At 46.0% G+C, this 70,605-nt stretch overlaps 3 protein-coding genes across 3 annotated transcripts; 2 read left to right on the forward strand and 1 right to left on the reverse strand.

Annotated features, from left to right (window-relative positions):
- Window positions 1-25,473: 25,473 nt before the first annotated feature.
- Window positions 25,474-47,365, forward strand: PLS3 (plastin 3; the record flags this gene model as incomplete). The annotated part of the gene is made up of 16 exons (XM_084268982.1): window positions 25,474-25,540; window positions 32,928-33,091; window positions 35,440-35,569; window positions 36,262-36,394; window positions 37,646-37,727; window positions 38,386-38,551; window positions 39,718-39,860; window positions 41,096-41,122; window positions 41,235-41,330; window positions 41,812-42,007; window positions 42,498-42,576; window positions 43,209-43,323; window positions 43,444-43,577; window positions 44,459-44,582; window positions 45,153-45,277; window positions 46,088-47,365. The coding sequence occupies 16 exons, from the start codon at window positions 25,474-25,476 to the stop codon at window positions 46,218-46,220; spliced, it is 1,914 nt and encodes a 637-aa protein (XP_084125108.1). The 3' UTR covers window positions 46,221-47,365.
- A 6,068-nt stretch (window positions 47,366-53,433) lies between these two features.
- LOC311195567 (uncharacterized protein) lies at window positions 53,434-54,720 on the reverse strand (the record flags this gene model as incomplete). The annotated part of the gene is made up of 1 exon (XM_084268971.1): window positions 53,434-54,720. One exon carries the CDS (start codon window positions 54,718-54,720, stop codon window positions 53,434-53,436), a length of 1,287 nt encoding a protein of 428 aa, XP_084125097.1.
- Window positions 54,721-65,446: 10,726 nt separating this feature from the next.
- AGTR2 (angiotensin II receptor type 2) lies at window positions 65,447-66,845 on the forward strand (the record flags this gene model as incomplete). The annotated part of the gene is made up of 1 exon (XM_084269186.1): window positions 65,447-66,845. One exon carries the CDS (start codon window positions 65,447-65,449, stop codon window positions 66,551-66,553), a length of 1,107 nt encoding a protein of 368 aa, XP_084125312.1. The 3' UTR covers window positions 66,554-66,845.
- Window positions 66,846-70,605: the final 3,760 nt, after the last annotated feature.

The following is a 70,605-nucleotide window of genomic DNA, read 5'->3' on the forward strand; positions in this document are numbered from 1 at the left end:
TTTGTGGCTGCAGAGCCCAACCCTGGGCAGTAGGGGCTGTGTTTGAGATTTCAGGTATTGGTGTGACCCTGTGTGGTAAGGGGTTGGTGTACCCTGTGTGATCTGCCAGCCACATGAAGAGCAACCTTTCTCCTCGTACCAGCTAAGCAAGGAAATGTGGTGAATCAGTGGAACCGGAAGGTGGGTCCCCACTTAAAAGGGCTGGAAAGTTGAGTGGGAGATGAGGACGTGCCCCTCTGCTAATACCATGCTGTTTCACTGGAGATAATCAAGCTCTTCTCTGTGGTGGCACATCTGACGTCAGGGCTGCTAACAGGCAGCTGCCCTGACAGCAGGACTGCCTGCTCAGCCCAGTCTACTCACTCCTGAAGGGTCTGTTCCCATCAGAGGGGTGTGGACCTCACTGGGCAGGGCGCTGAGCTATGGCAGCCAGTGCTGTGCCTGGCCAGTGCACTCAGCTGCTGTGACATCCGCCAGCCTCCTGGGAATCTGTAATCTGTTGGCTTATTTGGTACTAGATTAAAAATGCCAAGAATGACAAGCAAGTCCTGTCTGGCCCACGTGGAAGAATTATATCACATGTGCTCTTATGTGTTTCCATCTGGGTTTTGTGGGTTGACACTTGGGCTACTCGAAGCTAGTTTTGTTACTGGGTTTGTGAGTGGCATGGTGATGAAGAGGTAGCCTCTGTGTCCTCAGGAGAGTTGCTATCAGCAGTCATAGCAATTGGAACCATTCTTTCCCTTTTGTTTATTTTGCCAGTTGGTTCCTGTTAGCTTCTCTCCACCTTTCAGCAGCTGCAAACCACAAGAGCAACTGCTGCCCGTGGAAATGTAGCATCCCTGGCAGGTGGGCTGCTTGTGTTGAGTCCCCTTCCTTGTACCCCTGTGATCCTTGTACCCCTTCAGAAAAAACTGAACCGGAGGTATGGTGATGTGCACATTCCTGGGGGTGAAGTGGCTCCCCCAGCTGCTTCTGGACTGTCCTTATGGGCCATGGCAGCCTGGGCATAACTGATATTTGGGAATCACTATGAAAGAAACAAAATAATTCTGTTTTGACATGTATCTGAGGACGTGGGGAGCAGGATAAGTCTCTTAAATGGGAAGCTCTGGTTAGGACTGCTGCTGATTGCTCATGTCAATCCATATGGGCCATATGCTTCTAACCAGTCTCCTTGTCTCATTTCCTTCTCTGAAATGCTTACAGCTGTCTTTCCTGCCTCTTCAGTAGGCTTTTTGTTCTTGTAGAAAGAGTGACAGCCCACAGATGCTTCTGGGAGTCCCCACTGCATAGCTGAGGACACTATTACTGTGATCTTCAAGAGAAGTTAAGGTACAGTGTCTTCCCGCAGGAGGCCTGGATTCTGTTTTGAAGTATGCTTTTTCTGGCCTTTTCAGAGTTGAAAGTAGTTTGCTGTCTAATTCCCTGTTTCCCCAACAATACAGCCCTTAGTGATGGAAGTCAGAGAGCAGGCAGTTGGTGCTGTCACTGGTGGAACAAGGAAGGAAGAAGTGATGTTGGCCACGAATGCATTATCCAGTGTTAACAGGCATTCTGCATCCAGCAGAATTGCTGCTATGTTAAGGAAATCTGGGTTGAACTCTGTGTTGCTTAAGTGTTGTCTTTGGAGAAAAGAAGTCCATGACCAAAAGGACAGCAGTGCTTGAGGTTCATCACTGCTTAGCCCAATTACTGTCTCTTCTGTTCTGCCCGTTTGGCATTTTGCCGAGAGATGTAATTGCAGACTTGTGTAGTGGGCTTAATAATCCAGTCCTGGGCAGGTGAGGCAGGGGCTCTAGAGGGGCTGATGCCTTAGTGAGTATTTCACAGTTTATGGTTATATGTTAAAATGTGTGTTGGGACATGTGAAGACAATGAGAGATGTTATATGTGCCCCCTCTGCGATGAATGGCCAGTGTACTGCAAGGAAGGTGGGGTTAACATGACAAAATTAATAGCTGTGTTGAGTTGGTTTGAATGCCAAATTGAGACAATGCCTTTAACAAATACCACCTAGAGGTATGTTTATGTAAGAAGTCTGTGTGATCTTGGGTTCATACAGGAGCTGAGAGCATCTAAAATATCTCTGACCATAATGGGTTGGTTGCCCTGTTAGCTATAAGGTCTTAAGAATCCAATTCTCAGGCCACTCTGGGTTTTTTTTCCACTCTGGGCCTTTTCTGCAGTACCAACATCAGGAAAGAATGAGGTGTCCCAACAGCTTTTGTATTGGTTTCTGAGATAGGAAACCTTGTATAGGATTCCAGTGGTATGTCCAGGGCTGGTGACCATTTTCCTGCCTCGTTCTCCAAGGGGTCTTGATGTTGTGCAATGAGCCACAGGTTGGCTCTTCCTCCTGTACAAAATATGTGGGGGCTGTACTCTTCTCAGCCCATGTTATAAATGATACTTTATGAATGGGTGTAGAAAATGGAAAATAAAGTAATTCTGATTCGTGGGGGTTTTTTTAGAGCTCTGTTGTTTGGACCAAAATATACAGGATACGTCTGGCCCTACCCACCCTCTATTCACTTTTCATTGCCTCCTTTGTTTTTAATTTATGTATCTTCTTATTCTAAATTCCTCCCATCCCCAAAATAGAACAGACATCAGGCTGCAAGCAAAAGTTGCCAGACATTGGTCTTGTGGATTATAGTGGCTTTTTGGCCTGGTTGGAGACTGGGCCCCACCCTACGTAGGCTTGGATTAAAAATAGCCTTTCTTCTTGGTAGGCTGAAAACTGTAGACAACACGTTCAGATCTTGGTTTCTGGGGCACTGGCAGCCATAGGAAGACTTTCAGCTGCAAAATACCTCAGCAGATCTGTTTGCTGCTGATTCATCCAAAAGGTGATGGCTGTCAGGAAGGTTTCAGCCAAGTATCTGACTGCCAGCCATGTAGTTTTTGTAGATGTTGAGTGAAATTTTAGCTACGCTTCTTGCAAGACCAGTAAGAGTTGAAAACTGTAGACCATAGGCTCTGCAGTCCAGAAGCCTGGAAAGCCCCTGGTCTGTACTTGTTAGTGGAGAGAGTTGGCTGGAAGGGATGACTGGATGTTGTATCACTAAGCCTCAGGGGTAGGAAGCACTCAACCCCTTTTCTGATTCCTTAAATGCCTATCTTGGCTTAGGCACTTGTTAAGAAAACACTGGCAGAAGTTCTTATGCTTCGTTACCCATTATGGTAATGTCTTAGTGCAATAGCAATGTCTCATGGGTGGCAGAAGGACCCTGAAGTTCTGCTTTCTGAGAGTAGAGTTTGGGAGTAGAAGAGGTCCCTGGACAGGAAGGTGCTTTAATGGAGGAAGGTCCAACAGACTTGCAGGTCACTAGCTCTAGGAAGGAAGGAAGGACAGAGCTTTGGCCACCTGAACATTAAGTGTTGCCTACAACTTCCCTGCTACCTGATGTATGAGCTTGGCTGGGAGTTCGGTGAGAAAACTCCTGTGTGCTGCTCCTGTTGCAGGAGGTTGTGCATTCAAGGGGAGATGGCAATGACCAAAGTTTTAATGCCCACCAAGAACAGCAGCAACATTTAGGGGCTGTCCTAGGCATTAGGCTGCTGGTTCAAATGTGGAAGAAGTGCAAGGGCCACAAGACTGGTTCTGCCCCGCAGGCTCTGTCTCAGTCATGTTTGTCCAGACCTGAGCTGCACAGGCCTCCCTCTTCTTATAAAACAGAAAAAAACATTAAGGGCAAGTGGCTGAACAGTATCTGGTGTGGTGATCTCATTCTGCCACTGCCTATTGGAAAAGACAAGTCTCAAACCCAAGACTTCTCAGGAGTCTGGGTGGAATAGCAGAAAGGGTCAAGAGTCTCCTTGCTCTGGGCATCTGTTATCTGGCTTGTGAACCTCAACTCTTGACTTCTCGTGTTGTGTAGTTTTCCACTGTCCTCAGATGAGACGACAAGTTGTCTTCTAGTGTGGTAGCAGATGCCAGCTACTCACAGGCTCCTGCCTGCTCTGTGGGGGAAGGCAGCGCATCCGGGATGTGGAAGCAGGCAGTGCTGCCTAGCAATTGAAGCCTCCAGCTTAGCCCTAAGCCTTTATGGTTGTTTAGGGGTGGGATTAAGTGAGCAAAGGAGTGTGATGGGAGGAGGGCAGGGAGGCTCTGCCCGTGTCCTGTTCCACGGCTGGTTATGACTAGCATGCCGGGCCTGGAATGGTTTACACAACCTCCTTGATCAAACGTGCCTCTGAAGTGCTGCCTTCTCTCCACTTTTTGTAGACTCTGCTCTGGCCTTTTCTGTTTCTGGTTCTTCTATTCTAGACTAGGCTGTAGAAAAAAATTGAAATGAAATATTGTCTGTCTTATAAAACCATTATAAACAGTCATGAAACTGGCTGCAGAAGGACCCTAGAAGGGTTTTGGGAGAAACAAAATCCAAGGAGAGAGGCCTTTGTCTAACTCGGTTGCATGTTTTTACTTTAGCTGTGAGTCAAGGGGCAATTTGTTCATATTTCAGATTCTTGAAGTGGAAAAACTGACTCCTGCAGTTATGTCTTTACTGCAGCCCCCCTATTAAATTTTTTAATAGGGGAAACCGATTTTTCTCTTTTAAAGAAGTGCTAGCTAGGCTGCTTTTAAAAACTCTATAAATACAGGAGCTTAATGCAATGTGAGCTGTTGCCCACTGCAAGGTCAGGTCAAGACAAGGGAAAAACCTTCAAAACACGAATCTGGAAGAAAGCATAAAGAAGAAAACCTGATGCTCTGGGAGGTGAGACAGGCTGAATGCTGAGTAACATTGGAAATGCTGCTGTCCTGGATCACTGTTTCCAATATCAGGCCCTGAATGAGGTTGTGGGTCAGGGAGATGCTGTGTTCTGCAGGAGGTGTCAGTGACCGCTGGTGCGGTAGCTGGAGAGAGCTCTCCTCTGGTGAGCAGTAGGTAATCCTGTCCCTGACCTAGGTCCTGTTAGTGCAGCTCCTGCCAGAGTTTTGTTTGCTAGAACTGCTCCTGTTGCCTTGGCTCCAGATGGGGAGATTGTCTTGCTGGACGGGTTGGGGAAGGATTAATTGCAGAGCTCTAGGGACATCCTCTTGAGTTCCTACTGAAATTGTTCTGTCTTGCTGAGGTGGTGGGAAGTGAGGTTTAAGAAAAATCTCCTTTGTTTGACCTTGTTTTGTTTTCTGAAGATCAACACATGAAAAGTATTTGATACTAGAAGGAAAATAGGAAAGCATATGATTCTCACTCAGTTTATATATACATATAGGACTGATTTTTTGCCAGGTATTAAATTGAGGCTTTCCAAAGATGAATGCAGAAGATGTTTAAAATGCAGGTTGAAGACCTTGGATAACAGAAGCTTGTACCCTCTGGATTAGATGGAAAGTGATGTGCAATGGATTGTTACTGAATTGAGGCTGTATAGTCACCTATGTGCCATTTCCATCTTCCCTGCCTTTTATGTCAGAATCTGAAAACTAGCTGAAGTCCTGCTTTTTTTGATACATTCTTTCCCTTGAAGTATCTTTGCAGCTTGGCACAGCAGAAACTGACTGGGGTAGTGAGGTGTTAGCCTGCTTCTGCATGCTGGATGTCCCATGGTAACACTTTGCATTGGTAGTACCTGCAATAGTGGCTACAACTCATGCAGTTCATGTCAGCATGGACTGGTGAGGTGAGTGCTTTTGCACTCCCACCTCTGGACCCATTTGTTTCTAATGGAAAGTGAAGACTGGAGTACTTTGGGTTACCATATTTGTAGCAGTGTGTGTGTGTGTGTGTATCCCTAAACTTGATCACATCTTGTTTTTTTAATGTCTGTATTGGTCTCTGCCCCAGCGATGTTACTCGTGGCACTGTTCCAGTGGCACTGCTGTAGAAGCCCACAGTGCCAGGACTTTGGAGCTGTCCTCAAAATAATAGGGGAAAAGGATTGATTGTCTGTTTCTCCCACTGCCTTTCTTTCCAGTGCTACAAGGTAGAGGAGTATCTTGTTCTACTTTCACAAACAGTAGGGCTGAGCTTGCTGCCTTTGGATGGGGATGGCAGATGAGGTCCTATCCATTTTCACAGCTGTTGTCCTCATTCTTCTGGGAGAGCTCAGCACAGCCCCTCCCAGCAAGCAAAACTGCTGGGTGAGCACCAAAGCTCTCAGTGTGTCTGGAACAGTGCTAACCAAGTGGAAACTTGAATTCAAGTTATGCGTCCCCGTAATTGGCATTCATTTGTGTGAAGCAGTGCTTCAGCTGGGTCGCTTGCTAAACTTGTGTCCCAAAGATCATAAATCCTGGGCCCTTGTTTACGCTGCCATTGCAGTCTTGTGTTCCTTCCTGCTAATCAGCTGGGAAGGGTCTGTGAAACGTTGTTTGGGTTTGGAGCAGGGCTGTGGTTTTGAGATTCCAGGATGCTGAGTCTTGTTCCAGGGACAAGCTTGGATGCTCTCCTGCCTTGGAGCCTGTGCAGCAGGACACTAATGAGCAGGCTGATACTCCAGCCTGTTGCTGTTTTCCTTGTGTTAAACCAGTGTTTGCCTTTTGCTATAAAAGCTGAGCAGCTGCGGTGGTATATACGGATATATATTGCACTATAAATCCCATAGTTAAACATTTCCTTGCCCCAGAAGAGATCAAGGTGCTTGTCTCCAGCTGGTTACGGGAATAAAGGAAGTCCTCTCCAAAGCCACGTTGGAAGTAAGTCTTTTCTTTCTGAATTCTGCACAAAATGTTTTGCCTCCAAGAATGGATCAGGGGGAGTTTAGTTTGGGGAATGTATGGGGTGTTGTAGGTGTGTGTGAAGTTACCCTCTTACAAATGCTATTGTACAGACAAGCAGGGAGAAGGTAGGCTCCTGCTTTTAAGAACCATTTCTGGGGTAGCAACGCTTTGAAGGAGGTCAATAGGGAACAAATGGAAATACATTTACAGATGTGTTCATATTTTTCAGTGCTCCTGGAAGTAATAAGGGAATTTCTGAGTCTTTCCTTAGGTAGAATTCACCTTTCCATAAGGAGTGAGGGGAAACAGGGCCTTCACAAAACTGAAAATGTTTTGAGTAAGTGGCCTTCATGTTTGACCTAAACTTTTGCCTGTTCCTTTCTGCACTGTTTGGCTGAGACTGGGACTAAGCTTTCCCTGGGGACACGGATGGGAGGTTCAAGTGCAATCTTGCCCCTGCCCTTCTGTTGCCCACCCCTTTGTAATGTTCTTGATGTAATTTCCAGCTGGGCTCTTGCCACTGTTTTATATAAACCAAATGCTCAACCAAAGGAAGCATAGTCAGATTTCTTGTTGAAAACTTGAAAAAAAAGACATTGCTTCTGCACAGCTAAGAAGCTCCTGGAAGTTACTGTAGCTCTCCTGGATGAATGGTTTTGGCAGCACCTAGCCTACTTCGTTTAGATCCATTGCTAATGGCAAGACCTGTTATACACTTCCTGTCTCCCCCTTCTCTAAAGAGTGTGTGTACATATTTAATATTTTCCCCCAGGTTATATAAAGCTGTTCTAGTAGTATCTTTGCACCCTGTCTTCTGAAGGTCTGCATAAAGAAGTTGTGGAAAGCCATGAAGTGGAGTTAGGTTCTGCCCTGTACTCATGGCCTTTAAACCCCCTGTTATAAAGAGCCTTTACAACCATTGCTGGTCAATAATTCACTTTAGCAATTAAGGTTTCGTGCATTGGCACGCAACAAGGTAGTGCACTTTCTTTAAGTGCACTTCCTTTTCACATGTAACACTCATAGTGAATATACTTCATATACCTGAGCTGCAAACAGGCTTTGTGCCTTCTATCAAATAGCATGCCTTGGTTAGTCCTGGCTTTACTTAGGATCTATACGTGTTTGTGTGCAATTTGGATAGATGAGGTTTGGTTTTGGGTGTTTTCTGATACTAATTCATGAGGCATTAAACTCAATGGCAACAGACTTGAGCCTAAGAAATTTGCAGTCAAAGCAAAGACTGGCTTTGCAGCAATAGAGGGTAAGTCTGCTACTAGTAGCTGTTTTTGGTGGGCAGGAAAATGTGAGACAGCTTACTAATTAACAGTTTAATGAGCTGTACAGTGAAGATTGCACTCCAGGGACCTGAAGCGCTATGGGTGACAGCTTGCAGTGTGAGTGGTAATCCAGCTCCACCTCACCTTTCTATGCATCTGCAAGGAGTGAAGTAGTCGTGGGAGCCCCTGAAGTTGGCTTCTTCAGGAAGCCCATCTTCCAGAAGATTTTCTGTTGGGGTCTGAGACAAAAGCAGCAGTTAGGGGGAAAGCCAACAAATGCAGGAATGAGCTAAGTAATAGGAAAGCCTTCATGTTCCCTTGAGATGAGATTCTGGCCTAATTGGACACAGCTGAATTTGTAGGACCACTTGCAAAACATGATGAACTGTCTGCCAAAATCTTCTACCTCCTGCATCTGTCAGGACGTCCAGATGAGATACCAGATCTTCTTAGGCTGGGCTGGGTGTGTGGGCTGCTGCCCTGCTTGGTCTGCGCCTGTACCAGCTTCCCCTTGGTTCCCCAGCACTGACCCCTTTCTGATGGGGATGGTCACCTGCAGAGGAGTTGCACGGGGCTGAAGAGCCACCCAGTGGCAGTCTCTCTCATCCTCCCCACCAGCCAGGAGCACTTTGCTGCAGTCTGATCTGGGGGTGGGTCAACAGTTGGCCAAGTGTCTGTACTGGTGGGAGCAGGCAGTGACTGAAGTAGTATAACCTCTTCTTCTGCATAGGTGGAAGATATTAAGCAGTCTCTGACCTCTGGTTCTGCGTAACTGCCAGTCTTGCTACAGTCCACAGGTTTATTTTTCAAGCTACATCCTTTTTTGCTGTTATAATCTTATTTTGGAGATTACACTAATTCTATTAGTAATCTAATAGGCTGCTTCTGTAATGCAAGTCTGGTGGTGCTTGGCATTAGTGGCATTAGGCGAGCTGGGATGGGGCGATTGAAATGTTGATGATGAGGAGGAAGGATGGGGTAGCCTTTGGAAGGCAGCCTGCAGTGATGTCTGTCTCGCTTGGGTGTGGTTCTACTGTGTGTCTAGGTCAGCTTCTCTGTGCATCCCTCAGTCTTCATCAGCCTTCACCTCATGCTATTGTAAATGCCTGAAGAAAAGTGCTTTCTTTGGGGCATGGTAGGTGCCAGGTGTTCCTTATGATGGGTTAGGTGGAGCTGCAAAACTGGCTTAAAAATAGTCCCTGCTCCAAGTTCCTTTCACCGGGCTCTGTCATGGCTTGAAGAAGATGTAGCAGAAGGGATGGGAAAGTGCCTCTGGACTGGTGGTACCCTGCTGAGGCTGGAAACCTGCCTGCAGGGCTGACTGAACCCCAACAGTACCGCAAACCCCTGCAGTGTTTTCAGTGCTGGCTTCTGCCCAGGGGAGTGCTGCAGTTCTGACAACTGCTTTTCCAGTGAAAGTGCAGAAAGAGTTCTTGGTCATCTTCAGTTTGTCTTTCCCTCTGCAAAAACCCCACCCTACCTGAGACTCCCCATTGCTCGTGATCTCAGGGGAATAACTTGTTCTTTTTTTTTCCCCTCTACGTACCCCCTCCTCACACCCACCTTTTGTCTCTTTCAAATTTAATGAAGTGGGTGACTCAGTACTAAATATAAAGCCGCTTCCGGCATCATCTGCCTGTGGCTCATTTCCTGGAGCTGACATCAGTGGAGCCTCCAATTTCCTTATGAAATAGGGAGACATGAGATCTCCTTCGCATGGTGTTCTGGGCATACTTGCTGGCTGCTTTGCTGACTGCATGGCTCTGCGCTCTAAGCTGTGAATAACCAGTGGGTTAATTATGAAGCGGGGCGCAGTGTAAATTTAATGAGTCCTCAGATCTGTTTCGTGCTGCAGAATTGTACTCCAGTTTGCAAGCGTTTCTAAAACACAGACTTAACTTTCAGTCCCTATTGCATATGCAAGTTTTTTATTAAATAAGCATGAGCCTGACTAGTGTCTTGCTTTATTCCTCATGACAGGCTCGCTGAAAGAGCAGCTCAGGAGGCTTTTGTGTGGGGGGGGAAATTTAGCAAAGCCAGATTTTTAAACTTTTTTTTTAAAAAAAAGACTGATAAATTGTGGCTTTAAGGTCAAATGCTTTCTTTTCAGTTGTCAAATCCTTCTGTAGCTGTTTACATTGATGGAATATACTTTGCAGTTGGTTGCAACTGAAGGTGAAGGCAAAAACCATGTAAAAGCTCAATCTGTATAAAAAAGCACAGGAGAGAGTGCTGCTAGCTGTCTGTGCACATCAGTTCTTTAAAATCCTTATCTCTCAAAAAGAATGTGGACAGAACTGGAAGAGGGGAGCACCTGGCATGTCTTTTCTGTCTAAAGCCTTGGCTTAAAATGTGGTGTTTTCTTTATGATTGAGTAGACTATTTGAATTACCTGGTTTCTCTTCCAGCTAGTTAGTTTTTGGCCATGACCCATCTAGTTTTTAAATTTTTTAAATTTTTTTTAGGAGGGGATTGCTCCTGAAAATGCTTTAGAAGTAACACCAGAGCAGGCAGGACCAGGCAGTCAGGAGACTGAGCCATCTTTGCTTCTGGAAGCCCACCGAGGTCTGCTGATGCTCTGCTGGCTATGGGATCTCGTGGGGCTGGTGTGGACTAGGAACTTCTCTAGCTTGGGGATGCTGGAGGGGGGCCAGCATGCCCTACACCCACTTGGCTAGATGACAGTGGAGCTTGCTATATCCCATCAAACAGCTTTATTTTAAGGTCAGGAGCTAGAGGTGCCTTCAGGCAAAACCCTTGCCAAAACTCACTAGGTCTGGTGTGGCATGCCCTGGGACTTGTGCATTGCTGTGGGGATCATTAATTAACTTTTACAGATTTTGATATTAATGTGGCATCTCTTGGCATTACTAACTAGGGGTGGAAAAGAACACTTCTGGAGTGGGGAGGAAAGCCTGGTGTCCAGGAGCAGCTGGTAGGGTCACTGGGGAGAGCAGTGGAGCTGCACAGCCCACTGCAGCCCAACACCAACGCATTGGATGTGCTTTCTTCCTTCCCCAGAGCTTTACCAGAGGGTCTGTTCTTGAGGGCTAGGGTTAAGAGGAGAGGGACAAGGTGACTCTTGGGGTTTTACCCTCTCTGCTCCCTCATCACCTGACAGGCAGCAGCTGCCACTCCCACAGCCCTCATTGAGTAACCTCTGGAGGGCAAATACGTATTAGTGGCCTCTCAGTGAAACTTGGCATCAGAAACTGGGGAGGAGATGTATCCTTGTGCAACAATGTGCTGGAGGGATCCTGTCTATATATGCACATAGAGGACTCGTGACAAACCTCTATCCTGATGCTCCATGCAGGAGAGCAGATGTGTCATCTGAGTGGAGTAATTTCTGAGCACGTTGGGCATCTTGTGCTTCCCTAAAAGGCTCCCTTAAAGAGGGAGGAAGAGCAAAATACACTGGTCTTCTGGCTTGACCATAATGCTTACTATTTTGGAAGAGCATGGGGAACAGTGTGTGACCAGTTGTGCTTGAGGAAGTGGGCTGGGAGTGCCCGGGGAGCTGCACGTCCACTGATTGCCATCACCACACCCCGGTGTGGCGAGTCTCGGAGTTGAGTAGAGTTGGCACTGCTCAAGTGCTATTTTAGGTTTGAGTGTAATTGCAGGTTGGGCTGACAGGAGTGGATTTGGAGTTTTTGGAGAGCAGAGCGCTCTTAAAGCTGTGGAAAAACTGGCTCTCACTGATCCTTTACAAATGTGGAAGATAGGTGCTTGTGCTCTGTGTGTGCACCGGTTAACTTCTACTTGTGGTGGAGCCACTGAGGATCTGTGCTGACTGACAACAGTGGGTAGCAATGCCCTTTTCCTTCCCAGCAGAGGAAATGGCAATAATAATCGTTAGCCCTGTAGGATGCATTGTACTTGCCCGGAAAAGAGTGAGTAGAGGTTTGAAGTCCCCCTGGGCTGGTGGCTTTTAGCTGTCTGCCTCTGCAGCCTGAGTCTGCCACCTGCATGTGCCACTTTTCTGTCCCATCAACATAGCTGCCAGGGACAAGGAAAGGAGATTTACATACACACACCCTCCCCCCCACCCCAAAAGCTGGCATTGCTCCTGCATCTGCTCTGCCATTGACAGAAGTCACAACCCAGTTTGTGAGCTGGGCTTTGGCATGTTCCCCTCAGGACCTCTCAAGCTCCAAAGCCTCAGCACTTCCCAAACCCTGCAGGATGAGTTTATACTGTACAACATGCTTATTATACCCAGAGTGAGAAGTGGAGGGACTACACTTCCTGAAATAATTTTCTGCAGTTTTGTTGCATGTTTGCCCCCAAACTTCACTTGCTGGAGGCTGTCAGTAGTTTGGATGGGAGATGTCAGAGGGACTCCTTGCTCCCAGGTGATGATGCGATGCTGAAGCTGGTTGCTGATGCAAATCAGACTTGCTCTCCCTTAAACCCCATCTGATGTGCCGGCAACCTCATCTTGGTGAACTGAAAAAGTGTCCTTCAAGCCCAATTATTTCCCTTTAAGTTACAGTTGCAGTTCTGGGCATAAAAACCTCTATTTCCTCCTCCCTCTCCCCTTATATTTACCATTCTGAAGGAGCTGGCTGTGGGTTTGGGGGTGTGTTTTTTGTGGGATGGGTTGTTTTTTGCATTTGGTTTTCTTTTTAATTTTGGGCTTGTTCTCTTTTTTTTAAATACCTTTTTTGAAACTCTATAGCTGGAAGCTAATTTTTCAGGTGATACCCAAGAAATGGGACCAGACAATGACTCACTTTCCTGGCTGATGTCATTTGTCAAGTGCAACAAAAGAAACCCAGTGACCTTATTGGTCAAGTATTTTTAATTTTTAGAACAGTCATGGGTTCTTCAAATCCTTCCCTAATTCAAATATTGTGTTTATTAGTAAGCAACATCATTTCCTTTTAGCTATGATGAGGGCTCAAACGCTGTGGACTTAAAAGGAATAGAAATTTCTGAAATATGTGCTTACAGTTTGGAGATCCTATTTAATCTTTTTGGTGATTGATTCTGCTCCTGTGTGTTGCATCAGTCAGAACATAGTACGTGATGTTTCTGGTGCTGGTGCCTTCCTGGTTGGTAGCAGATGTCTGTCCTTCAGTGCAGACTTAAGGCCAAATATGCCTGGAAACTCATTGTTCTGTTTGCGAGCTTCTGGAGGTTTTAAAGACATTCATAAAATAAAAGTCCATGAAACAAAATCCTGTTCTGTGGTGCTGTTTGGCTGGAGAAACCAAGAGCTAGCAAACTACAATGCATCTAAATAAAGAAATTGAAGGTAAAATTCTTTTTTATAAAGAAAAATAGTTTGCTTACCTAAAACCTTTATATCTCACTGCCTCCTGTTCCCAAGTGCCAAGCAATAAAAGAACAAAAAACTCCTTGCTGGGGGAGGATCCCCCCCCACCCCATCCCTTCTGGGTGATGTTTAGAGCTGCCTGTCCCTTAGCCTGGCTTGATGCATCTCTTTACGACATGACCGCATCCCTTCTGTGGCTCTCAGGAAGCGACCTCCCATTTGCTGGGCGGGGATGGTGGGAGGAATGCTGGCTGTCCAGATCCGTGCCGTGGGTGTGGGAGAGGCTTCTGTGCTTGGGCCGGTCGAGGGAGCGATTTGCCTTTCCCCGGGAGAAGAGGAGAGGTAAGGTGTCTCCTGCTGCGGGCTGACGTGCGGATGCCGCTCGCGCAGCTGGATGCTGCACAGGGTTCTGGCTCACTGTGTGGATGCAAGCATATGCTGGAGACTGCCCTGCAAAGACTTGTTTTGCTTTAATTTTCTCTGCAAAATTCCTGCTGCTGTACTAGATAGAGGAAAATAGCTGTAGGCAGACGGAAAAGATTAATTTCAGGTTTTAATGTGTTGTAAATTTGGAGTGTATCTGTGCACCTGACTGAGCAGAGCCTGCAAACAGCACTGGCAAGTGCTGTCACTGACTTTGCATCGCTTGAGCATTTAATTTTTCAGTTGAGGACTGAGGGTGTGCCTTCCCTGAAATCTCAGTCTGGGGCACATCTCAGTCTGCAGCAGGATTTTCAGAAAGCAGAGCTGCTTAAACTTGCATGAGTGAAGTGTTAAATATTTAAATCCTTGCCTTGCATAAAGTGTGAGGAGCTCCTGAGTACTTTTGGGAAATGGCTGTGGGCTGCTGGCTGGGGTGGCTGTCTTCACTTTTTTTGGGGGGCTTTTGCCTGGAGAGGCTGGGCTCTGAGCACTGCTTTGCTGTTCTGAGAATGCTGTGTGGCATCACAGTCTGGCAGGAGTTTGTTTTCAAACTGAGGAGCTTATCTCGCTATGTTTTCTGATGAAGGCCAGCTATACTTCATGCTAGAAGCTGGCATAGACCCCCTCCAAATGATTTAGCAGTTGCTCTTGGCTAAAAAGCTTATATACTGTGTACTTTTAAGTATTGGAATGAAATGTTCTGTTTTTTGTGCTGAAAAACTTAGACATGACATGTCTGAAAGCCTGCAAGGCACATCCACTATAGCTTCTTCATGTCTTGCTTTTGTTTATATTGAACATATTGCTCTGAGGCTTTGCTTAGTTATGTTTTACTCTTACCCTGTATTATTCTGCAGAACATCTGGTTGTAAGGAATGATTTCCACAGCTGGAGGACTCACACCTCCTGAAATTTGGACTAGTGATGAGGAGATTACATGCTGTTTGCAGCGCACACATCTCTCTACTCCTAGGCCAGGTGCTGTGGTTATTGGGCACTGGCTGAGCTGCTAAACTCAGGGAGGAGGAAGAGGCAAAACACATTGTAGGGATCCCATGAGAAGTTAGTACTAGGCTCCAGGAGTGCTGGATGCATCCTGAAGATCCTGCCTAGCCTTGAAGCCTGTTAATTAGGGTGCATTTTGCAGAGATTATTACTGCTTGTTCAAAATCCCGGAGTCAGTAGAGTAGAGCTTGCTTGATCCGTGACTGGTGACTGCTACTTTTTGCTACCTGTTGCTTACTCCTCCCTGTATTCAGTTAAATTATGGAGAAGTGTGGGGAACACCCTGCTGTCAGAGGAACCCTGATTTCACTGTCATGGCAGCCTCCTGGGAGGCAAAGACAGCAGCTCTCTGGCTCTTCCAGCTGTTTCACATTAACCTTTGAGATTAATGCTTCTGCTTTTGTTAAGGGGAGATATGATCTATGCCATCTTCTTTAGAGAAAGGGTTATATACAGGATTTTTTCTACGTCCAGAGTCTATAAGGACAGCTATAAGATGCCAATTTACAGTAGTCTTGGGTTGTTTTCTTGCTCTGAATCACATTATTTTGATTTCTTTCCCCACGTGCTACATTTCAGGCAGCAGGGGAAGGACAAATAAAAGGTTTTTCTTTTTATCAGTATCTCTTTCTAGCAAGAGGTCAGTTACTGCAACTCCTGATTTTTAAGAGACTTTTGAAACATAATTCCAATGTTTAGAGTATGGTTTGTAGTTTCTAGTGTTTTGTTTCTTATTTAAGAAAACATTAATTGACACAGTTCTCCGAATGTTTATCCTCTGGGCAAGGGCTATGGGGATTTCAGCCCTGTCCGTGCCATTTCAGGACAGCTCTGTTAGCCTTCACACTGATAAAACTGTCTGCAAAATTGCTGGACTGCAGCTGTACCTTCTAAAAGGTTGCACAAAACCCACCCTCCCAAAATTAATTGCTGAAATTCCCTATTGTCCAGCTCGCCAGGGATCGGCACCGTCATGCTGGGTGTTTGGCTTGCCAGAGCTTGTTTCCTGGCATTGAATAAGCAGTGACTGTGCTGTGATTTAATTTAGGGATCGGGCTGATTCCTCTGCCTGGGTGGGAGGGAAGTTTAACAGACTGAGTAAGGCTGCTTGCTTTATCGTGGCATATTGAGTATCGGTTGCTTTACCTGCCAAGCAAAGGCGCTACCTGAGAGCAGAGGCTGGAGGTGCTGGGGGAGATGGATCTGGGCTGCGTGGCCACGACTCTCCTTGGCCTTTGAAGGGTTTTATGCAGCTGCTGGGTGCCAGGGCAGAGGCTGAGGTCTGCAGCTCACCCCTGTAAGGACCTGGTCTCCTTTCGGGCTGAATATTGGGAAATCAAGAGACATGTGCTTAGAAGTACGTTGAGGGTAACCTGCAGGTCTCAGCAAGCAGGTCCCAGTTGCTTCTGGGGAAGGAAATTCACACTGATTCACCCTTGTGATCCTCATCTCTCCTCACCTGGGCAGGCAGGGAACCCCTTGCTGGTTTCTCACCTTTGCTTTGGGAGTCCTGCCATAAAATGAGGGATACCCAGTGCTGAGTTTTGCGATGGACAGTAAGGTGTGCCCTTTCTTGAAGTCACCTATTGTTAAGATACAGAATAAGCAGGAGGAATTGTTTAATGCTGCTTTTTGTTTGGGGGACTATGCAAGAATAAGAATTACTGTCAGCAGAAGAATTTCCTGAGAAGCTAGCATGATTTTTCTGTGCCTGAGCCAGGAATTTAAATGAAGCTGCCTGACTCTCAGTCCATTAGCTGGCATCTGCCCCCCAACCCCTCCTCTCCTGTATCTTCTTGCACTTAGGTTTAAACCTATCTCTGAATGTTATTTGCTTTTGCAAGTTCCAGGCAGGGTGAGTGTTTAGCTTTCCTGAGAGGTCTTGAAAAGATCACCTGTATCATGTTGTCATGTAAAGGATATGAGTCGTCTGTGCAGCTGAGGGGGGCCCTCCTGTTGAGTCACAAGGTTTGGAAAGGACCCCCTTGCTTTCTAAACTTCCTTTCTGACATGAGCCTAGGTGTGGCTAGCTCTAGTCTTAGTCCCAGACTTGGTCAATGGTTTATGTCTAAAGGATTTTTAGTATTTATATATATATTATAATATGATTGTGTGTGTTTTTATGTATGTATATAAACCATATATCAGAGTCAATGTCTGCCTGTCAGGGCCCCTGAAGGACTTCCAGTGACACATTTTGCAAAGTTGAAACAAATAGAAGATTTATTTAAGTGACAGATATAAAGAGTTTTGATTGTTGTTGATAAATGCACTTACTGCAGTAGCACTGATATATGATTATATATAATTATTATGCCAGAAATGTACTATCCCATGTATTCTCACCAAAAAGATGAAATTGCAGTTGCTTAACAAGAAGGTGTCCCTGTCTTGGGTGGAGGAGAAAGAACACAGCCTGTTGACTGTCTCTTCATGGTCTTCAAGTTCTTATCTCTCCCCACCCCTGAGGGTAACTTCCTCAGTACCCTTTATACTCCATTCTCTCTAGCTGTTTCCTCCCAGGGGTGACATTTGGGTGAAGGGTTGAATACTATAGTTATATACACTTAGCATGCACTCCTTGTAGCTCATGAACATATTTAGGGATGTCAACTTCAATATTCATTTTGCAGTTAAGGAAGCAAAAGGTATCACTCCAGGTGCAACGACCTTCAAAATCCTGTGTAGAAACAGTCTTATCTGTTTATTCCACAATCTTTAGCCAAAACAGGGCTGTCCTGCTGCCCTCAGACTCCCTCCTTCAGCTGCTTCTCATGCCAGCCTTGTGAGTTTGCAATGTTTGTGTAAGACATGAGCGGACACCGGTGTTCTTAACCTCTTAGGTGCAATCCCCATGTGCGTTGGGCTAATTCATTAATGGGGAATATTACTGTCATGTTTCTACTGATATGATCAAACTATTGAAATTCAAAAGTTATTTAAACAAGTGTAGTGGGTTATGGTCTCCAATGCACTATAATCCTGGAGTAGTTGCTCTGCTAAAACCAGACATGTGTCAAAATGCAATGTTTAGGCAAAGTATTAGGCTAAGAGGCTTTTAAAGGCTGATTGATTGGTGCCTTGAGCAGTATTTCATCTGGTCTCAACTGTGCCCTGCAGATTATTACAGGTATCTACAGAATACTTCCTGAGTTGGGGCAGTGTGTCAGTCGGTATGCTGTAGCTGCACGTCTGCAGAGACCTTTCTGTGCTTCTCCCTTTCCTTTGAGTCCCAAAACAGTTTTATGGTTCTGTTAGCCCAGCCTCCTTGTAGTAAATGCAGGATCATGAGAGCGAGCAAGCATCCATCTACCATACTCCAGGATTGCAAGTCACTGCTTAATGTGCATCAAAGGCAGCTCTTGCTCATAGTCCTGCAAAGCTGAATGTGGATGTGTTGGGGGGACTGCGCTGATGTCTGGGAAAGCTTCCCCCACTGCCTCCCCTCCCCCCCATGCCTTTTAGGCACAGCTGGAGCAGAGACTTGGACTTCTGCTCCCCTCCAGCCTTTGGGCAATTTGGTATCATGTGGGTGAGCATCCCCAGCTGCTTGTTATCTTTATCTGTGAGACAGAGGCATTTGTATACTGGCACCTCTACAAGTTTGTGTTACATCCCCAGCTTCTGGTACTCTGGATGCTGCTCTGAAGGACGTGGCTTGACTGGGCTTTTAGCAAGAGGCTGATTCCTATTTGATGCTGTGAGCGGGTTTGATGCTGGTTTGGGCTTTTCTGTGGGTACTGGCTGCAGCTTGATTCTGGGTCATGGTGCTGAACATGCTGACCAAGCCTAGCTGCAGCCCAGAAAGCCTCCTTGGCTGGGCAGGGGAATCAGAGGCATATGGATTGGCTGGTGGGTCAGCACTTAGCTTTAGTAAGAATTTAAGATGATTGAAGCTAATGAATCTGGTTCTGTTTTGAAGGGAGAAAAAAAACTTCGACCAACATGCAAAAAGTGAAGATTCAGGTTGTCCAGGTGTGTCCATGGGATGGTGGTTAAAGGCTAAGCAGAAGGCATAGGAAAACTGGTTTGCCATTGTTGTTCCCAAACCGTTGGAGTGACCCTGCCTCTGTGCAGCCCAGATCCCTGTTGGGCATCTACCCCAGTGCTGCTCTGAAAAGTCTCTGGCGTCCTTCTACCCAGGTCTAACGAGGAGAAATTGGGATTTTAACCTGGACCTACTGGAGGAAAGTGTGTGTCCAGAGGTGGAGACCTCACAGAGACATGTCTCTGAATCCAGAGAGAGTTGCTGGCAAGTGAGGTGCAGTGACTAAATTCAGCATGTGTGTCTGCTCCTGATGGACTTGACAGATTTTTCCCCTGCAGCAGCAGCAGCAGCGAGTTGTGTAACAGCAGCAGCGAAGTCTCAGGCTGCTCTCAGGTGAAAATGTGCATAGCCTGTCACTCCCAGTGGGACAGGTTCAGGGATTTGAAAGAATGTAAGGTAAAAGCAGCTAATGAGCATTTTGCTAATTTACTGATACTTCAAAACCAGCAATTTCTATATGGAATTGGGAAGAAGTGAGCACTAAGGTGCTTGTACAGTAGGAATGGGTATCTGCGGTCCTGTGTTCTTTCCCTGCGATGCAGCAAGTGGCTGTGTAACAGCTGGTGGGCTAGACAAGCAGCATGGACAAGTCAAAATGTGTATTCTCTGTAGTAGCTTGAGGAAGCTGAAGAGCTGGGAGGTGGGAGGTAATCCAAACAGCAAGATAAGCTTCAAGAAATTCTGTATTAAAATTGAATTTGTGTATAGTCCTTGGCTGTTGAGGTGAGTTGTTTGATGCTCTGCACAGATGAGAAAAGCTGGATTAATAATGAAAAAAAGCTGGTTTTGGGTGATTGTTCTGCAGGTGTTGCAGCCCAGTCCTGTTTAATAGTTACAGCATTGCCAACTTAGAGGGCAGAGCTCTAGTTTCATCAGTGTTGAGTCCAGTGTGTGTGGAGCTGGGAAGGTTTGGTTGAAGGGAAGAGCCATATGTGAGAGATGCAGCTACTGAGCCAAGTCTGGCACTGCAAAGAAATACCTGCCAATGCTCCACATACCCCTTTTCCCCTGAGACAGGGGAAACAGCTAACTGTAGGAACAACTCCACGGTTTGCATGCAAGAGAACCACTTTCATGCAAAGAGCAGCAGCAGAGGAATTTCTGGGGCACTGTGGTCTGTATCAGTGGCACACTGTTGGTAAGATGTTAGACACCACAGTGGTGCAGTCTCTGAGGATGAGTAGCATCTTCTAATCACTGCTCTTATCAGGATGACACCTATCATCATGTAGAAAGACAAAAGCTTAAAGAAGGTCTGGTTTCAGCCTGTGCCTTTGACAGGTGACTGTCTGGAAGGTAATTGTCAAACAAAAAATCTGTGTGCTTCCAGAAGCCTGGTGCTTGCTAATAAAAGCATCTAACAAGTGGGTGTTGTCTTGGAGGAATTTGATGAACAAAACATTGTTTGAAACACACAAACTGATTATGAGCAGGAGAGGATGGATTGCATGATAGGCTTTCATTTACAGGCCATGAATCCCTAAACATCTCTGTCTCCCCAAAAATCCCTAAACATCTCTGTCTCCCCAAAGCAGAGTAAGCATTTATCTTGGAGTTATCAGACCAAGTGTGTGCCCAGTAAGCTTCCACTTCCTCCTGTTGCTGTCAGCTTCAAAGATGTTATCTGTAAACCACCTCTGCTTGGACTGGACCAGAAAAAGGAGGCAGCAGAGCTGCTGGGTTTGCCTGATGATGGGGTGTGTGGGGCATATGTGTGTCCTCACCTGCTTGCAAGCATTTCTGAATGAATCATGAGCCTAGGGCTGGCCAGTGATTCTGGTGAGGGTTCCTGTAACTTCAGGACATCCCTGCAGCATCCTAGTTGCCTGGGGAGGGTTAAAAAGAAAACTCTTCTACAAAACAAAACTCTGAGGGCTTTCAGCCCTCACCGGTGACTTGCTTCTCCTACTGCTTTGTCCTGAACTGCTGCCCTGGGCTGGCCCTGCAGCTCCAGAGCTTGCACAGCCATGCCAGCATGGGCATGGTGCTGCAGGCCCGGTGGAGAAGTCTGTACAGTGGGGGAGAGCCCATTGTAACAGGGGGCTAGAAAGGACTTTGTGGCGACCGAGATTCACGCACCTTGCAAAAGGAGCTGGAGGGTGCATGGGGCAAGGGAAGCAGGGGGCAAGTGGACAGCTACCCCATTTTCTGGTTGTGGCTCTTGGCAGGACCCAGTCCTACCTGCAAAACAGGGAGGAGAACAGAGGATGGGGTGAGCCACAGGAAGCCTGAGGGCTGGATCCTACATCAGCTGAATCACTGGGATTCCCTCCAAATTAGCTCTGCATTAGCAGCTACGTCAGTGCCCGGTGCCTTGTGTTCTAAGCCCAGGGGCTCTGGCTGCCAGGGTACCAAGTGCTTGGCTGTCCAGCTCGTTATTCCTACAGCAAGACTGATATGTGCTGGGTTAGTGGTCAGAGACATGTGGGCTTTGAAATATTTTTAATTAGCTAGTGACTTGCCTTCTCATGTCTGGAGCCTTTGTCATGAAAAGGCAGCTAAACCACAGGTTCCTCTGGAGAGGGGAATATGTACGCTGTGAGTCACTGCTCCAGACTAGGCCTAGCTTGCTCTTTCCATAGATGGATGGAGAAAGGACATATTAATACCTCTTTGTTGACACTTTATTGTGTCTCTGAATTTGCCCGAGTAAACAAATCGATGCTGTTAATCAGTCAGTTTTAGAGATATTAAAACAGGGTGGATCTGGGAGGGACAGAGCGACTCAGTTTTCAAACTAACGTGGAGCTGCAAAGCAGCAAATTCTTCCATTTGGATCAGCAGCAAATTCCAGCTCTTGTTTCTGTTGGAAGTGTTCGAGTGGCTGTCGGGAAATACTTGGTTGCTGTGTGCTTTCAAAATTGAATTAATTCTCCAGCTTTCAGGGAGCTGTGTAAATGCCTGAATGTTCCTTTCTTTCCCCTCACCCCCCCATTTTCCACCAAATCCCTATGCAGGATGTGGCTCCCAGGGAACTCTTCTTGGGGAAGAGTCTCGTGGACTTTTTCCTTGGGCTTGACTGTTTTTAAGTTGCTGTCTGAGCAATTAATCCACCCAAATGTCCTGGTTAGCTTCTGGCACTTGTGCTGGAAGTGCTGAGCACTGCAGTGGAGGCATCCCTCTGGTGACAGTTCCCGCTGTAAGTGTGTGTCTCCAGGTGGATTACAGCTGTTAAAACACAGGCTGGGGCAGTTCTGTTTGACCTGCCTGTATTGCAGCTCTGTCTGGAGAGCAAATAAATTAACCCCTATTCAGCGACTGCAGCGTGTTTAGAAGCTATAAAACTTGTTTGCACAGAAACTTGATACAGCTTTTCTCTGGAAAGGGAGTTGATGTTCAAAAACCTGAGATGTGCTTAAAGCAGCTCTGATCTGCACCACAAAGCAAAGTCTTCAGAGGATGGAAACGGGATGTGCTGTCTTGTCCGCCAGCTGCTCAAGCTACGTTTGTGCATCTGTGTGTTACAGAGCTTCCTTTGCTTTTCTTTGAGGTGAGGGATGGAGGAAGGAGCAAAAGGGATCTGGAGCAGGAATTGCTTCCTTATACACTGCTTATGCGTGCATTGACCAATGGACCATATGTCACCAGGGTGTAAAATGGGTGTGGGATCACTAGCTCACTTCTGTCTCCTCTTTTCCCCTTGTTTTCTCTTCCTCCCTCAGAAATGGGTCTTCAAATGAGAGTTTGTCTCTGGGTGTCGTTGCATGCCCTGGCAGGGACTTTGCTCATGGTCGAAGTGAATGTGATGTGGTGAGGCGTGAGCAGCGTGGTGCTTCGTCCCCACAGGGCTTCGGGTGAGGCCAGCTGAGTGTGATCCCTGTGCCAGTGTGATAAAAGGGCTTTTCATGTCTGTGAAGACAAAGCCTCTTGTTTAAAAATGCATCTGAATGAAAAACACAATTCTGAATGCTCTAGGCTCTTCTATTAAAAGCAAACAAAAAAAACCCCCTTCACACAACAAAAATATGAAAAGCTGCTCTGCCCCCAGCTCACAGTACTGATGTTGGTGTGATACCTCTCCACTGCAAAAATAAAATCTGTAAAATTGCTTTGGGAGTTCAGCAGTCCCTGTCAGCTTGTAACTTTGTGGCCCACTAACCTTTTCATATACTGCCTTGTTATAACACACTTTCCCCTTCCCAGACAGCTGTAACAAGGTCAGGTGTTTGCTTTTTCTCTGGTTCAAATTCACACTCTTCTCTTAAAGCAGAGAAATGGAGAAGGAAGAAGTGATATGAAAATGGAGAGGTAAACCTGTTTTATAGACTTACTGTCTGGCCTTGACAGCATAGAGGCTGGAAGAGAATATTTTTTTTTTTTTTTAGTAAAAATCCCCACAAACAACTGCAGGGGATATCCAGAGTGTGACATTTCCCTGATAAAGTCAAACAGCAACTTTTTTTAACAGTTCTCAGCTTATTGGTGGTGGTGTTTTGGTGTTAAAGATGCTAAAGATAGCAGCAAATTAAATACCAATGAAGTGGTTAAGTAATGATGCTTTTGGAAATTATTTGGTGCAAATGAGAATTAGGAAGAAGGTAAAACTTGTGGTGAAGGGTTGACTGACTTTTTAGTCCCGTAGCTTGGCCTCTCTTGCATGACATCTAATGCTACCTGCCTGCACAGCCAAAACAGTCTCAGTTCCTGATAGTGTTCCAAGTGTTATGGCTGGTTGTGAAATCCACCTCCCATAGTGTGCCTCAACCTTGCTCAGAGCTGACTTTCTTGCTAAGCAACTCGTTTATCCCCTGGAAATAACATCCAGTGGCACTGAGGCTTGGGCTGCTGGGTACCAGTGGGAACATGATAGGGTCCCTGTCAGACAATGTGGGCGTCCAGCAAGATGGGCAGCATGGCACACACCATTCCTGGATCTTGCAAGGACCTGCATGGTAGCATTTCCTTGGCTGACTAGCCCAATTCGTAATCTCTGAAGCAATAAAACTTATCAAGGTGCCTTTTTTTTTTTTTTTACCACTTCTCACTGATTCATCTTTGTGGCAGTTCCTCCCCCTGCCCCCTTCTTGCACCATGAGCCCAATGATGAAGGTGGCTGTTCTGCTGTTGGTTGCTTTTACTGACTGTTAAACACTTTGTTGGGCCGCTGGCAGCTCTGCAGGCAGTGGTAGGTGGGGTCTGATGTGCTTTCCTTGGAGTCTATGCAGTGATGCAACCTCTTGTTGACTTTCTCTGCTGCTAGCACCTGTCTGAGCTGCTTTCCCAGGCTGCCACACCTGCCCATCACATCTCTAACCACTTCATTCTTTCCAGACTGAGTGAAGTGTTAATCGAAAATGAATATTTACAGCTACAGGCAAACTTGTGTTCTGAAGCTACCAAATGTGTTTGAAGGCAGCTGGGAGCCTCATACAAAAGTGGTTTGCTAATCAGAGCACCAGTGTTGCTGCAACTGAACCTCTTGCTGCTTGAGCAGTGAGCCAGGCTGTTCAGGATCCTGCCTTCTGACAGCCTATAAGCCTGAATTCACCCCTCCATTCTTTCTGTTACAGAAGAGGAAGCAGCTGTACCTGTTCCCATAGGAGGAGGAGGAGAACCCTTTTCTTTCTCAGCTTATAGTGATTGTAGCTAACAAAGCGGGAGTTGGCCCATCTTGGGCTGCAAATCTCATTTGAAGTTGTGCTGAGCCTGCCTGGATCCCTGTTTTTTTTAATACCCTGAGCTGGAGCTAGCGTGTGCTAGAATGTGCTTATCAGTGCCTACCTTTTTGTTCATGCACAAGGACTGCCCTTTTTGCATTGTTCCATCCATTGCTGATCTCACTTAGTTGTATTGGACAAAGGGCCAACAGGGTATCAGATGCTGCTGTCACAAATGTTGTGGGAAGGGGATATGGGCCTTGTCCCCATCCTGTGGTGCTTCCCTTGGCCAGGTGGGGCCTAATCAGTCCACGGAAGAGGAGGGTTATAGCAGATGGGTGTAGGATCTGTATGATTCATCCCCTCTGTTTCTTAAACACCAAGCAGATCTGATCAAAGTGGAGTTTCTGCATACTTGGGATTTTAGCCAGGGCTGTTTTAGCTGGGGCTGATGCCTACTGTTCCGTGCTTGCTTGCTTGCTGTGTTCCTGCCGTGCCTTGCTTAGGAGGGCGGAGGGGGTCAGTGCCAGTGCAAACAGCCTACCGCTTACATGGTCTACTGAGAGACTAACTGGGGAAATAGGTATTTTTTTCTTCTAAAAAAACCCCCAATTCTTGTTTGAATACAAGCAGACTACTTCTATTTCCCCATACAATGTCATGTATACTACTTTTTGTTCAAAGAGCTTTTTCAGGTACCATTCAGAATCTTCAATATTTGGGTTTGGTAACGGTGTGCTCTCAGGGACAGACAGGCAGAGTTTTCAGTATCTCTTGCACTAATATTTTAACTGTGGATTCTGCTTTTGTTCCAAGTTGTGGAAAATCCCTGGAGATGTGAGCTTTCCTGACCTGCAGAACACACTGGTAGCAGGTACCTTAATGTGTGCGGAATAGCGTAGCCCATAAAATAAATACACAGAGCTAAATATTAACAAGACTAATGGGACTTTTGACTTGTTAAGAAGTGCATTTCCCATCTTCTGAGTTTCACACATCTGTTTTCTGAGTGGAAAGATAAACATGGCTTTGAGACCTTTTTGTCAACATAGTGACCTTGTTACTGATTGTTGCTATACTGCTGTTCAAAACTGCATGCACTTGAGTGCAGCCTGGTTTCATTCAGTGTCCTTTTTCTCTCTTTAGGTACTCCCTAAATTCATGAGATGGCAAACACCATGCAGATCTCCAAAGATGAGCTGGAGGAACTCAAGGAGGCCTTTGACAAAGTTGGTAAGTCCCACTGAAGAGGCCCCCTTGCTGCTCTTGGCCATACAGTTGAAATGGCTTTATCCCACCCCTGTGAGCAGTGATGCCAGCAGTCTGCTGCTCTTGTGATCTTCTCCAAGCCGAGGAGTCCCTTGGCAAACCTTGTTGCTTCTGGCTTGCCACTTCTAGCCCCGGAGCACAAAGGGAGGGATGTGGGCAGCGTGGCTGTCAGTCAGCACTGGCAGACAGCCTTACCCTGTTGCTCCTGAATGGGCTTTGTGGGTTCCTGATGGCAGAAGAAATACCCAAACAGGTATTCCCTTACTTTAGCCTGTGCAGCACTTAAAGGCTGGCGCAGCGCTTCATTCTGACGATGCTGGTTTTGGCAGACTGGCTGAGCCATGCAGAGGGTAAATGTAGGTGCCACATTTCTGGTTTGAGCAGGTGCATTTGAGGAACCACGTTCAGTGAGCTTGTAGGCAAAACCTAATTAGTGGCTGTTTACTTGGCCATTACAGAGCAGCTTGCGGTGCTAATAAAATGCTCTGTGGCTGCAGTGCATGTGCATTGCCCTCTGGTGGCTCTGTTTCTTCTGTGGTTCTCCCAACCTTCCCACCAGCCTCCCTGCTCCAGGGCTTGCACAGCCCAAGCTGCTCCGCCTGCCTTCCAGCTTTTCCCTGCACTGGCACTGCAGAAGCCTCTGGCAGGCTGCTTTGGGAAGCTGAAAGGGGCAGAAAACTGACATCATGGAGAAAATTTGTGTTCTGTTGGTTTAGCTTCCTGATAGGGCTTTACTAGAGGATCAGAGAAATGCCAGGGAGGGGTGGGATGGGAGCTTGACTGCAGCAGTGTGGGCTGAGGTCAGTTTATGCAGCCGGGGGAACCACACCCGGGACTGGCACTGGCTGGGAACAAGTTGCACAAGTGATCAGTCAGTGGTTTGTTTTCCTGACTGGATGTGAATGTTGCTTGAGCACTGGTTACAAATACTGGTCACTGCCTTGCATCTGTACTGGGTAAACTGTCCTCTGCAGCAAGGTGGCTCTTAACTCTCACTTGCTCTGTGCTTGCAGTCTGCAGAAAGAAATGAATTTCAAAGACAACCCATTCTCACAGAGCAGTATTCCCTGTTGGGACTTGAAGTAAATTGCATTTTAGACAGTTCCCTCTCCTACATCACTTTTCCAGCAGGTCAAAGTGAGGAAGGCAAGAGACCATAGTATTCCTTGCTGCTTAACATGCCTCTGAGTGCAAACCTTAATAAGGTTGGGATGTGGGCAGCCCATTCCATCCTTGGATAAACTTAAAATGATTAACCCGTCTGGAATGCAGTAGCTTTTTGTGATAAGTGTGGGGGGAAATTATCAAGAGAGGCTTGCTGTCTTTGTACTGGAAACACAGAGAAACCCAAGTCAAGTCCTGGTTTGTTTTAGGAAACCAGCTCACCCTGCTCAGGAGGTGGGTTCCTGTTTGGCTTTAAATTTTAAAAGCAGTGTCAAAACTTGTATTATTGCAAAATGTGATAATTAACCTGGACGTACCCCCAAGTGAGAGGGGATCTGCTGGTCTTTGTCAGCCACCTTCTGTTTTGTGTGATTTAGGTATGGCACAGCCCTCACCAAGATGTGTGCCACTCTAACGTGCAGCTGCTTGGGATTCCTGGAGACCTGCTCTAACTCCAGCGTGGGGCAAATTGCTGGATGTGGGGTTGATGGGGCTTTAAAAGTGTGTTTGACCAGCTTTTTCTATATGCAACTGGACTGGATCAAAACATCTGGTGATGCTGGAAGGCAGTGAGGTGTGCTACTGTGCACTGTGTCACCGCTTGCCTTGCATGACACTTGAAGGTATCCCTGTCTCTCTCATGCAGCTGGTGTGTTGTTGCTCTCTGACAGCCAGCAAAAGGCAAGAGTCCCATAGACTGCCTGCTGCTCACTAGTAGTCCACATGTGAGAAACCATGGTTTAAGTACTAAAATCAGCTGCAGCTTGAACAGGCACTTCCTAGTATCCTCCTACTAGGTTATTTGTATTGGCAATGATCAAAGTGCTGAACAGCAGTGGGGCATAAAGTGTTTTGACATCTGAAAAAAAGTTTTAAGTGGGGTGTAAGAACTGCCTTAACCGCAGGTTAGTGGGGGAAGAGCAGGTTGCTCGAAATCTCAGCTCATCTCTGAATTTGTTCTCTAAAACTGGTGGGGTGTATATATGTACTTGGCTGAACAGTGGCATTTCACAAGGGAGGCATGGCAGAACAAAATCTCCAAAATTGCTCTGTTTATTTGTCTTCGTTCTTGCTGCTTTCTGATAACAGAGATAGGCATCTATTCTGGAAACCCGAGGTACTTACAAATTGTGACCCAACTGAACACTTTGTTCACTGCTGCAAGGTGGTAAAACAATGCTCTGAAATGTTAGCTTAAGGCAAATAGGGATCTGTGATCCTGCTAGAGTGTGTCCTGCTGAGCATATATCCTTAAAAGGAAACATGTGGGTTACTTTCCCCTCTTGCATCCTGTTATTTAAGCTATTTTAAGTACTTGTCGGGAGGAAGCTGAGCCAGAGCTTGAAGCAGCTTTTGGGTTTTGTTTCTTGTGGCTTTGCTGCCCCACCTGCATATGGGCAGAAGATGGTGCCATACATCACTGCAGTGACCTTTCCCAGGTTCATACTCTGGCATGCATGCATCTTTCAGTAGAAACAGGAAACTTCAGATGTGCTGTAGTTTCCTTTCCATCAGGCAGATCATAATGAATCCAGGCTGTAGCTTGTCTGTTAAAACAATTTTGCTTTCTTCCATTAGTAATTCTGGGACACACGCCGAAGCATTTCATTGGGGAGAGCTTCTATTTTGACAGCCTCTTTGGCTGTGGAATAAATACCACTTCAGGTTTTGTTAGAGAGGGATTTTAGACCACCTTCCGCCTGAAGTCTGGCCCTGTTGCAGGGCAACCAGCAAGGCACCATATGGTGGGCATGTAGTAATGCTGGAAATAATTATGAAACTTGCTGGTTTTGCAAAGGTATTTACTTATTTTTTTTCTTTTAAATGCTGCTACTTTATATGTTTTTCTGTGGTGCTGGAGGGAACAGAGACAGTGGGAAGGGAAGCAGCAGCCCTTTGGGATAGGGGTCTCAGGCCTATTTGTCATGTTTAAAGGGCTGAAGGTTTTTTGACATGTTAGGAGAAGAATAGGCCTGCTTTTCACTACACTGTAAATCTCTAGTTAAACTTACTCAACTCTGCTACCAAGCCAAAGCCACGGGCTTGTGCGTACACCAGGCTTTCAGACTTAAATCTGCCCTTCTGTGGCCAAGAAGCTAAAACTTGAAATGAGGGCATCTTTACTGCAAAACCAGTAACTTGGTGTGGGGTCTTGCAGTTGAGCCAACAGACCTGTCATGCTCATAAATCCCACTCCCAAAATGTCTGGGACATAGATGCCATTTTAATCTCTGACATAAATTAGTGATATTTTTTTTCCCCAATATGCTATGGAAGAGTAACTCTTACAGATGGATGTTTGGGATGTTGTTAAAAGAGTTGGAAGAGCTTAGGTCCCAAGACACAAGGATTTTGAGTGAGTTAAAGTGCCTTACTCAACACTGTCCTTCACACTTGATGTGCTGGCTGTCAGAGCCCAATGCAGGTACTGAGAGTTGCCGGTGTGCAGCCCCTCCAGATGGGCAGCATCTTTGTTGGTGTCATGCTCCCAAGTTGCACATGACTGTTTTGGGTGGCTCTTCATGCTGCAGAGCTGCTCACTTATTTTTTTGCCTTCAGTGAGCAGAGAGAAGTCTTGTTTGAGCCAGGCACACCTGGAAGACTGGGAAAATGCTGTTTTGCAGGGGTGTATGAAACCCTCAAGATGGGCAGATGTTGCCCCAGACTCCAGTAAATTGCTGATACCTGCCCTGCAGCCAGGCTTGATGCTTTAAGTCTAATGAGCAAGCACAGATGGGCTAATGACTCAGACTAACTCCTCAGTTACATTTTGATCAGTGTTCTTAAGTCATGATTTCTATTCCGATACCTGAAAGGTGCCTGTAAGAAAGCTGGGGAAGAGCTGTTCACGGGGGCATGTAGCAATAGGATGATGGGTAATAGTTTTGAACTAGAAAAGGTTAGATGTAGGTTGGATATCATTAAAAAAATCTTCAATATGAGGGTGGTGGATCACTGGAACAGGCTGTCCAGAGAGGTAGTGGAGCCCCCATCCCTGGAGATACTCAAGGTCAGGTTTGATGGGGCTCTGAGTGACCTGCTCTAGTGAAGATGTCCCTGCTTACTGCAGTGGGGTTGGACTAGCTGCCCTCTAAAGGTCCCTTCTAACACAAGGCATTCTATGGTTCCACAAGCAAACCAATGGAAATGTGAGGCTGGGAATGAATTCCTTAAACTAGATTGTAGCCTAAAAAGACATGCAGGGCTTCGTATGTCGAACTGAGCTCTAAATGATTTTAAACATCATTTGGCCTGGTGCATCTATCCAGTGTATTATAGATGAGAGTCTTTGGAGCTCAGTTCCTCGCTGTTTCACCCAACAGGCTTCTACTTCACAGAATATCATATATTGTGTGTTTCCCTTTCGCTTCTGAATAGGTTCAGACACTGCATGCACAAGCCTGGTTCAGAAACACTCTAAAGGCTTCAGCTAGACACATCAAGAGGAAAACCTTTACCAAATCTAAATCAAAGTCACATTGGTGATCCTATCAAGGATACAATATGTATTTTTCTCAGTCCTGTGCCTACTAACGTTTGGGTTGATGTAAAACTTAGGTATTTTAGGTGGTGGATTGATGGGAAGAAGCGATGAACAGGTGTTTCTGGATTTGCATGTTTAATCTGACAGCAGAGCAAAGGATTGTGCTTGGTTCAGTCAAGCAGAAGCTAAAACAATGGGTGTTGGCTGTGGGCATGCTGAGGGCAAAAGCAAAGGGGTTTTTTTGGCCCATAGGCCCTGGAGATTAGCAATCCCTTCTTACCTGATTTTCTTGACTGTGTGTTATGCAGGGAAAAGATGTATACTGTGGTGTTAGAGTTAATAATAAGAAAACTGTAACAGAAGAAGCCGCGATCTATCTGGAGGGGAAATAGTTTGCTGATGACATCTCAGGCTGGACTGTTTCATAAAGCTTGCTTTTGTAAGCTTATATTTTTTTGGAATAAAATTCTAAAATTGAAGGCCAGACAGCAGCCTGTTGCTGTCATTAATCATTGGCCCAAACCACTTTATTTCATCACTATTATTGTAAACACTGACATATCATAGTTTAATGTACTTATTAATCTGTTGCAATTGATACTCTTCTTTAGTTTGAGGCCTAGGGACTGTAGTGTAGGAGGGAGCACAGGTTTGCTCTGTGTTACTTTGGATGCTTGCCACTAAGCATTTGAATTTGCTTTCTTGCTAACTTACAAAAACAATTTTAAAATCCCATATGGATCTGGAAGAGGAGGAAGGTTGGAGTGGTGGTTCCATGATGCTTGCTGGAACTTTGCTGTGAAATAAAACCAAAAAATCACTGCTGTCAACTCATTCAAATGAAATTGACTTTCAAAATTTGCCAAAAATAAATGGGCTTTAGAGCTATGCTGGTTTTTTTTTTTTCTTTTCCTTTCATTCTTAAAAGTATTTCCATTTAAACATACTGACCCCAGTGGCTGTGGTGTGGGATTCCCACTCCAATAAAAGCAAATACAGTGGCTGGTGCAACTCTTGCATTGTGCAGCCTGTGGAGCTGGCAGCAGTCTGCAAGGGTGCTTGGGCAGCAAGAAGCTGTTGCTTAAGTGGAACTTAACTGTATGGTCTTCAAGTACTGCCTTACAAATAGCAGAAAAATCCTCCCATGGGGGATGTGAGCAGAATGGTGGCTGGATGAAGCCAAGCAAAGCTGGGTGTCACGTGGCACGGTGTGATTTTGGCAGCTGGTGGTGGTGAGCTGCAGTCAGCAGTGCAACATCACAGTGCCAGGAGCTCTGGATGTGGGGAGCAGGTAGCACAGATACTTCAGTGCAGAGACTGCTCTGGTTGAGCCTTGAAGGGCTCAGCTGATGTCTTCAGTACAGGAATGGTGTGGATTTTGCAGAGCCTGTGCTTAAATGGTGATCCAAGGAGAATGCCAAATCTCTGCCTCTTCAGAATATCCATGTATTCCCCACCAGCAGCCATAATCCAGGCTTGGTATCTCCTAATGGCAGCAGCCCTGGGGAGGAAATGGCATCTCAGGCACTGTATTAACTTCTCTGGGCTGTCTGTACCACTTGCTACAGCAGAGGGATTTTGTCATCACTACTGAGCCAGTACCAGCACAACATGCCCTCAATCCCTGTCTTTCCAAACATGCTGGAGGGTCCTGCTTATGTCTTGGGGTGTGAATCTGGGCTAACTGCTTCAAATTCTCTGGCTGCTCATGGGCCTGATTCTGCCAGATGCTGGGCACCAGCCTTGCTGTGAATCACTCTGCCTGCTCATCCTGGTTAGCCTGAGGAAGGAGGCACCCCATCTGTACCTCTCCATGGTGGCAGCAGCACTTTACTGCCTGAAGAAAGACGTAAGGCTGCTGGATTTGCCCTGTGCAGTCAGTAGATGTGATGACATCCTCAAATGGGTTGGGATCTGTTGATGTGAAAAGCTCCAGATTCACACTGGATTCTTGTTTTCTTTCTTCCCAAATTTAATAGGTGATAATGTCTTGCTAAGCATGCCAACCTGATGTGGCTTGCTGCTTGACTCTTAAAGCAAATGTCCTTGCAGAGTATTCTTGGGCAATTTTAAAATATCTGGCTGTAATTTTCTGTCAGAGATAAATGGATAATGTTATCAATGTGATAGAAAATGCAAATGCAGAGCTGACTTAGTGTTTTTGGTTCAGAATGTAAGAAGGGCTGTGTTTCATTACCATCTATTTTTAACATGTAAAGCCAGCTGCAGCTAAATGTAAAAAGAAACATTCTGGAGATTATTTGTGAAGATGTGGATGCTCTGATAGGAAAGTTTTGCACTAACCATCATGGTCAGCTCTGCTTCAGAGCTGTCATCCAAAGCCAGAGACATCTCGTGGCTTGTGCTGGGACCATCTCTGAGGATGTGCTCTGTGTGTTTACCACATGCTTTAGATTCCTGGTGTGCTCTTGGTGTGTCAATTAAATAGTGTATCAAGTAGGCATTTTTGGTGTAGGCATCCTGCTGAATGCTCTGTGCAATGTGGCCCCAAAACAGTTAAGCCATGAGATGCTGTGTTAAGACACTTCTGACTACCTCCACATGTTGTAGATGTGTGCAGGTTGCTCTCTGTAAAGCACCTTTTGAGCAAAGGGGCTATGTTTGTGTCCTGCTGTCTGGGGCTGGTCCTGTCAGGGCACTGGCATGTTTCTAAAACCTTCTCTTGCCCTTTCTCTTCCTCAGACCTCAACAGCAACGGGTTCATCTGTGACTATGAGTTGCACGAGCTCTTCAAGGAAGCCAACCTGCCTCTCCCCGGGTACAAAGTGAGAGAGATTATCCAGAAACTCATGATTGACAGTGACAAGAATAAAGATGGGAAGATTAGTTTTGAAGAGTTTGTCTATGTAAGTGGTATTTGTGAATTTCCAGCAGCCTGGGGAACTCCTTTAAGACGAATCTAAGGAAGGGGGTAGAACAGTTTGAACTTAATCCTTGTTTTCTTTCTACAAACTGATTGCTTTTGAGGATGTGCCATGTAAAAATCAGTTCTTGGTACCAATCTCTGCATGTGACCACTGTCTCTGCCAGCCTTTAGATTTGGACAGAGGGGAAACGAGTGGGTTTTTAAACAAAATCCAAAAAAGAATTAAAATGCTTTTCCTATATGAAAACTTCATTGGAGGCCGAAAGACCATTTCCACATGAGGTGACACTGGAAAAAAGACTTCCAGTTCTCTAAGCTTACAGTATTGACTGGAAGCTATTCAGTTTTTCCAGGTACATAAATGAGCACTTGCTTTCCCTTTCTCAATTTAATGGGACTGCAGACATTTGCTGAAGATTTGAGAGGGCGTTTCAAGATACACTTGGAGGTTAGTCCTAGATGCTGATCTAGGAAAATTCAGACCTGTTTGTTGCCTTAAAAGGGAAGAACAGGAGCAAGGAGAGAGGAGAAACTGGAGGATGGGTCTAACCTTCAGCCTTTCTCTGTAGAAATAGGTCAGATTCTTGTTTTGGTTTTTGGGGGGGTTTGGGTTGGTTTGTGGGATTCTGGTTTGGTTGTTTGGGGTTTTTTACAAAAACACAACACTTCTGAGATACTGATTTAATATCCATTTCTTAACCCTTTTAATACTCTGAAGGTTTTTTAAAGAGTAAGAATATGTGCAGTACATCAAGGTGGCTGTTTTCAAGTCAACTATTTTTCTTCATATTTCTTAATTTATCTTCACCTTCTGTTCCTTAATTGTTTTCAGACCCTCTGAACTCTTGAGTTCGGAGTCAACTAGTAAGTTGGAGTTTGTTTGCAGTCTGTTAACACTTGCATGCTGGGTGCACATTTCAGCTGTTGGTTTGAGCCCGTCTGTAATTCTTTAATTTTGCACTAGGAAGGAAGAAATAAATCTCCTGTTACATTTGAATGGTACCAGATATAAACATGAAATGACTTGCAGGGAACTAAGCTATACAGTAGAAGCAGTCATTAGTGGTAGGATTTTTGCAAACAGTTGTTGCTGTTCTTTACCTCAGAGTACTTTTGCTGGGGTTCAGGGTACAAAGGATGACATGAACTTGAGGTTGGGGTCAAACAGCTTAGCAGTACCTTAGCATTAAAGCACATATTTTTCAAACAAGGTATGTAATATCAGTAATTAGTCCAGAAAAATTTAAAATAAATCTGTAGTAAAATCCTGATATTTAAAAATAACCAACTAGAAAAACCCAGATTCTTAGGCTCTTGAGCCTTCCTTCAGTCAGCTCTACCTGATCTCAGGGGTGAGCAAAACCTTTGTGTGCCATCAGGAGGTCTCATTATGGTCATCTTGCCTTGCCCTCTTCCCTGTGTTTAAGGGATGAAGAAGATAAGGCATGACAGCCATCAGGCTTGCTCTGAAGTTGGGTGGGCAAGTCCCCTCCTCTGTTTTTAAACATATGTCCTGCTTTACAGGGCTGTTTAATTGCCTTCTGAGCAGTGTTTAGAGACACACATGTGTTTCTGTTATGTTTTCAGCATGGTTGAAAGTATAATTTGTTTAACTTTTGAGGGAATTACAGCAGGCTTTCAAGCCACCGAATGTATTTTTTTCCAATAGTTGCTCAGTTCTGTAGGACCTCAGGGGTACTGATAGTAATGTACAAATGGCACATGTTAATATTTCTGTGCTGAAACCCCTCTCCCCTCCAACATGAGGGTGTTTAGTCAGTTAGTCCCTAGCATGCTGTTGGGGGAGGGGGAATACTTACCTGGACCACTCATGGTTGCACATCATCGCAGCTCTGTCTGTTGTACACTTAGAGTGTTGTTTCTTGGGTTGTGGGCAAAGTCTTTTCTGTCGACTGAAGTCACTGTCATGTGAGCTCTGGCTTACACAGAAAGGTTAAAATTACACAACAGCTTTCTCAACTTTGGTCCTGTGGAAACTGCTGCATGTACCTGTGCTTTGACTGCAAGGGTTTCACTCCTTTGTTTCTTGTGGATTCCTGAAGTCGTCTTGAAAAAGTAAATGTATGTGAGGTACTTCATGCCTAATGCTTCTGTTTCAATAGGCACTTGTGATGTGTGTTTGAGAGAGTGGGACGACTCTCTGCCCACTGTGTTAAATTTGATGCTGCTACACCCTTGTTGAGCCTTTCACGTTTGCTGGGTTTCCTACCAAGTCTGCTTTAAAGCTGAGAAGAAACACTTCCTTTGTGACCCTTTCATTTGACAAAGATGAGTTTTCCTTGGCTAACAGAGCACTTGAAATTGCAGATTTTCCAAGAGGTGAAGAGCAGCGATATCGCCAAAACGTTCAGGAAGGCCATTAACCGGAAGGAAGGGATCTGTGCGATCGGGGGCACCTCCGAGCTCTCCAGCGAGGGGACGCAGCACTCCTACTCAGGTACCGCTCTGCCTTTTGGCTCCTCTCTTGCCTGGAGACCTTAAGTAGTAGATTTCTACTGCCTTGCTGTGTGCTGTGCTTTTTGTTCCCCAGCAGCTGAATGATCTCACATCAATGTGAGAGCAGGACAGAGTTAGAGGGTAATGCAAGTTTAGTGGTGCGTGGATTAACTGTGTGTTTGTGTTGTCAACTGTGCTAGCTGATGAAGTCCTTGTGTCACGCTTAATTGTAAGAGTTGTTGGTCTGTGGAGACAGGACAAGGGGCAATGGCTGCAAGTTGGAGCACAGGAAGTTCCACACCAACATGGGGAAGAACTTTTACACAGTGTGGGTGACAGAGCCCTGGGACAGACTGCCCAGGGGGTGTGGAGTCTCCTTCTCTGGAGATATTCCAGCCCCGTCTGGACGCCCATCTGTGCAATATGAGCTGGGGAGCCTGTTTTGGTGGGGAGGGGGGGTGGACTCGATGATCTCTTGAGGTCCCTTCCAACCTCTATGATTCTACGGTAATGAGTAAATAACAGTAATTGGAAGTGAAAGTCATATTTCTTTAAACTTTGTGTGACTAATATAGTGTGGTAATGACAGTGGGGCTTTTATTTCCTGGGGCTATTGTACGCTTATTTTTTGGGGGGAAAATCTTTGCTATGTTTTGAAAAAGCCTGCATTAAATTTACATTTGGTGATCTTAGAGGAAGAGAAGTATGCCTTCGTAAACTGGATAAACAAAGCCCTGGAAAATGATCCTGACTGTAGGCATGTTATTCCGATGAACCCAAATACAGATGACCTGTTCAAAGCTGTGGGAGATGGGATTGTGCTATGGTAAGTCATGATGGCTCCTGAACTTAAAAACAAACAAACCAACCCACCAAAATAACTTCCCAAATCTGTAGTTAGGGGAATTTTCATCCCATTCTAGGCTGGTTTTATGAGTAGTGTGTGTGTGTAATGTTTTGCATATACAAAAAGAGCCTCAGTCACCCAGGCTTTCGTTATTGCGTGATGCTTCAGCTTTGATGCCAGCTTCACAAGCTGGTATTTTTGTCTAGTGTTTTTTGTTTGGGCTTCAGACTGAGTTTGCTGAAGTGGAGAAGCTGCCTTGTGGGAGCAGAAGTTGTCCTGGTACTAACTCAGCCTGATGCTAGGTAGTTTGGGGAGGGCAGGTGTGTTAAATAGCCCGTTTTTGTGGATGCTTTAGATGGTAACTCCTGTGGGAACCTTAGGGATTAATCCAAAAATGTTTTTTCTGGGAATCCTCTTGTTGCTTTCAATAATAACTTCCCTAAGTTACTTTACTAACTTATTTTGCTGCATATTGAAAACAGAAGGCATCCAGGGCTGCTAATCACCAGCTGCCTTCTATGTATGGGATTCCTTTTGGGTTTGGTCTGTTTTTCAAATGTAAGTGAATTAATATAATGGAGAACTGGATCAGCTTAGAGTTTAAGTAACTCTGTATTAATAGACAAAAGACATTTAATGGGCTGCCCATCCCCTTTCATTTCTCCTTCTGATTTACTCTGGGTTTTTTATTTCCCCACTTTCAAGTAATTCAGGTCCTTTAGGCAAAGACTGAATTGAGTAGCAAGTAGTTTGTAATATAAAGTAAAAATCTTGTTGTGTTTTCTGTTGACTAAAAATTCATTGTGCTCATGTGCTACCCACTGAGCTCCCAGAGTGTCTATGCTTTTTGGGGACAGTCTTTTCTTGCCAGCAGTACTACACCTTTACAATAGGAGGAAGTGTGTGTTCTTGCTAGAATCTGCAGTGGGTGTCAGCAGAGCAACGAGTCTTCGCTAGTCCAGTGACTGTGCTGTGAATAATTCATATGGTCTTTTTGCTCCAGCAGCTGAGATCAGTAGTGGCCACTAACATGTTTAAGGTTTCAAGTTTAGCTATTAGTTACAAATACATTCTTGATAACATAAATATTAACTTCTGATTTACACAACCTTGATTCAAACCAAACAGGCAGAAGGAAATGCCCTGTGGTGAGTGTTGTAACAGTGCATTGAGATTGTTGAGATTAAATGCTAAATGCTGTTCAACTACTATTGTTTTTCCTCCTCCTAGCAAAATGATCAATCTTTCTGTTCCGGACACGATTGATGAAAGAGCAATTAACAAGAAGAAGCTCACACCATTCATAATTCAGGTACACATTTCTGTGTTTTTGCTGAAACTCATATTTAGGTGGAATTAATGAAAATAGTATGGTGGCTCAAGGAATTGTTGTGGGGCTCTGGAAAGGAGTGAGTTTCGTAACTTGCATTTAATTATGAAAGGCAGTTTTGTACTGCACATAAATGACAGTGCTGTGGGTACAGCTCAAAAGATAAAAATGTGAACTTCATGACAGAATGGGTAAAGTGGCTGAAGTGCTGTGCACACCTGATGCTGCTGTGGTGATGCTAGACAGCACTGAGTTCTTACAACAGTGTGGCTATTGGCATTGGCTATCTATGAATCGTCCCATAGTGCTACAGGTTGTTTTTGTGAGGATGCCTCTGTGTGTGTATAACTTAACACTTCTCCAGCCCTGTTCTTGTTGACGCCACTAGATGCGACTCAGAGGCTGAAACCTAATACCAGAGGCTGAAATTCAACCCTGGTGCCTAGCTTAGTTCTTATTGATTCAGCCTGCTGCCACCACAGCTCTGTTAAAACTTCAGCCAGAACAACTGGGAGAATTTCCTCCAAGCTGCTGCTGTTGGAGCAAGGACTTAGTGGGAAATCTCCACTCTGCTGGTCCTGGATGAAAGGCAAAGCAGCATCTCCCCTGGCTGTGTCTCACTCGGCTGTGCTCTTTGCAGGAGAACCTGAACCTGGCATTGAATTCTGCATCCGCCATTGGGTGTCATGTTGTCAATATTGGCGCAGAGGACTTGAGGGAAGGGAAGCCCCACCTGGTCCTTGGGCTCCTCTGGCAGATCATTAAGATTGGCTTGTTCGCTGACATCGAGCTCAGCCGCAATGAAGGTAAACGGAACTCTAAGTGATAACTTCTAAAGCATGAACCTCTGTTGCTTGTGCTGTCACCTCCAGCCCTGTTGCTGCCTGTTCCCTCCCCTCTCTGCTGAAAGGGGTATACTCACTCCCTGGGTTCATTAGGGCATGTGCTGAACTGGGTGCTGTCCAGCCTGTTAATAGCTGTAAGCAGGTCTGGGCAGGTGTGTTGTGCTATCCTGGTAACTGTGTCAGCCTTGTCACGCTGGCTGAACACACTGGAAGTCAAAATGCCTCTTGGCTCAGTCCCTGTGGTGTGACTGAGCGTGTTGCTTTGTGACACCTTGGGCTGGGCAGGCTCTCCCGATGTGCTTCAGCCATATGTGCATGGCAGTGATGGGAGGTGACAAAAGATCTTGCATGTTTTTAGGGTTATAGAAAACTATAAATCTTCCTCAAAAAACCACCCAAAATCAAATAAAATGGGAGGGGTTTCAACTCTTGAGGGACGTGTTCTCAGTGACATGGTTCTCCTGAAATCCTCCTTGCTACTGTCAATGGTGCAGCTGAGCTCTCGCTTCATTCTTGGCAGTGGGGGAGCGGTGCTGCAGCTCTTCCCCTGTGATTACTTGGTCTTGCACAACAACTTCCAAAGCTTCAACTTTTCACATCATTCAGAGGGCTCTGTTATTTCAGCGTGGGCTCAGAGCACCCAGGAGGGTCTTCAGTGTCTCTTATTTAAACTTTCCAATCAAGAAGTGGTAATATTGTTTGGCTTAGACTGAAAATTCGTGGCAATGGAAGCAGTGACCAGCTAAAAGAGTGCTTGTCTTGGCTTCTTTGGCCTTTTTTAACAGTGCATATGAAACTGCTTGGAAGCACTTTTTTATTCAGATAAAAATACATTTATGCTTAGTTCACTGTCATCAGCTTAAAACGCTGCACGTAAAATTCCAGAGAATTTTGTTAATACCAAAAAAAAGACAAGAAAATACTTTTTACACAGTTTTCTACATCATTCATAGTCTTCTCTGTGTAACTCAGGAAAAGTCCACTAATACCCAGATTATTTTGATTTAAACAGTAGTTGTTATTGTCTTTCCCTTCTCCCCCTGAAACGTGGCTGCAGCTCTGATTCTCACAGGCAGGTTTGCCTTTGGAAAACCCCTTCCTTCCCCTCACAAGCTTTTCTTTTGTAGCACTGGCTGCCTTACTTCGTGATGGTGAAAATCTGGAGGACCTTATGAAACTATCCCCAGAAGAATTGCTCCTAAGATGGGCCAACTTCCACTTGGAAAACGCAGGCTGGCACAAAATCAATAACTTCAGCTCGGATATCAAGGTACAGAGAGCTCTCTTGGCCTGCACATGCCTGGGAAAAGGCTAGGAGCTGGTCAGGGTCATGTTTGCACTTGTTAATGAGGCTCTTCATCCACAGGAAAGACCTTTCTTAACCTTAATACACTGAGCAGGCTTAGCAGGGGCTTTATGGATGGTATATTTAAGGTACCACAGAGCTGTTCTCTCTTGCTATAAGGTTGAGCCCAGTGTTAACTGTCTGGAGTGTTTTCTCCAGTGCTAGTGCCCTGCAAAGCTGCTGCGTGTTTTAATGGAGTAGGAAATTAATATTACTTGTGTGTTCAAATATTCTTAATCCATCTTTTTTGATGGAAATAATTTTTCAAGAGTATAGAGCTCACACAGGGTGAAATGTTTAACTGCATCCCTAGAGACCACGATTTTGGCATGCTCTTGGCAGGTGATGGCATTTCATCCATAACATCATGGGCTGGAGAGAGAAAGGGAAACAAGATCCCTTATTCTCTACACTGGGCTGAGTAAAAGTGGGAGCAGGAAGTCTTGAAGCTATTTTTCAGATGGTAGGGGGTAGCTTCTTTCTTTCAGTACTAGTGAGAAATTAAGTGTGGTGACTTCTAGTCAGTGTGGGGGTTTGGGGCACTGGGTCTCAGCAGGTTTCTGGAGTTTGCTCACATGGCCAGCAGTTTTGAGGAGGAGAAAGGACTGAGTAGATTAACAGCTAGAAGACTTTGGGGGTGGAAAAAAGAAAATATAATCGAGGTGCATGAGGAGCCCAGAGCTCCCCTCTGTGTGTATATATGCTTGCCTGGTACAGCCCACAAGCTTCCAGGATATGCTTGAGGTCCTTCTTAGTGCTGAGGACTAAAAGGGCTTGTAACTGCTGAATAATAACTGCACCTATTGGCTACTCCTAGTTTGTGACCACCCCTGGCCTCTCTCCATTAAGCTATTCTAGCTAATGGGCAGGCATAGGAGAAAACATTCAGAAATTACTATGATCAGCTTGTTGCCTGGACTTTGTCTTCACTGAGCCGTATTCATTGTAGCTTTAGCAGTAGGAAAAGCTGCCTTGTTTGGGGGTTAGGGCTATGACAGCGAGCAGCAAAGGGTCACTGCCTCCTCCAGACATTGGAGGAGCTGCAGCAATGGCAGCTTTCACTGTTAAAACCCATCATTTTAATCGGAAATATTTCTAACCTTTTCCCTTTCTGTTTCCTTTCCTGCTGCCTGGATTTCTGTCGTCTCACTCTCTTTAAGCTTACAGATTTTGGTAATTCAGTAAAGGTACATAAGCCAATTATGCCCAGTGACCTGTTATAAATAAGCCTGAAATTAATTGTTATGGTGTATTTGCTGCTGTGCAGCAGACCTGAGTTTTCTTTTTCATCCCTTTCAGGATTCCAGAGCTTATTTCCACCTCCTAAATCAAATTGCACCTAAAGGGCAGAAGGAAGGAGAGCCTCAGATCGATATTAACATGTCAGGTTTCAATGTAAGTATTCAGGCTGTTGCCATACGACTGCAAACTACCTGCACCCTGTAATTGCCTCATGACATGTCGTGTAAAGTATCGGTGGGCATGTGCACACCCTGGGTATGTGCTAAATGAGTGGTGGTTGCAGCCCTCATCACTGCCCACCAATTAACGTGTATGATTGAGAAATCGTATGTGGTTTTGCTCCATTTGGGAGCATGCTGGCTGCTGCTCTTGAACCAGTAAGTTCAAAAAGCATAAAAGTTGGGAAGCATATAAACTTGGGAAGCACCTTGCTAGGAAACATACTGAGAAAATTACATTGGTGGCAGCAGCAGGGATTAGCATGCACGCTTTATTCCTTTATTTGATTAGCCACTGATGCCTAACGAAGGCAGGTGGAGTTGTGACTTCACCTCAAGTATCAGGCAAGAGCTTTCCATCTGCTTTGTAGCCCAATCTCTTCCATGACAGCTCTTGTCCATTGCATCCCTGTCAGGAAAAGGATGACTTGCGGAGAGCAGAGTACATGCTTCAGCAGGCAGATCGGCTCGGCTGCCGGCAGTTCGTCACGCCAGCTGATGTGGTCAGTGGGAATCCCAAACTGAACCTGGCCTTCGTTGCCAACCTGTTCAACAAGTACCCAGCGCTTACCAAGCCTGAAAACCAGGATATCGACTGGACCCTGCTGGAAGGTGATGTATCAGTCACAAAATGAGCAGGACAGAAATACCTGAAGCAAACACTTGTCACAAAAGCCTGTGCTGTGCCAGGGCTGGGAAGTTGAGGCTGCTATCTCCTGTGATGAGTAGGAGTACCTCAGTAATACAGTGAGATGTTCATGGGAGCACTAATTGGTAGAACTGGGATTAGGGCTTGGGCTGCCTGGCTCCCAGACAGCAGTTAGCTAATGCTTGTGTGAAAGATCACCTTCCTACTATTTCTTGCAGAAAGTACAAAAACCATGCTCTCCTGAGGGCTGAGGAAATTACACTTGATATCCAAAACTAGCTGGAAGGACAAGCCTCTTCCGCTGAAAAATTTATAGTAGAAAAAATACCCTTTTTCTCCTCAAAAACCTAATTGATGAGTTCTGCCATTCAAAGCTTCCAGCCTTGCAAGGTGTGAAACCCTGCACAGCTTTGAGCTTGCAGAAATTGCATGAACCTGTTTTCTCTCTTCCAGGAGAGACACGCGAAGAACGAACCTTCCGCAACTGGATGAACTCCCTTGGTGTGAACCCCCATGTAAATCACCTCTATGGGTAAGCATTAGGCTCTTGGGAGAGACCCGGCTAGGTCAGACTAGAGATGTGCCTGCTCCAGAGTCCTGTTGCCCACAGTGCTGAGCAAAGAGATGGAGAAAGGGTGATGGTAGGGGGTAGGAGATGCTCAGCGTATCCTCCTTGCAGTCTGTAGCTCAGGGATTTCTGAGCCAGCAGTTGGCTTTTAAGGGCTGGAGGCAATCTGTTTATTTTTCCTTATCTTGTATCAATTGTTACCTTTAGATCCAGTACATTTGGACCTGCTTGAGCAACTGGAACTATATTCTCTGTCACCTTATTTTATAGCTTAACTCAGACCTCGTATTTAGGAGGCAAGGTACTCTGAGTCCCTGTAGTCAGTGGAGAGAGGTGGCTACCTTTGAATTTTATGTTCTTCTATGGATGAGTTGCTGATTTCCACGTTAAAGCCTGCTTTAGCATAGCAGCTAGGTGAGCACGTTAAGCATGGCATATTTCTCCTGCCCTGAAAACTACAAAGTGTTTTGATTTTTTGTTTTCTTTTTAGGGTTGTTGAAATTGCAACAACTTAGAGTAGTGATTATTCATGATGTCACAAAGTCAGAGTGCATTTAAATCGAGACGTTAGGCTTAATCAGTGTTTTCCACTTTAGCGATCTCCAAGATGCACTGGTAATACTACAGTTATATGAAAAGATCAAAGTTCCTGTTGACTGGAATAAAGTTAACAAGCCTCCTTACCCTAAGCTTGGAGCAAACATGAAAAAGGTAAGTGTTTCAAAAGGCTTTAAAAGGAGCTGTGGACACTAACGATTTCCTGTTTGAGGCTTCAAGTCAAGTAAATGTATTTGTGAGTGATTTTTCTGTTCAAACTCTTTCCCTGTGTAGCTAGAAAACTGTAACTACGCTGTAGACTTGGGAAAGCATCCAGCTAAATTCTCCCTGGTTGGCATTGGAGGACAGGATCTGAATGATGGAAATCCGACGTTGACGCTAGCTTTAGTCTGGCAATTGATGAGAAGGTAGGATCTGTCTCAGACACGTAGAAGTTGTGAATGGAGTTCAGAGTTTTGGGAGGTTTTTTTGCTATGAGAGCACTGCAGCACTGGAACAGGTCACCCAGAAAGATTTTAAAACCTCTGTCCTTGTGGGGTTCTGAGGCAACAACTGGACAAAGCTGTGGCAGAGCTGATCCTGCTCCACAAGGGAGGCTGGAGCAGAGACCTCCAGAGAACCTGCTGGTGGATCTGTGAACACCCTGCTGACCAGGATCAGTTCTGTCTTTTCTTCTCAGGTCTGGTCCACATACAGAAACCCTAAGCAAGGAACACTTATGCAACTTTTATGTTCTAGTTTTTAATGGGAAATTGAGAAAGATCCAGTGCTGCTTTATAACTCCTTCCTGGATTGCAATAGGAAAAAATAGCTAAGTTGATCGTTCTTTTACTTACGTGTTTCTGAAGAACTCTAAGATGACAAATGTGTATATATATATATATATGCAAAGCACTGCATGGTAGTTTCTTATTTGGCATTAGAGGTCAGAATGTTAACTTGTGAGTTGACCCATGGCCTTTAGGTAATGTGTTATCCCTGTGGAGCAAATGATCAATGGTGAAACAGTTTAACAAGTGTCCTGAGCCCAGGCAGTTTTGTGAGCTCCTGTTAAAAGGACTTGAAAGACTAAGTGCTTTAATAGAAATAGCACTTCAGATAAGATGGATGATTCTTCCATTTTGCTAAAGGACGTTAAAAAAGCCCCACCAACTCCCCCCCAAAATCAGAGCTGAGATTATGTGAAGACTTTCCAAGCTGCCATGGGTTCACATTGTGTCCTGGCTGCGTGCTCACCAGGGCTTGCCCGGGCTCTGTGTCTAACCTTGTTCTCTCTGCTGGTTCTCAGGTACACGCTGAATGTCCTCGAAGACTTGGGTGATGGTCAAAAAGCCAATGATGACATCATAGTCAGCTGGGTAAACCAGACCCTGAAAGAAGCTGGCAAGTCCACCTCCATCCAGAACTTCAAGGTGCAGGCTCCCTTCTTGCATCCAAAAAGAGAGGGGTGTCCAAAAAGTATTTCCTTAGCTGGAGAAACAGCAGGGGCATCTTGGAAAGGAGTTTAGGCAGGACAGGATGCTGTCTGTGCTGGGAACAAAGTGGCTTCAAGCTACCAGAGGAGACTTTTTAGGATTGCTCATGGTGGTGAATACTGGTGGGGCAAGAGCACCAGTGGGGTGGCAGAGGAGGGGAGGGTGGCCAGACTGTGGGACAGAATTGGGGGCTGAGATGCTGGCCAACGTTTTAATGAGTGTTGTCCTTTGGGGTCTGGTCAGCAGGGCAGAACTGCTGCCTGCACATCAGATACTGCTGTGTATTTTCAGAGCACTCAACTTAATGCACTTGTACTGTTACCAAAGGAGAAGCAGCAGTTTGGTTTTCCCTGTGGTCCAGCTGGGAATGATCACTGACACTGCTGCTCGGAAATGGCTTGTTTTAAGATTGTTTTGTTGCACGTTGCAGAGCAGCTAAATCGGGATGAGGAGGATGCTTTAAGGATTAGATACTCATCTTTACATGCCTGTCCCTCTATTCTCTAGGACAAGACTATCAGCACAAGCTTGGCGGTTGTGGATTTAATCGATGCTATACAGCCTGGTTGTATCAACTATGACCTTGTAAAGACTGGTCATCTATCGGAAGATGACAAACAAAATAATGCTAAGTAAGTTTGCTATCTCAAAAGCTGTTTTGCATTGAAAGAGTGTGCCTTTTATGAGCTGGCCTTAAGCTGCAAGTGGTTTTACCACAGTTTATTACTGTGGGTTTCAGCCTCGTTTAAGACCATTCTATAGATAGGCAGCACTACAAATTTGATTGCTGTCCCTGCCTGTAACGCTGGAGGGAGTAGTTGGCTGGACTCTTGCTTGTTGAGAGAAACACAGCCCAAGCAGTTCCCAGCAGCAGTACTCTGTTTCTCACCTGCTTGTTGGGCATCTCAAGTGCTTGGCAGGTTTTGAAAGTGAACTCTTGTACATCTCCTGTCTCGTTGAATCATCATCAATTGTCAAGTTCAATAATCAATTGTCAATCATCAATATGCCTCTTAAACCTGCCTTTGAAACGTGTTCTGTGACTGTTCTGCAGTGACAGAAGAACCACAAAGTTTCTTGCAGATAAGTCTTGCTTAGTTGTTTTTAAAGTGCAAACAGAAGGAGAAAGGTAAATGTTAGATGATTGATCTTCAGTTATACATGCTTATCTATTAGCCCTAACAGATACTAATTGCATCTTTTAAAAATTGTTGATAAAGTGGACTTGACATTGAAAAGTGAATTTGCCCATTAAAGACACTTTACTGGGGAAAAAAATACAGCAAAACATAATAATTTATAAACCTGATGTGATTGGACTGTTGCACATCTTGAGTCTTAGTAGGGAGGGTAACAGGTGAAATTGTGTTAGGGCAGGAGCTGACTTGTCATTTCTTGGTGGCAGTCTCAGTGCTAACCCACTTGTTTTCTGTGGTGAATAGGTATGCTGTGTCCATGGCAAGAAGAATTGGTGCCAGAGTTTATGCTCTTCCAGAAGATCTTGTGGAGGTGAAACCGAAGATGGTCATGACCGTGTTTGCCTGCTTGATGGGCAGAGGAATGAAGCGAGTATAGAAGGGTTGAAAGTAAAGAAAAAAAAAACCAAAATGCAACAAAAACCCAACCTGCCACCCTGGGTGCATGAGTAGCAGATCAGCTGTGATCACACTGAAATGCTGTTGGCCTAGGAACTGTTGAAGTACAAAGGACTTTGTTTTGCCTTGCAAGGCAAAGCCTAATCAAAATTCTCAGGGAGAGGAGTTTTAACCAACAGACGTGCTCTTTTCCCAAAGGAAAGTTTAACTTCTCAAGAGCTCACAGAAATGCATTCATAACAGACCTGCATCTTGCAATACTGCTCTGGAGCTGTTTTCACTCCACTATTTCTCAGATTCTTGGTGGGTGTTTTTTTTTTACCCTGAGGGCTGTAAGGTGGCTGGTATGAGTTGTAATGGAAACAAATCTAATTTCTATCTCCAATCCAGTTTAATTTCTGTCGTATGGTCCAAGCATATTCTTGGTTTGACCACTTCCTTAACTTTGCAAATAAAGCTAAAGTACAAGTTGGGACCTGCAGGCCAGCTCGCAATGCTAAATGAGAAATGAGTAATTAGGAAGATGGATCTTCCTCTGGTATTCTCTGTACATGGTGCTTTTTATACATCTAACTACTTTGATTACAAATAAAGCATGGCAGTTTTTCTCTTGCTGCTTATGAAAAGGGTTTTTTTGATTTTATTATTTTTTTTTAAAGTTATACTATATATGAGAATACCACCATCCTTGGACCTCTTGCAGTAAGGTGATATCATGTTGCTGATGGCACGGTGACACCTGAGAATGGGAGTGAATGCATTTTTGTATGCATCTTGGTTGAGTTCTGTGCACCTAGAAAATAATTTTTACAGAAATTGCATGAAAACGTTTTTATTTAAAATGCTGTTGGATATAAAAAATGGTGGGGAGGTTTTGTGCAGGGAAGAGGCAAATGTTATGAACAGCAGGGTTTGATAAACTGAACAGCAGATGTGCTGGGACATAAAACTATTTTTACAGATAAAAGGAAGCGTCGCCAAAGAAGGAAGATGCTGTATCCATAGGATTTAATATTATCTTGCTTTGGCAAGCTGTTTGCTATATTTTGAGATCATATTGCTATTCCAAGCTATTCAAAGTGATGTAATATGGTGGCAAAGCATTAGTTGAAATAAAAACATTTAAATACATGCTTCTCTCCTTATTTACACTGACCTGGCATGGGAATCTGTCCTCAGCTGCTTTGAGCTGTTCTTCCTTGGACCTTTTTGTTTGGTACCAAGTCTCTTGATCTGTAAGACATCCCAAAATTGGGGTATGTCCTTTCCTAAAACGGGCACTGGCGTTGAAGTGAGGTGCTGCCTTTCTGGTAGCTTCTGTAAAACGTGTGCTCTTTGCTGTGTGTCCAAAGATGATGTCTGGGATGTAGCGGAGGAACCCTGTTAGAGCAAAACCCAGGAGGAGGGAGGAAGGTTGTTTGCTGTATCTGGGAGATGCCATCCAGGCTTGTTGCTGGAAACCACAAGTCTGGGGGTGTAGCAGCAGCTGACCCAGGTCAGGCATGGTTTGAGTCTTGGGGTGCTGTGGTGAGCGAGGGGATGCCTAGCAGCCACCAGCTGTTGGGATGGGGGGGTGCGGATTTGCCTACTCACTGTGGGTGCTGGAGGGACATGATGATCCCAATGCACCAATTCCTTCAATCCTGGAACCCAGGGGTGAGAGCCTGGGCATCTTGTGAGCTCTGTCCAAATGGTGGCCTGGCAGCACAAAGTCCCCAGAATCAGCAGTGGCTTTGAAAATCAGGAGCAATTTGTGTGAGACTGGTGGTGTGTAAGCAAAGATTTGTGACCCCCAACTGCATAAACCTGGTCTGGGTTGTCCCCTCCTGACCTATCTAGAAGGCCTTTTTTGTCTTTTCAGTGGTGAAAACAGGTAGGTGGGTTTTGTGCAAGAGGCACGTTACAGCTTGCCTGCTGATGGAGTGGGGATGAGTTTGTGGATTAACTCAAATTACAGGTTTGTACCCAGCCTTCTCTTTGGGCATCATCCTGGGTGAACAAGGTGGCATCGTTTGTGGGTTCAAGCCTCTTCAAAGCTCCCACAAGCCAAATGCTTGGAGGAGTGTGGGAATCCAACTACCAAATACGTCATTCCACATCCCAAGCTCCAAACCATCCTGTGGTGTGAAGGAGCTCTGTTCCAATGCTGTGTTGTCAGTGCTCCTGAGCCACGTTATGTGGTTGTCCTCATTATTTTTTTATTTTTAAAGCAAGGAAGAAAAACACCTGCCAAACCTCCCTTACTGTGACCTTCTCCTACACGAGAGACCGCTGCAGAAGCAGATCCTGCTGGAAAGTGATTTCCAGTGAAGCAGATGTTGCATAGATCGTCCGGATCCCATGGTAAGAACCACGTGGCTTCTCTGTCCCCTCTTTGTGTTTGTCAAGTGCAGTCATGTTAGCGAGATGATTTGGGACTGAGAAGGCTCTGCCTCGGCAGTGACCGGAGTGATGTGGGTGTGTCTGTGCTGGATGAGCCCCCGGTGACGGGCAGCAAATACACAGGTCGTGCACTAGACGCTCCCACCCGACCAGAGGAGCTTTTTGGGGGGGTCGGATCCCCCGGTGCTCTGTGCAGTAGCAGTCGGCACTGCCCCTAGCAGAGTTGTGCAGGGATGAGCCTGGAGCTGGGGTGCCATCCAGGGGCAAGCGCTCGCTACTGCAGCCAGCCGCGCCCGCGGGGTCGGGGAGGGGAGCGGTGTCATGGGCCGGGCCCCCGTGTACCGGCCTGCGGGGGACTCGCTCGGGGTCGGGGGGCTGAGAGGGGGTTTGCAGCGTGGCGGATGGGGAAAACACTAATACCTGCAAACGTGGAAAACCGTGAAGTTTTGGCAATCCTGAGTTTGGGACAGGAGGGTGTGGTGATGGAGATGCAGCTTCATGGAGAAACTTTTGCATTTAGCTCTTGAAAGGATTTTTTTCCTTGTTTGGTCTGAAAATAGTGGTCAGAGAGAGCCGCTAGCTCCTCCTTAGCCCCCTGTCTCTGGTGAGGAACCTTTCCGTGCCCTTCCTCCAGATGGTGCTTCTGAACCACAATGCCAAACGCCACCTTTTCCTCACCTGTAATGGCAAATGTGCTGCTAGGTGCTGGTCCTTCAAAGCATGTTGAGAGGCTGGGGGCACAGCAGGGAACACCCCTTTAAAAGCAGAGGAGGAATACATTTATTTGGAGCAGCAGCAGCTGCTTCTATACTTTTGTTTTGCACAACGTGGGTTTCAGTGATGGAAGCTGTTGCAAGGGCTAGCTGAGTGCCAGGGACTTCAGCTTTCTATGTGTGGGAGATGAAGAAGGCAGGTGAAAGAGAAGAACGTGGCAGAGAGCTGGAGAGAGGGGGAGATATGCAGAAGCTCTGCTTGCTGCAGGGCTCAGGGCATGGGATCCAATGGCCCTGGCTGGGAGCTCTTGGTGCTCAGAGCACAGAGAGTGCCAGCAAACCCTCTCAGATTTATTGCACCGAGTCTCATGTATACCCAGCTGGGAACTTTCCACTGGTACAATTTTTTTCATAAGAAAATATATGAACAAGGCTTCCCACAGGAAATCACATATGTTTTCACTGAAGATGGAGTGATACACCATAAATAGTCACATTCATCCTGCTGAAACAGTGCTCTACTGATTGATAGCACTGGCTGGAGTTACGGTGTAATGGTCAAAATTCTCAGGCTTTGGAAGTAAGCATGTGTATCTGTCCTTTCTTATTGCTACCTCATCATGATTAACAAGGTGGTGAGTAAAAGTGGAAGGAATATTTTCTGCAAGCATCTAGAAGAAGCAAGGCTTTCCTTTGTATAAAATATTTACCAGTTTATATTTTTAATGCAAAAAAATCTGATTTTATAGGCACTTTAAAAAGTCTGCTGAGCTGGATTTTGTTTGTTTTCTTGTTTTTTACTTCTGTCTCATTCAGATCACTAGTACAGAGGAATGCAAAACCAGGATACAAACTGGAGGTTTCTCTAATCCCTCCCAAAGTATGTGGAGCTGAGTGAAGTGAGGATGATACTGAATGCACAAAAAAAAAATACAAGTGAAAATGTATTGTCCACTGAATACTTTGAACAAATCTAATTACAAACTTGATAACCAGGAAGACATGGCATGTGTGGTTATGTTGTGCAGCCTCAGTTTGTCCCTTCTCTGGTTCAACTGCAAAGGTTGGCGTTACTCTGCACTCCATGGCGGGTTTCTCTTGTCAAAACATGCTGGTTTGTGTGGTTTTGGCACTAAGCACAGGTTTATTATTCTCTTGACTCTTATCAGCTTGGGGTAATTCCTCTAAGGACAGGGACAAATGTGGCGTGTCTGCCACACGTTCTGCTACTTTCTTCCAATGAGTGCTCAGTAGGCGTCAGGTCTGTCTCGTGGCAAGTGTTTATACAGGGATAATTCCTGAAAATTTGGTCATCTCTCTGCAATGTTATCTACTTGTTCTTGTTTTTAGAAGTCAGGTGAGAAATAATCACTGAAAGCATCTTGGAGAAAAAGCCAAAGAACTGTAAAAAGCCAACATTCCTGAGACCTGGCAGTGCTACCGCTGGCCTGCACAAGCCAGGGCAAGGCCAGGGCAAGGGAGGCAGCCGTGGTCGGCAGCAGCTCTGCTCACTGTGCCTTTTGGAATTACTGAGTCCCCAGAGTGTCCCAAAGGTGGAAAACAAAGACGGTGTGAGGCACAGTTGCTGTCTGTGTGGATCATGCCCTCTGCGCGCTGGCAGCCAGCGCCAAGGGAAGGCCGCTGGTTCTGCAGGGCCGGTCTCTGCGGGCAGACTTAGTCACTTGCAGGCACTTCAATCCCTGCAGGAATTGGCAGGCCTGCCAAGGGCAGATCCCCAGCCCTGACTCTGCCTGGGGCCTGAAGGATGAGATTTGCCATCACCATTACCATGAGCACTAGGCAGCTCAGTTGAGCATTGGCAAATGGTGCTGCTGAATCCGGAGGTTGTGGGGCTGCTTCTGTGACCCGGCATGGGGAAGTGCTTCCTGCAGAGCAGAGGGGTTTTCCCCTGCAAGGGGCTCTGCACCAGGCAGGAGTTTAACCCAGCAAGGTGTGCTATCTGGCCAGGAAAGCATTGAAAGTCAATAATCTAGCAAAGGAAAAAAGCATCCAAAAATATTTCTGAATTTGGCTATATCAGTGAACAAGGGAAGAGTTACAGATGTCAACTGTCTGGACTTTTGTAAGGTCTTTGACATGATTACCTATGGCATCCTTCTCTATAGATTGGGCAGGTATGGATTTGATGGGTGGATGATGGGTTGCATCTGGAGGGTAGTAGTCAATGGCTCAGTGTCCAGGTAGAGATCAGTGACAAGTGGTGTCCCTCAGGGAAATGGTGCTGTTTGATATCTTCATCGGTTGACAGATCTGATGGATGGGATGCTATCCAGAGAGACCCAGACAAGCTCGGAAGTGGACTCATGTGAACCTCATGAAGTTCAACAAAGCCAAGTGCAAGGTCTTGTGCATGGGGCAGGGCAACCCCTGGTATCAGTACAGGCTGGGTGATGAAGGGATTGAAAGCACCACTGCTGGGAAGGACTTGGGGGTGAAAAGCTAGACATGAGCCACCAATATTTGCTTGCAGCCCAGAAAGCCAACAGTATCCTGGGCTGCATCACAAGAAGCCTGACCAGCAGATCAAGGCAGATGATTCTGCCCCTTTGCTCCAGTGAGACCATATTGCAGCATTTCAGTACTTAAAGTAGTCTTACCTTTCAGTAACGCCTGTTGCAGTAGGACAAAATATAATGGTTTTAAACTGAAAGAGGGTAGATTTAGACTAGATAAAAGGGAGACATTTTTTGCAATGAGAGTGGTGAAACACTGGCACAGGTTGCCAGAGAGGTGATAGGTGCCACACCCCTGGAAATATGCAAAGCCAGGTTAGACAGCGCTCTGAGCAACCTGATCTAATTGAAGATGTTCCTGCTCATTAGAGTGTGTGTTACACTAAATTCTGTTTAAGGGTCCCTTCCGACCCAAACCGTTCTGTGATTCTGTTCCAGCTTCAGGAGAGCTGTGGCATTGAACCTGCACTGCTAAAGCTTACATTGGCATGCCACCACATGATGCTTATTTACTAATTCAACAGAACTGAATGAGATGTTTGGAGTGGCTGTGCGTGGGATAGAGAGTGATGAGCAGGGGGAAGGTGAGGATGGAGATTGAGACTGTGATCAGTATTTAATCACTGAAGAGAAAGGGGTGTAGTTTAACATAGCTCTTATACTGTAAATGAAGTTCATCCCACGGGGCTGCCTGTGGCTCTGATGCAACACATGGCACAAGAGTTTTCTAGTGAAGCATCACATCATCTGCAGAAGGATTTGAACTGGTTTTAATATACCTGCAGGAATGGAAAATTCCCTTTGGGAGGATGGAGAAGACTTACCAGTGTGAGGGAGGAAAGAAGGGTGAGTATCACTGTGCCAGAGGCATCGTGATGACCCAGCAGTGTTCCCAGCAGCTGGAGGGAAGTGGCTAGAGGTATGGCACTGCTGTGATGCCATACCAGAGCTTGTCAACAAAATGCAAGGAGACACAACTCACACAGAACATCCCTGAGACACAAGTTCTTTGCAGGAGTAAGTGCAGAGCTGTGTTAGCTGAAGCTCAATACTGCAAGGAGCAGCTGAGCTATAACATGTTTTATCTGGTAATGTTTCTGCTCGCTTCTCCAACACTGTCTTGTATTCTAACAGCAAAGCACCTCGTGCTCGCTGTGGGGAGCTACCACATGTTCACAGAGATACTGATGGACTGAACATCTGAGGACTTCAGATGTGCTGGAACACATGCGATTTATTCCTACTTCAGCATTACTCACAACATCCCCAGTGCGAGCTGAGCACAGGAAGGCAGCCCTTCCCAGACATCGCACGTGGCTGTGGCCAGTCAGGAAACAGGGAGGACAGAAGCTGTTTTGGGGCCATGCTTCCCAGCCCCGTGTCATCCAGCACAAGCCCCAGCCCTGAACTTCTGTACATGAGCTTCTCCTCTGCACATGAACATTTACACTGAATTTTGATATTAGCATTTCAGATGTGAGCATTGTCCATGAATGAAAGTATTTATTCCTATATAATAACCCCCCTCGATTTCCATATAAAATTATCTGTAATGAAAAAACATTGTTCACAAACAAATAGCAAGAAAACACCTCAGTGTCCTCCACTTCATAATTTAAACATGTCAAAGCATGGTTGTGGAGGTGACCCATCCCCTTGCAAAATACCACGTGTGGCAGACAAGTGCCAGCAGCAGGACCTTGCTGGGGAGAGAGGGAGCCCTGGGAGCCGTGCTGGTACCAGCTACCCTGCACTTGTCTTCGCTTGCCAGCTCAGGCGGCACTGTACAGTCCATCAGGTCCCCTGGACGGGGGACATCAAGTGCTGTCATGTTGTGGGAGCTCAGGAAGCCACACTGCAGCCCTTCGATCGCTCCTCTGTGCTTCACAGTCCACCGCCAGAACCAAAGCATCTTGCAGTCACATTTCCAGGGGTTGTGGGATAAAAACACATACTTCAGCTTTGGCAGTTCAGCGAACAAGCGGATGGGGAGGGAGCTGAGGTTGTTTTTGCTCAGGTGAAGGAAGTGCAACTTGTTTAGGTATGAGAAAGCAGAGTCTGAAATGGAGGAGATCTGGTTATTGTTCAGGTACAAGTTTCTTAAGTTCAGCAGATGTCTGAAGGTGCAGTCGACAGCAGTGATTCTGTTGGCTTCAAGGTGCATGGTCTTGAGCTGGATCAACCCGTCGAAAAGCTGATTAGGCAAATCAGCAATGAAGTTGTGTCCTAAATTTAACACACCCAATCTGAGCAGCTTTGTGAAAGCGCCATTTTGAATGATCCATATCCGATTCTTCCTCAGATTCAGATCATACAGGGTTTCCAGGTCCTTCAGGGAATCTCTGCCAATAGCTTCTATGTGGTTGCCCTCCAGGGAGAGCCTTGTGAGGCTGGAGAGATTCCTAAAGGCTTGTGGGACATACCGCATGTTATTGGAGGCTAAATCAAGTCTTTCTAAAGAAGGCAGGTGTGAAAACAAAAGTGGGTGGATTTCGAAGATGTTGCAGTGGGACAAATCCAGGCTGATGAGGTTCAATAGTCCTCTGAAGGTGTTCGCATGCAGGTAGGTGAGGCGTGAGTTCCTGCTGAGGTGCAGCTCTCGCAGCTTGCTGAGAGCGTGGAAGGTTCCCGGGGAGAGGAAAGTCAGATTGTTTCCATCTAGCCAGAGGCTGTGGAGGAAAGTCAGGTTTCTGAAGGTATTGGTTGTGAGAATCCGCAGATAATTATTGGAGAGGTTTAGAGAGACAGTGGATGCTGCTATTTCTCCAGGGAGGGCTCTCAGTCCGGCTCTGTTACAGTGGGTGATCTCTTCAGATGTACATGTGCACATGCTTGGGCATGAATCAGAGATATTCAGACTCAGTTCAGCCTTTGCTGCACACGTAAATATGAGTACAACAAGAAAGAACATGACCAGCCACAAGTCAGCCACTGCATCTAATAGGTGGTGGATAGCAGAGAAGGAGGCAAGAAAAAGAGCATGTACCTTTCGGGCAGGTGAACCGCAAGCATTGCAGGGTCGGTTGGGCTGTGCTTTTAGTGCACAGTGAAAATAAATTAGCTGGTTCTTCCTGCTGCAGACCAGTGGGGATCAAGTCTTTAGGGAGGTAAAAGCCGATTAAGTGCCGTCCTGCTGCAAAGAGCATTACTGAGAGGCAGGGAGATTTCTCAGCTGAGCATCACCCTCTGACAATGGCTTTTCCCACCTCTGGCCCTCCACAAATAGCAGCAGGTAACCCACTGTCTGGGAGAGGCTGCTGCTCCTGGGTTGATCCCCACTGCAAGGATCTGCTTGGTAGTTTGATGCAAAAAATCTGTTTTGGAGGGGGAGTTTTGTACTTTCCTGCAGTTGGGGTTTCAGCAAAGGCAGCTGCAAGCAGCTCTGTCATGCGGATGGGAGATGGGGTGTTCAGCCTGGCGTGGCTGCGTGTGCTGCAGATGTCCCGGGCTCACTAAGGCTGTGATCTGGATGCTGAGGAAAGCAGAGCTGCAACTGAGCCCTGAGCACAGGGCTGTTAGCAGTCAGTAAAATGGAAGACTGTCAGGAGCCGTGCAAGCCTCATGCACCCTGCCAGCCCGGGGAGTGTGCAGGAAAGGTTGCGCCCTGGTGGAGCCTCTTCTCAGGATAAGTCCTGAGCCATTTCTGAATGGTAAAAGGTGGTCTTTGTGGGCAAATTGCAGAGTACCTGAAGGGTGTGCTGCCCTTCCCAGGGCACTTTCTGTCACCAGCCGCTGGAGCTGGACTTGGGTCCCTAAAAAGCCCGTGTTTTTCTCACTTTTAATTTTTATTCAGTTTTCTCTGCTGGAGTTCTCGTGTTTTTGATGTGCTTAAAGCACGTTCTCTCAGTTGCTCCTTTCATTTCCCTGAAGACCCAATTTCTTGGTCTCTCAGCCTTTTTTCTTTTTCATGTTCTACAAATCTGTGTTTCCTTTCTTTCTCCTGCTCTACCAGCTCTGCCCAGACAGTGACTAAAAGCCAAATGCATGATATACCTAACAGTATCTGTGACTTGGAGATGTTTGCAGATCCATTATTTTCTCAGCAGCAGCAGCAGCAGATTGTTTCCTGTGCTGTTAAGTTGCTGTGTTGGCTTCAGCTAGTTCTGTTTTCTTCTTCATCTTTTCAAGCAACAACCCCCCAAAGAACAGCTTCTCCCTGTAAGCTTGGCTGGGATGGCTGCATTGTGTAATGGAAACCATCTTCTAGCTGTAAACAACATCATTTATTTGCTTAGACAGGCTTTGCTGCAGTGTTAATAGGAGCCAAAACCTGGTTTTCACCCTGAAAGCAGCAGCGCTGGCACCTTGCCAAGGGGATTGTCCTGGGAGCCCCAGAGGAAGGTGGAAATGTGCTGTTCATCCCATCCAGCTACTCACGTTTGGGGCCACGCCAAAGGTTATGGTGGGTGAATCTTTGTTTTCTGTATTCCTGGCTCAGCTGGGACTGCTCCTTCAAGGATAACACTTTGGAGGAGTGTCCCACCATTGGGATCTCCATGGTTTCTCTTACCTCCTGCTGCAACACAGCTGTGATTATCCATTGCTCCACAACTTTGTGTATCCCTGTGAAGGAGACAAGTTTCTCTTTGTCTAATGAGTGAGCTGCTGCTCTGTGTCTGCTAGGAACAGTCTCACCTCTAGCTGAAGTTTTGTAGCTCAGGCTGAAGAAGTTGGATCACTTGTTCTGGGGTCCTTTTTATTCTACACAGGCTTTATTTCTGGTTGTAATTTAGCAGTGTTGCCATGTTCTAACCCGATGCTTTCTCTAATTCTCCTCAATTTCATATGGGAAATTTTCAGAGGCCAAAAGCATGCAGCTCTTTGAGCTCATCATTGCCAGATGTTGCTTAACTGGACTAAAACACAGTGAAACAGGAGCACACAACTGCAGAATGTCGCCTTGCTTCAGAACCCTTTGCAGTGACTGAGTATCAATCACTACAATGATTGCAGGTACATGGTGTGTGTGGGGCAGTGCCCGGTGCCCCTTTGCAACAAGTGCTCAGCGTTGCCCGTCCAGCTTCTGCTTCCCGAGTGTCATTGCTACAGGCAGCATTGCTACCACATCAGATGCCACAGAGGCCAGAAATGATCCTTGAGAGGAACAATCACATGATCTTTCTCTCCAGCTATTTTCTTTTTTTCTTTAGTGAATAATTTCCCACTATGGTCTGTTCTGTTATGAGCATCCAGTTCTTGAGCTGTGAGGTTGGTTGACCTTGGCTGGAGGCCAGCTGCCCACCAAAACTGCTCTATTGCTGCTCTCCTCAGCTGGACAGGGGAGAGAAGATAGAACAAAAGGCTTCTGGGTTGAGATAAGGGCAGGGAGAGATCATTCAGCAATTACTGTCACAGGCAAAATAGACTCAACTAGGAATAAATTGAATTTCATTTATTACCCAATCAAAAAAGAATAGGATGAGAAATAAAACCAAATCTTAAAACACCTCTCCCCACCCCTCCCTTCTTCCCGGGCTCAGCTTTATTCCCTGTTTCTCTCCCTCCTTCCCCAAGTAGCACAGGGACATGGGGGTTGAGGTCAGTTCATCTCACATTGTCTCTGCTGCTTCTTCCTCCTGATGGGGAGGATTCTTCACACTCTGCCTCTGCTCCAGCGTGGGGTCCCTCTCATGGGACATAGTCCTCCATGAACTACTCCATTGTGAGTCTTTCCCATGGGCTGCAGTTCTTCATGAACTGCCCCATTGTGGCTTTCATGGGGTGCAGACTTTCAGGGCCAGACTGCTCCAGCATGGTCCTCCATGGAGTTAAAAGTCATGCCAGCAAACCTGCTTCTAGCAGCTTCTCACAGAAGCTACCCTTGCAGCTCACCCCTCCCTCTTCCAAAAATCTTGCCACACAAACATAAACCAGGCTGTCTCTCCCAGGCTGGGCTCTCTGTGCTCTGCATGCAGGGATCTTGGGTCCCTCTGTCTGCTGGGAGGGTTTTCTGGAGTGCAGCTGAGGTGGCTACTCCTTCCGGCTTTAGTGGAAAGGCTGAGCCACTACAGGTCTTCTCTAAAAATGCATTCCACCCATTGCATGACCATGATTATGTCTTTTCTTCAGTCACTGATTTATCTGACATTTGGGATTTATAGCCCAGCACACCCACTTGGGAAATTGTTTGGAGCTGATGTCAAGAGCCTTGCCTAATACTGCAGACCTTAAGGAGCTCTATTCTCTTCACGGGATCGAGGAGCGATACAACAGTCCAAACATCCACATTGGGGTGGTGTTTAATGAGTTAAAGAAGCAAGGTTTGTTCACTTTATACTTCCTGGTGGGCGAAGGTGGGGTGAGCAGAATCAGTAGCTTTGTTGATTAAAAGAATGTCAGGAATACTTTCACTTCTCCAAAGCTTTATCTAGCTGATGAACTCTCTTTCACGTGCATGTTAGCATTTTTGGTACGTAAGAGAAACTCCTGACAAAAACACTTCAGAAGTGGGAATTTGTGTTTGCAGTGAGTACAGTTCAAAAGAGCAAAGGAAGAAAGCTTGTTATTTTTAAAGTATCTCTGAAAAGAAACCCCCTGGGTACTCTGTAGCTCTCTAGAACTGGCCATGGAGTCCAAGCCTAAAAATAATAACTATGAGACTCTAAAAAGAGATGCGAAGTATGCTAATATACTCTATAGTATACTAATAAAGCAGAGTTAGACAGGAGTGAGCTCTCTCTGCCAGCCATGGGCATCACTGTCTTGCCTTCTGCTTCTCATCACAGCCGCTGGTCTAGGAGATGTGAGCAGGAGACTACCTGTGATGAAAAACTGTTCTTTGTCAAAGCTGAAGAAGGGCTCCTGTTGCAACCTGGCTGAGCAGGTCCCTGTGGCTGAAATTCTGTGCCTTGGCCAGATCAGCGTCACTGGGATTTAGGCCGTGTGCCTGCTGTGGGCAATCCCTGGTGGTTTATTGTTATCTGGGGCCATGGCTCAAAGCTGAGCAGCACTTGGGATCAGAGCTTTGGCCCAGTGCTGCAGCGATTCCCTTGGGAGCAGGCAGTGGTGCCAGGGCACATGTGCATGTGCTGCCTTTAATAGCAACGGGTGCAGCATGTTTTCAGTCACTTCTGTGCTTGTTTTCTTTGCTACTTTTAGTAACTTGTAAAATGCTTACAGCCAATTACTTGAACAAACAGTGTCATGGATGATAATCTCAGTCTTGGCAGCAGTATTGGCTGGCTGGACACAAACATCTCAAAAGAAATGTTTTGGAAAAGTTTTCTGCATGCTGGAGGTGGAAAGGGTGTCTGTCCCTCTTGCCTCCAGTCTGTCTCTGCCACACTCTAGGCACTGAACTGCTTCAAAAATGGACTTCTTCCCACAGGTGAGTGGGACCAGATCTCTCCGATACCTGGTTCTGATGGGTTCTGGATGGATGGCCCTTGCGCTCACCGCTGCTGCAAAGTGGAAAAGCAGGGTTTTCCCCAGGCCTGGTTACTGCTTCCATGTGAAATTGTGGCTTCAGGAGGGAAAGTGAAACACTGACTAAAGTCTTCCCTTTAAAAATATTAGGAGTTCTTCCTCCTGGACAAAACAGTGGATTTGCAGGCACTCCCTGTCAGAGCTGGACATGCTTCGGAGGTACATGAGACAGCATTAAGAGGTATGTGAGACAGTGTTAAGACCCAGCATGCCAAGGCAAGAACCATGGTGCTGAGTGTGATCAGGACTCACTGCCTTGGCTATCAGTTTTTAACTGGCTACTGCTCACAACAGCCCTCCTCCCTAAGGGTACAGAAAGTGTGTGAGAAAGCAGTCTCATCTGCAGGAGAGCTCTGGGGCTGGGGGAAGATGAGGTAGATACTCCAATCTTACTTGCAAGCCTGAGCAATTAATCCTTAAAGAAACCTTAAAACAAACAAATGCAGGAAGGAGGAATGCATATAAAATCTATGGAGCTCTGGGAGAACCCGGCTGAAAGAGGGACAGTTTTGGTGCCTGTGTGCAAAAGACTTGTTGCTTGGCACAATGGAAATCACTGCTGCCCCGTGGTGTGTGGGTGCTGGGTCCCCAGCTTTGTCTGCCAGCCCCGGGACCAGAGAGTTGGGGTATCCTGCTGTACACCAGCATCAAAAAGGTCAGAGCCATGCTGACCTTTGCTGGGTTACACGTCCTGGGGAGCACATTTATGAGAGATTATTTTCCCCCACTTTCTCTGAAAAGAACAAATGAAGCCCCTGAATACAGTCTGCATCTGGATCCTACATTGCTTTGGGGATCTGCAGGCTGGCAAAGTTGAGCCACAAGAGCTGGAGCTGGCTCTGACAGTCTGCTGGTGCGATTGGATATGCTGCCTCTTCCAACTATTCCATCCCTGACAGCAGCACTTCCCTGCAAAAACAAGGCCCAGGACTTGGGCTGCATGAATCCAGTTTTAATTTTTGCACAATTGATCAGAAGCTGCTATTTGGACTGTGTGTGCCTGTCTCATTTTTTCATTTTAGGATTTGGTTGGGTGTTTTTTTAACACTTCTAGTAACCTCTTTTGATGCTTGGAGTTGAAAATAGAAAGGTAAACCTGAGTGCTGCATGTAAACATGCAGCAAAATTTCTTGCTTCTCTTGAACTGGGATTTTTTTTTTCCTTGGACTAAAAGACATGCATAAAATCCTTCCCCAAATATATGCCCCAGGAAGCACAAACTCCTCACCATGTAACATCGAACAGGTCGTTTTCTGGTGAAAACTCCCAGCTTTCATACCTTTGTAGCCAGATGCATGGTAAAAAGGGTGAAGACCCTGTGCTGGACCCTGGTGCTACAGACCCTTGTGCTGGAGTTGGAAGCCATGTGCCTGGCTGGGGAAGCTGGAGGAACTTTGTGCTCAAGGAGCATTAGCCCAGCTGCAGCACTACATGGAACAAGGTTAATGCCCATATCAGGTGGACCTTCTGTTTCACAGCCATTTGTGTACAGGCAATGCCAGAAATTGTGGGGGAAGAAAGAAATAGTGGGGGAAATAGAAGAGGAATGAGTTCTTGTACATTGGCTAAACGGAGCTTTGGAGTGAGAACTTGCGATCAGATGAGGAATTGGATCCATTTGGAGGGGGGTAAGAATGGGAGCACAATTTGGCAAAGGGTAGCCTGGAGTGTGACCCCCTTGCACCAGGTGCATTGGGCCCATCTCTCATCTACTAAGAGTTATGAAGCCAGCACAAAGTTTCAAGCAGTTTTTGAAGTAGAAGAGAATAGACAAAGTCAGTGTCTGTGGGGATCAAAAGTGCAGCCGGAAAGGAAAATGTTGTATTTAAACCTAAACAATTTGTGTTTGTTTATTTTGCAAGCATAACATTCTCATGTATTTGACATTTTGTCCCTGCTTACAAAGCACACTAGATGTTTGATGAAGGACAGAGAAAGATCTTTCACCGGTTGTCTGCAAAGCAACTAGAAGCAAGGATTTCTGGCTGAGGGTGTTCTGTCACATACTGGTAGTAAAAAAAATGGAATAAATACAGGTCAGAGTGAGTGCTGACATCTCCAGTCACTCACCTGAGAGCCAACAGTTCTCTGGACCTGAGGCAGAGTATATACAGGTGCAGTTCTCCTCCTCTGCACATGACCTCTGCACTTGCACATCCCACTTGTTCCTACTGACTTACTTGGTAAATGTTTGATTTGTAGAACAGACAGAGTTCTTGCAACGTGTTTCTAGAAGGTGCATCATCTGTTTAATGCCTCTTAAACAAAACATGTCTCCTGGTAGTGGCTGTATTACGTGGGAACTGAGTGCAAACCGGCATCTTAGAGCTTTTTGGTGAAGTTGTGACATTTTCAGAACCCCCAGGCTGTTCTGCACATTACTCTTTCCTCCTTTACAGATTTTATTTTTTGTTGAGTAATGCAACTTTCAATGGTTCCACGGTGTCACCCTCCTCCTCTGCCTTTTTCATAGCAGTCCTAAATAAGAGTGGGGAGGAAAGAAGAAGAAGGGATGCCCGGAAATCAAGCTAAACATTTATGGAATGGGCGAGTGTGTGCACTGGGGTTGTTCATATCTGTCTCGAGATGCCAAGGATGTGCTGACATATATGTTGTCTGACTGTGACACGCAATGCTGGAGCCTTTGGGACAGATGGAGTCTCCCATCCTGGACAGTGATTTGATTTTACTCTCACCCTGTGATGTTTGGGTCTGTTTCTGTTTTACCTGCTCTCAGCATGTCACTTCACTGAGCAATTTCAGCTTGCTTTCCCTTGCAGTGTTTGCCCTGAGCCCAGGCACTGTCATGCAGCCTGATGGTCCTGACCACTGACTACTTTGCTGTTGTGCCTGTGAAGCAGTAAATCAGCTGCGCTGCGATAAATAGAAATGTTGCCTGGGGTTCCCCATCTTTAAATAACCCAGTCTTCTCTGTACAGAAAATGCCAAAAGCTGGACTCTTAATATGAGGCAGAAAAAACCAAAAGCTTCCAAGGACTCCTCTCCCTGTCTGCAGAAGCAGTGCTGTCCTCCAGAGGATCTATATGAGTTTGCTGATGACCTTTTCCAACAATGCCTTCATCTCTGTCTGGATCAAAGACACAGCTGGGCAGAAAGGTGAGTTTGTTCTTCACAGCCTGCTCAGCCCTTGGTTCCTCTGAAGATGCTGGCAAAAGGCTATTTTCCTTGTTTCACCTCTCTTCTGGGTCATCTTGGTGTAAGCAGAGCTGGTTACAGAGCCTGTGATGCCTATTGCCCCAGCTTGCTGCCCAGTCCCAGAGCAAGGGAAGCACAGGGGTTCTCCCAAGCCAGTTGGATACCCCTTGCTGCAAGGCTGTGCTGGTGCTCAAAGAATGGGTTGAACCTGGGTCCAGCCCTGGTTGGTGACAGCCAGCCAGCCAGCAGCACCTGGTTGGGGCAACGGGACATGTCAGTGGCAGGGACTTCTGTTGTTGCTTTCCATCTGGTGTATGCAGCCTTGCCTGGGAGCACCACGTACACATCCCCAGTAGCTGGACTGCTACTGCAGAGGAGATCATAGCCAGAGTATCAGGGCAAAGAGTTTAAGGCTCATGGATGGTTGCTTTGTGGCAGTTCTGATCCTCCGGGAGCTCCTTCGGAGCTCCATCCAGGGAAAGGAGGCTGAGGTCAGGAGGAGCCTGGGACATGAGGAAGAAGCTGACACAAAAACTCCATTTTCTGTGAAGGAGAGGTCAGTGTGAGCATGCAGCCTGGCTGATCTGCTGTCTTTGTTGTGTGTTACCCCTGGGAAGCTGCAGAGCCAAGCCTGCTCACTGCCGCGTGGGTTTGTTCTCCTCAGTTCAAGCACCGTGCAAGTCTTTCCAAGGACTTTGGGCAGTGGCTTTCCTGTCCTGCTGACTGGAAAAGGCAGTGCTGGCATGAACGCTGTGATGTTCCTCCACTCCCTGTCTCTGTGTGGTCACATTATGGTCAGTGCTGCCAGGATTAACCTTCTATTTCTCTCACAAACGTATTAGAAAGTGCCGGGACTCCACAGAGTGCCTGGGAATCTCTGAGCTACGGGGGTTCATGCACGTTGCATGTATACCTGGGGGCTGCATGTGGCTGTCTCTTCCTGGCCCAAGATCTTCAGCAGAAACCCACGGAGATATTTGTGTGCATTTCCTTTTTTCCTGCTTGCCTGCCTTTCTTTTTTGCAGTTCCTCTCTCCTGATTTACTGCACATGCTCACGTGGCCTTGGAAAGGGGGATTCTCAAACTGGTTTGCTTCCAAAAGGAAAAGGAGCTGGCAGGCATTCATATTTCAGCTCTGGAGCTATGTAGGTTAAAGTCTCCCAGTAGGAAAATGGAAGACAGGAGAGAGCAGATCCCTGGGCGTGATACTCGCTAGAAGGCAAACAGAAAGAAGCATGAAACTCTAGAGCTGCATCCAGAGGTTTGAGAGGTATGTTTTCTATCTGCTGTTTGAACATAATTTCCATTGACTTGATTAAGTTTGTGATAAAATGCCCCACTCTGTCTTAACTGATAGTAGGAACAACTAGTTTAGAAGTAGATTCTAAACCACCAGTTGTCTGGGGGAGGAGGGGGGGCTGTGTGTGTGTGAAGCGTGTTTGTGAATGAAACCTTGTTCTCAGTAATGTAGCTAAAGTTAATTATGGTGTGGTGCCTCTATTAGGATTAAGTGAGACAGTAACGCTTTATGCCAAGTTCTGAGATTTCAGCTCTTGTATGTTACCCTGAGGGTTCCGGACATGAGAGTTCAGGGTGAAAGGGGGCTGCAGACCCTCTCTGGAATCTTTGCTGTCCCCAGACAAAAAGTTTTCCTCTGTTTAAAGACCAGATTTAAGATTAAAGAACGTGGGCTTGTGATCCAGTATTTGGGGCTTTAAACACCAGCACTCTGCAGAAATGTCCACTAATGGTCTGCTATTAAATTTTCACTGCTGAGACAATATAATGAAAGGTTAATTTTTGTCAGTATGTTCAAAGTGGCACATTGTGTGTGTTGCATTGAGCACATGATAAACTCAGGTACATTAAACTGTTAATAGAGAGAAATACATTTGAAATAATCAGCTGCCTTCTGTTAAATAAGAGTTAATTACCCAACTCGATTGTCTTGTCTTGGTCAAAATTTCTGGGTTTTTTTTAGGATCCCTTGAGAATACTTAAATGCCTGACTGGTTCCATAAGGACTAATTAAATAGGAATTGCCTCTTTTTATTATGTAAAACAAAATAAATATTTGAGTATATCTTCTTTGTTGACTATAAAGTCTTTAAGTTTGAAAAATGCTCAGCTTAGAGTGCAGACATAAACTGTTGAGCTGGGACAGACAAAGACAGACCTGTCAATTAGCTCTCCTATTTTAGCTGCTCTGTAGCTACATTTCCCCCTACTGAAATCCAGTCCTGATCTTTCCAAATGAATGGCAAATCCCACAGTTAAAAGCAAAGCCTGTAAGGACTGAGTACTTGACTGTCTGTTGCTTGTATCTACATTGGAAGTATTACTTTACTCTGCTGATTAAAAGCTCTCAGGAGGGCAGGAGATGCAGATTTGCTCTGAGAGAGACTCTGACAGTGAACAACGTTTTGCAAGACCCTTTGATGTCTTTGTATCCAGCTCTGTAAATTAAAAAGTTAAAGGTTGCTTTCCTCAGAGCCTTGTTAAAAAGCTGCTTTCATGTCTGTGAAGTCCCAGGAGACCCTCAGGTGTGAAGTACCTGGTCCCCACTTGCAAGTGCTGCCTTTTTACAGTATTTTGATGGTGTGGGGTGCTGAAAGTAGTATCAGAAAATCGAGGAAAGGATCACAAGGAGTTTTGGTGCTGCCTTTGGTCACAGAAGTTCCCAAAGCATCTCTAGCTCTTGAGTCAATAATCTTTCTCCTCTGCTGGCCACAGAAAGCACCATCTGTAATCACAGATAAAACCCAGCTGCTCGCTTCTCTGCCAGGCTAATTAAAAAGTGCGGTGACCTCCCCAGGGCTAATTGTGTTCTATCAGTGGGATGGAAGAAAGGAGTCCAGCAGGGCTGCCTGCCACTTCAGCATTCCATTACTGACACCATTTTAGGTTGTTTTTATTTTGACTGTGTGATTTCAGAGCTAAGGGGCTGCAGAGTGCATGTCTAACACATAGTTTCTGATCTGCAGGTGAGCGATGGGATAGAACAGCACTGCTAGCACGTGAATTTCATGCAGAACACCCTTTCCACCAACACCAACATGCAGAGCAACTACTCCTTGGTCATTCCCACCAGAGAAACTCTCCAAGTCCTCTATACAGCACTGACAAACTCATCATCTTTGTTGTGCTCACCCCCTCCCTGCCCACTTACCTCTTCAGATTACCAGTTTTCAGTAATTCCAGCACTCTTCTCTGTGGTTTTTGTTCTAGGGTTGGTTGGCAACAGTGTGGTGGTTGTGGTGCTTTGTCGTCACAGTGGCACAAAAACAGTTGCTAACATCTACATTTTCAACCTGGCCATGGCTGATTTGCTGTGCCTCGCCACCCTTCCCTTCTGGGCTGCCTACTACGCGCAGGGGTACAACTGGCTCTTTGGGTCTCTCATGTGCAAAATCTCCAGTTCTATCCTGTGTTTGAACATGTTTGCCAGTATATTTTTCATTACATGTATGAGCATGGACCGGTACCATGCTATTGTCCATCCCATTCGCTCTCAAAGAAGAACTCGGCAACAGGCTTATTTTATAGCCTTGGTTGTGTGGGCTCTTGCCTCCTTGTCCTCCCTCCCAACTTTTTACTTCCGTGACACTCACTACATTGAAACCTTGGGGGTCAACGCTTGCATTATGGCCTTTCCTCATGAGAACTTTGCAAAATGGTCCGTGGCAACAGCTTTCCTGAAAAATGCACTCGGCTTCTTCATCCCCTTGACAGTGATCACCACGTGCTACATCTGGATCAGGAGGCACTTGCTCAAAGCACAGGACTTTGGGAAAAAGAAGCAGAAGAGGGACAAAGTTTTAAAGCTGGTGGCTGCTGTGGTTGTGGCCTTCTTAATCTCCTGGCTCCCGTTCCACATTTTAACGTTTTTGGATGCCTTGGCTCATATGAACGTCATCAACAGCTGTGACGTGACGGGCGTCATTGACGCAGCGCTGCCGTTCGGCATCTGCATGGCATTCGCCAACAGCTGCACCAATCCTCTGCTGTACTGCTTTATTGGGAACCAGTTCCAGCAGAGGCTCCACCGCTTGTTTAAGCGACGAGTTTATCAGTTCAACAGCCACCAAGAGAGCTCTTCTTTGAGGAAAGGGAGCTGCTTCAGAGATGCTGAGACCCCTTTGGCGCAGGAAAGGGGGGCCTGAGTCCTTGTTGTAGGCACAGGGGCATGATGTGGGGTGATGGTGCAGTGGCTGTCACTGCAGTGGTGGCACTCCGCTCCTGGTCACTTTCTGCTCATTCACTCACCAGCTGTTTGAAGGAGAGACTGGTTTTCTTATACATAGGGATTTATTTGTTTCACACGGAGGGAAGATTCTGAGAAATAAATATATTGATGGCATTTTAAATATCGGCTTGTGCTTAGTTGAGATCAGGGGAGTGTTCAGTGGAACACAGAAAGATAAAATGTATCGATGGACCGTTACACAATAGCTGCAACTGTGTACGTGCTTAATGTTATACCCTAAACTGACTTTCTAAGAGATTCTCACCAGAGAAAGTCTAAATAAAAAAGTGCAGATACTTCTGTACCTATGTGTAAGAAGATATTTGACCTTTATTTTACATTTATATATAAAGTATGTGTAAAATGCTTCAAATACACCTCCTACTTCCTTAGACGTGGGGTTCTGAGGACAGGTAGAGACACGTTTCCTTAAGCTGCTGGAGGCAGGAGGGGATTCTTGGGGGAAAGCACAACCACACTCATATGTTTATGTCTTTCTCACAGCAGGTTCACAGGCCAGATGGTCCTTTGCTTCAATGCAGAGTGGTCCCTTCTGATAGTAACACCAAGGGAGCTCTACATCCCGCTGCTGTGTGGGCATGCTGAGTGCCATGCACTGTCCAGCAGCCCACAGGGAAAGGACTTGGGGATTGTCTAGACTTTTTGCCTTTTAAATGTTGATTGCCACTGTAATTTTGGGGTACTGTGTATGGAAAGCCACAGTGACTCTGTCTTGATGCCCAGAAGCGTAACCATAGTGACACCTAAGACCTGCTTACACCCCAGTATGGGAGTTTACTCATTTGTAAATAAAAGAAAGAGGGAGAGGAGAGTGTTTGGCAAATACTGATTCTGTTTTGAGGTTGCATTTGAAGATTGTTTGACATTTTCATTTGCTGGAGAAGTATTGGTCTTTTTGGACCCTTGGGAAAAGATCATGTTTGATATGCTCAGTCTAAAACAGGGATCTGTTAGCACCCTGATCAATTGGCCAGCAGGTTGGCCCCAGGCTGGGTGGCTCAGGGTGACCAAAAGATCATTACCTCGGGGAATTCTCTCTGCTGAGTTACTCTGGAGGCTTGTATTATCCGTTTTGTGTCCATGGATCAGAAATGATACCTGCCAGTTAGGTAACCAGGAGTCTGCCTTCCCTGGATGTCCCAGCATCGGCTGGCACTTGGAAGCTGTGGGAACCTGGCGCAGGAACCATCCTTCACCGTTAAGGTGGGTGTAAGTTACTTCACTGGTGCCTCTGAAAAGTGGGTTGTGCAAGAAACATGCCAGTCTGAATGATGTGAGATGAAAAGTTTGTGCAGAACTTGGTGATATGGGGGCTTGACCAGAAATGACCCTTTTCTCCCTGGCCTGGTGTTTTGTAGTGGGGCATGGTGCCAGAGAGGTGCTTGTCCCAGAAAGTGATAGAGCAGCTAATGTGTCTCCCCTGGAATGTTTTTGTTGAAACTGTTCCGAGGAGCTAATAGTGTCTGGGGCGTTGGATATTTCTGGAAGGACAAACTGTTAATTGCTTAGCAATGAGCACAAACACGCAGTCATCTCACACCAAAACAAAGCATCAGGCTAAGAAAATTGCCAGGTGTTCAAAGTGGCAGGCTCAGGGGAGTAATGAGAGGTTGCAGAGGCTTTTTTACTTTTGTACAGGTCAGTAATGAACACAACTGTGTCATTAATTGGCATCTTTTTAGTCCCAAAACTACACTGGGACTACACTGCCTGCCCCAGGGGTACCTGTGCTCCAGCTGCACCCACCCTGCAGGTCAGCACAGCCTGTGGCTTTCTGCACGTCAGTTCAGACCTTCTCAAAGGGAATGGTTTTTAACAAGCACTGTGCCCCTCTGACTCATGTGCAGACCTGTGCAAATAGAGAAATACTGCAGGAGCCTGAATCCAGCTCCTTTTGTGTTTACACCTGCAAGAGGCTAGAGAAAACGGGGATAAAGGTTTCCAGAGGAGAGAGCAGCAGCAATGCACCGTCTCCCACTACTGCAGCTGGAGGGCAGGGGTTAAAGACCCCCTTGCCAGGGTTGAGGCAGCTGCACTCTACTAAAAACAGAGCAGAGGGAAAAAAGGGTTATTAAAGTGAAGGCAAAACTGAGAGGGGAGGCAAATTCCGTCTTTCAAAATGCAGTTACAAAAGAAGTCTACCCTAAAAGTCATGTTCTGTAAGACTGACAAACCAAATGGCCCTCAGAGCTGGCCACTGTGATATTTGTGTTTGCCAGATTACATTTATATTTATATAGCACCTATCACTGTATTGGTAACTGTTCTTTGGAACCTCTCTGATGGCAGAGGTAAGAACAGGGGTCAGCCGGTCAGTGCCTCAGCGCTGCTGCTTCCAGCTGATTTCTGTTTGTCAGATCCACCCTGTACCTCTAATAAGTCATAAATTTGAGTAGTGTGGTTAAATCAGTATAAATCCCCTTCTGTCTAGAGAGGAACATGAGATGGAAGTGGGGGAGGTGCTGTATCAAGGAGTTTATTTTTAGAGCAAATTGGACAATGCCAAGCTCCATACATTTCTGCCACCCTGCTTGAGTTTCTCATTGGATTTTTCAGGGATTTTTAATGGAAAAATATGGGGTTTTTTTTCACAATTGTGTTTATTTTTTTTCAGGATTTTCTGCAGAAGAATGCAGACAAAAAATTAAGTAGGCTTTTTTCCTTGCAAATGTGGGAGCTACTTTTTCCTTTCAAGTGAGCATTTTGCTGACGTAGGGAAACAATTCTAATAGTTGTGCAGCACTACAATTTCTGTCTGTCAGGTCCCAATTCCACCTCCCACCCTGGTATTTTGCAAGCCCTGTGCTTCCTTAGGCACTCCTAGAAAACCCAGCCAGCCTGTCCAAGGCTGGAGTTCTGCAGCCCTTGGCAGAGTGCACAAGCCTGGGAGTCCTGCTGAGAGCAGCCCTGCAGCCCCCCACCCCGTGCCTGTCCTGAGATTGTGCCCTTGAGTGATTCATAGAATCACAGACTGGTTTGGGTAGGAAGGAAGCTCAAAGATCAGCTAATCCCAAGCCATGGGCAGGGACACACTCCACTAGCCCAGGATGCCCACAGCCCCATCCAACCTGGCCTTGACCCCTGCCAGCGATCCAGCGGCAGCCACAGCTTCTCTGGGCACTCTGTGCCAGGGCCTCAGCACCCACACAGGGATGGATTTCTTCCTCATTTTTAATATAAACCTGCCCTTCTTCAGCTTGAAGCCATTCCCCCTCATCCTATCACTGCACTCCCTGGTGAACAGTCCCTCTCCCACTTTCCTGTAGGACCCCTTTAAGTATCAGTAGGTTGCAATTAGGTCTCCCCGGAGCCTTCTCTTCACTGGGCTGAACAAGTCCAACTCTGGCAGCCTGTCTTCAAAGGAGAAGTGCTCCAGCACCCTGATCATCTTCATGGCCTCACTCACTCCAGCAGCTCTGTCTTTCCTGTACTGGGGCCCCCAGAGCAGTTTTGGCAGGACATTGGGGGTGTGCGCAGTTGCTCAGTGTCTTGCTCACTCTGCAAGTCCAGCAGGATGAATTTAGAGCAACAGCTCGATTTTGGCTGGGGCTGCACCTGCTCTGCCCTACCATGGTGCCATCAATGTCAGTGGAGGGGAAAGCCTGCTGTGGAAGGGGTGGGATGTGACCTACCAGGTAGAAATGTTTATGGGTTTGGAGTCAAAGCTGCGAGTGGTAGCAGGGTTTCTTTGGAAAGAGGAAATGTTCTGGAGTTTTTCTGGGCCTTTCAGTGCGTCTTTCCCCAAAGAAGGATGGAAGGGATTTTTTCCTACAAAAGTCAGTCATCTCTGTCATATTTGCACAGCAAATCCTGTTTGTGGCTTCCTTTTCTAGCTGTAGTTGATTATTCTCAGCTTCAATGGATCGCAGAAAGAGTCTCAGTCCAAACTGAGCACCCTGTACGTGTCCCTGAGCTGGCTCCAACACAGGAAGCAGGGAAAGTCACCAG

This window comes from Gallinula chloropus (genome assembly GCF_964237585.1).
Source record: "Gallinula chloropus genome assembly, chromosome: 11".
NCBI classification, from domain to species: Eukaryota; Metazoa; Chordata; class Aves; order Gruiformes; family Rallidae; genus Gallinula; species Gallinula chloropus.